This window comes from Dipodomys spectabilis, unplaced genomic scaffold (assembly GCF_019054845.1).
Source record: "Dipodomys spectabilis isolate Male_0828 unplaced genomic scaffold, ASM1905484v1 ptg000178l, whole genome shotgun sequence".
Lineage (NCBI taxonomy): Eukaryota > Metazoa > Chordata > Mammalia > Rodentia > Heteromyidae > Dipodomys > Dipodomys spectabilis.
In genome coordinates this window covers 9,277,565-9,349,434 of record NW_024870855.1, presented here as the reverse complement: position 1 = coordinate 9,349,434, position 71,870 = coordinate 9,277,565, and the positions used below count along the sequence as shown (strand labels likewise).

Genomic DNA, 71,870 nt, shown 5'->3' with positions numbered 1-71,870 from the left:
GTGAACTGAGCTCGGGGTCTTCGCCTTTGGCTGCATCCATGCTGGCGTTGGTCTGGGCTCAAGCTTGCTAATAAAAGGCTCTTTGCTTAACTACTTAACCTCTTAACAGACTTAACTACTCTCTGTCTTTGGGGGGGGTCTCAGATTTGGGTGTTACAATATGCTAAATTGAAACCCTTTTGCATAACTACTTGAAAGTGGTAATAGAGTCTAAAAATTGTAATAGAATAACTTTTAAAACAAATACAAAACCTAAGAATCCTTCCAACTTTACAATAAATGTTAACAAATAGACTGACCATCCATTCTTATCAGAGAAATTATGCAGAATATTTCAAGGCCCAAGTATTGGAGGGGACACGTGGAAATCCCACCTGCACTTGTAGCCAAGTGACATTGGACATCTTTTTAGGCTTTGTCTTTTCTTCTAAGCTCTAAGATGAGAGATGTTAGGATCCAAATGCTTCTCTCAGACAGTGCTGAGCTTATTTTAATTGCCCAACAGATGGAGCCAATGGGAAAATGTATTTATAATGGCTATTAATGTATTGTAGGAATACCCAGTAAAGATCTCAGTACTCCTTAGTCAGTATGTCTTTTGTAAAAAGTAGAGAAATAACTCACGGGAAGGGACTGGGGAAGAAACTGAAGGAAAGTGAAAGAAATAGTGACATTGTCTAAAAGAAGTGACATTGTCTAAAAAAAGAACATGTAACTAACCTGTTTCATTTGTAGCCACCTTGGGCTGCTTTCCAAAGGCCTGGTGTCCTGTAGTAACTTCTTCTAAGCCTGAGAATCTGTTCTCGAATGAGTCTAGAATTTCGGGCATGAGTGAGCCAAGTCAAGAGTAAGGAAAAATCACTAGGTTGTTTGTTTTCTGCCTGAAAGCAGAATACTTAAATAGCATATTATATCCATGAGCAAAGGGTTTTGTACACACACACACAAACACCCCCTCACACACACACAAAAAGAAGAGAGGCCTTCTTTTAGAAAACTACACTATGGATTTGAAAAGAAGAAAGAGGTAGATTACTTTAATGGCAAAGTTACATTATCTTAAATAATCATCATTTGCATATTCATTTATGGAAAATAGGAAAGTTTTGTAATATTTGGGAAAGATATTTCTGTAGTTTATTTCAAAGAGACTAATTATAAAGGAAAAGGAATTCAGCATCCAGGCAGGCAATGTGTTGTGGCTATGTTGCTTTTTAATAAGGTAAATAATAACGAAACACTGCAGACACTAACATTCCTGTCTGAAACTTTACATCTGAAGATGTAAGAATGAAGTAAAGGTTTCTTTTATTGAAGTCCAATTCCACAGCAACCTGAGGAAAGATCTTCCATTATACCCATTTTATAAATGAAATAGCCGAAGAGGTTAAGTGGCTTGTCCAACTGACGGTGTTATCAAGTGGCAGAATGAAAGTGAAGTCAGATTTCTCAGTTCCAAGCCAGTGACTCTCATGCTGCAATAGCGTCATACAGAAATCCACCCAGTCTCATGGAGACTGCAGAGTCTTCCAGCCAGAGACTGTCACATGACTAAACTGGACCTGGGGAAAAATCTTTCCTGTCATAGAAGAAAGCAGAATTGGCAAGTGACTGTAGATTAGAGACACACAGATTACTGAACATGAACTAATTTGATATTAGTAGGTACATACTTAGTGTCATTTAGGAGCAGGGACTGTGCTTCAACAAGACAAGACCCCTGATGTATTTTAGTACATTCCATATGGGAAGGAAACAAGGGAATTACATGTATTTATTTACTAAAACATCCGTTGAGTAAGGCTGGTCATCTTATTTGCGTGTGTATGGCCTGGGCACTGTCCCTCAGGTTTTGTGCTCAAGACTAGCATTCTACCACTTGAGTCACAGCTCCACTTTCAGAGGGTTTTTCAGGTGGTCTATTGGAGATAAGAGTCTCACTGACTGTGCTGCCCAGACTGGCTTCCAACCACACATCTTGGCTTCCTGAGTAGCTAGGATTACAGGTGTGATCCATGGGTGCCCAGCCACCTTACTTTTTGAGTAAAGCAAACCACCACTGTGGTAACAGTTTTGTAAGAATCACAGGGATGGGATAGGCTGTTTGGATGTGGTGCATCCCTCAAAGGCCGGTGTTCTGAAGGCTTGGTCAGCAGTCTGTGTTGCTATTGAGAGCCTCTGGGAGGTGTGGCCTCATGGAAGGAAGTTAGGTAATTGGGGGCAAGCCCAAGGAACCCCAAGCCATCTGTGTGTGTGCCTCTCTCTGTCTCTGTCTTCCTATATCTCTCTGTCTGCCCTCTGTCTGTCTCTCTGTCTCTGTTTCTGTCTCTCTCTGTCTGTGTATCTCTCTCTCAATCCTCTTGTCCTCAGCTGCCATGAGATGAACAGCTTTGTTCCTCTATTCTACAAACCATTCTACAGTCCCTGAAACAGTAAAAGCCAAGCACATGGACAGAAGCCTCTGCACCCATGAGTCAAAATAAACCTTTTCCTCACTCATTTCAGGTAGGTTATCACAGCCACAAAAAGCTGACAGAGATGTTAGGTATGGATGAATGTAAAGGCGAAAGATTATACTCTGATTATACTACTTCTTGGCCTCTGCTTTCAGTGACATATATGAAGCCATCTCAGTGTTAATAAATGAAGTTTCATCTGAATTAATTACTTCACAGGATTTCATATCAGGAACTAATAAAAAAATTCTTTATTATTAATGATAATCCAATGAACATCTTTGCATATACAGCTTAAGCATTTTTCTATTATTTTATGTACATATTCTCTATTTTATCCCATTGTTTATTTCCAAAAATATCCTAAAATTCATTTGGGCTTTAGCTCAGTGATAGAGAACTTGTGTAGCATGAGAGGCCCCAGGTTCAATATCCAGAACCAAAACATTAACATGTTATTTAAAAAAACCAAAAACCTTCAGTGCTTGGCACTGGTGATTCACACTTGTAATCCTAGCTACTCAGGAGGCTAAGATCTGAGGATCACAGTTCAAAGCCAGACTGGGCAAGACAGTCCGTGAGACTCTTATCTCCAGTTAACCTCCAGAAAACCAGAAGTGGTGCTGTGGCTCAAGTGGTACAGTGTTAGCCTTGAGCAGAATAGCTCAGGGATACCACCCAGGCCCAGAGCTCAAGTCCCACAGCTAACAAAAACTAAACAAAGAAAACCTTTGGGGCTAGGAAGGTAGCTTAGTGGTAGAGTACTTGCCTAGTATGCATGAAGCGAGGGGTTCAATTCATCACTACCACATAAACAGAAAAGGCTGGAAGTGGCACTGTGGCTCAAGTGGTAGAGTGCTAGCTTGAGTAAACAAAGTTCAGAGACAGTGCCCAAGGCCTGAATTCAAGCCCCATGACTGACAAAAACAACAACAACACAAAAGCCCTTCAGACTGATTGTTGAGTCAAAACATGGATGTGTTGAATATGTTGCTACATATAATTGTCTATTGGCAATATAATAGCAATAAATTAATAAGTGAGCTTCCTATTCACATCTGTCTCTCTTTCTAAATTCCCATTGCACATTTTTAGGCCAATATTTCCTGTCAGTTATTGTATTAATTTCTAAAACTTTAAAAGTTACCCACTATCTACAAATGCTTCCAAGCACTGGCTAACACTCATTCCCTTCCAGTCCTAGGCCAGCCTGCCCCTTATGGCTTTAACTCTGGTTTTTCAGTATGATTTCACACTTTGGCTACATTGGCTTCCACACAGGTGTAACATTCTCAGTGCACCCACAGAATGAAATGTTAAACAGCTCTGAACAGAAGTCTGTCTGGATATTACTTGCTAAATGAAAAAAATATATACTCAGAGTATCAGAGCTCTCCATATGAATTGTGTTTGTTTTACTTCTATCCTTTGTAATTGAAATGGGCACATATTTTCTTTGAAAATTGAAAATGTCGTCTATAACACCTTGGCCATCAGCCTTTCTGGACATATCATTTTTCCTTTCAGTCTCCTCACTTCCTGTTTGAGTGTCTGTCACTCCAGTGGCACTTGGCAAATAAATTAATGCAACCAACTCCCCCATGAAAACCATAAATTCATGCACAGGTGCTTCTGTGCAATGCTATGTGATCCATAAAACCCCAAAATCATTTACCAGAAAAAATGACTATTTGCGTGGATGGTGGCTTGCCTGTCTGCCTGCCTACCTTAAACATTCTGCATGACTGAGTTGTCCCCTTTGCTCTCAGAATAGAACAGCTACTGTACACAGCTGAATGGCATTTGCCTTGCTTGAGGAGGCAAATGTTCTGGGCAGGTCTCATCTCCCAACTTCCTTTCTCTTTTCCCATTGAGTGCACATTGAGTGATCTCTTAAGCAAAGGATGGATTTCAGCTTTTCTTATCAGAATTTGCCTTCAAGGCTGATGCAAGGGATTGCTCAAAGGTTAGTAAAATGTTCAAGGAACCCACTGGTACTTGTTTTGTTTTGTTTTAAGCCACTCCCACAGGCTATTCCAATAGGCACATTTTCATAAATCCAGTACGCAGGAATAGATGACTTGCACTTAGATACTTCCTTTTTGGACATCTTGAGCATAGAGTCAGAGACTATATTGAGAACATTTAGTCTAAAATATTCCAGATTCAGAGGAGGGTATTAACTATAGTTCTTCAGTACTCCTCCTACTTGCATGAAAAAAAATCACATGTAGGGCTGGGAAGGTGGCTCAGTGGTAGAGTGCTTGCCTTGTATGCATGAGGCCATGGGTGCCATTCCTTAGTACTACATAAACAGAAAAATCCAGAAGTGGCACTGTTGCTCAAGTAGTAGTGTGCTAACATTGAGCTGATGAGCTGAGGGATAGCGCCCAGGCCCACAGTTTAGGCACCACAACCAACAAAAATAAATAATCAATTAAATAAAATAAAATCGAAAATAAAATAATCATATGGAAGTGATGTGTTCTCAGCTATCAGCAAGATTATCTAAATTACTGGTAAAGGTTATCTAACATAGACATGTCTTTTGCTACCAAATCATTAGCAAAATGGGCATGGTTATGATTCTAATTTTTATACTGTCTCTTGCCCTTAGTTCTTATTTCTCCCCCCAAAGCTCTAACTAAATGTTTGACTTAAACTTATATGCTGGTGCATGTTTAATTCAGTCTGCATGTAATAAGAAAGGTTTCTCATAGTGAGTTTCATAGGGCAAACAACTGTGGCTCCTTGGGAGTTCGCTTACATCTCTTTTTTTTTAATTTGTGTATGCATTGTATTAAATTTTATTTTATGTTTTAAATGAATAAATATATGCTTACTGTAGAAAACATATTTTCAGGAATTTCAATTGAACAAATCAGTTTATAAATGCAGTGCATCTTGATCAATATCACCCCTTCCATCATTCTCCCCTCTCTCAATCCCATCCATATAAAAAATACTTATAAAAATTAGGACATTTTCTTTTTTCTTTTTTTTTTTGTCAGTCATGGGGCTTGAACTCTGGGCCTGGGCGCTGTCCTTATGCTCTTCAGCTCAAGGTGAGTGCTCTACTGCTTGAGCCACAGCACCACTTCCGGTTTTCTAGCAGTTTATTGGAGATAAGAGTCTCACGAACTTTCCTGCACAGGCTGGCTTTGAACTGCGATCCTCAGATCTCAGCCTCCTGAGTAGCTAGGATTACAGGCATGAGCCACTGGCGCCCGGCTAATTAGGACATTTTCAATTAGATGTGTATGTGCTATTTTGTTTGTTTGTTTGTTTGCCAGTTCTGGGGCTTGAACTCAGGGCCTGGGCACTGTCCCTGAACTTCTTTTGTTCAAGGCTAGCACTCTACCACTTGAGCCACAGTGCCACTTCTGGCTTTTTCTGGATACATAGTATGGAGGAATCAAATCCAGGGCTTCATGCATGCTAGGCAAGCACTTTACCACTAAGCCAGATTCCCATCCCTAGATGTGCTCATTAGATGAGTTTGAGAAAAAATTCATTTTAGCTCCAATACTCCTAAAACATTATTTTATAAATTATATTCAATGCCAGACTAATTACTGGGCCTTATTGTCCTCCCTTATTTTGGGTGTCAATAGCATTCATGACCATCTTAACCAAATGTAATCTAATAAGTCTCTTTCATAAACATCTGATTTACTTCAAGGTAAAACCTGTGCTTTTCTCACTCTGGTGCAGAGCAAATAGCCAGCATCCTTGAACATCTGTGTGAATTTCTGAACAGAATGATAAAAGGTATGAGTATTGAGATGTTGTGCTGTCAATACTCAAGTCTTGGGACTCCTAATAGTAGCTTTTAACCCCAAAGATTGCTTCTCTTTTCATTTGGCTGTAACCATGATTTCAAAATACTTGATTAACTAAAAGATTGCAGTTCCTGAGAGTTAAGTCATTTGGTAAACAAGAATAACGATGGTGATATGTTCCCCACATGGCAGAGAGGAGTAGACTGACAAAGGTGCTTGCAACCTGCTCTGGGAGGAGGTGAGTGGAGAGTGAAGTATGGTTAATGGTCATCGGCATGTGAGCTCTTCCTGCTCAGAGTTTGGCTCTCTTGGGTAAAGCATTATACATGGCTGGAAGGTAATCCAAAAGTCAGATCAAACAGAATGAGGGTACCTCTAGGCTCCTGGCATTCTGACTGAGCTCCATCCTCTGGCAATCAATAATGCAAAAGGAATCCCAGAACACCACAGAGCAGGGCAGTGATTTGTGACACATAATCCTCTACTTTCTGGGAATAATTTTATTTTCTTTATAAAGAAACTTCATCTGCCATCACTACAGCAATTCATTTCTACGAGAACATTAAAATCAGAAGATTTTTAAACCTTTACAACATATTGACAAAAGGTGCACTGAGTTATGTAAATAACTGGGGTTGTTCTTGAAATATCAACCTATGTGGAGATGGCAAATAATGCAAGAAAAGTTGTTGAAGGGGACAAACAAAAAAGCATTGTGCCAGGGACTTTGGACTGAAGTTATGTTAGTCTGAGCACATTTCTCTGTCAGGGGATGGAGATGCACTGAAGGGAGGGGGTGGTAGCTCTGTTCAAACACTGTGAAAAGTAATAGAGCACTGTAAGCAGGATCTGTGTGTGAGCTGGGGTTGGCTTGGAGCAAACTGGCTTTGTGAGATGGAGCTGCACTGATGGATTGATGCATGAGAAGATGGATGTTGCTCAAACAGCATTGATCTGTAGCACCTGGTCAGAGTCATTCTGAATTCATTCCTCTTTAAGGAATATTTTTACTTGGTGCCCCAATGTCAATACCTACATTGACAACACCTCCTATACATACACCAAATAGTATTCATCGCCCAGAGTCCCATGTAGATGAGGGCAGGTATGTAAGCCCCTTTTAAAGATTTGGAGGACTTCTTGTTCCTCCCACTCTGATGTTGCCTTAACCTCTGTCTCCTTCCAGTCAAACCCTTACCTCTCCATTAAGCGTTACTCCAAATGCTTGGCGAAGCCCCTTGTGTTTCCATTTCAGTACAACTGACTTAAACCTATGACAGCTACTTTTATTTGGTGAGGTGAGCAAAGGCCTAAGAGGGACCTATACTAAATACTTCAGGTTTGTAAGCCACACATTAACAGCTGGAGCTAGTTGGCAGGATGGCTGTAGTGTGCAAACTCCCAAGAGCACTGGCTGTAATAAAATAAAGCTCTAACTTAGAACAAGTTGACTCCTGTACAGTACTAAAGACTAGATGACAACTTTAAAGACTGCAGAGCTGACATACCTGTGGCTCATACCTGAAATCCTAGCTACTCGGGAGGCTGAGATCTGAGGACTGCGGTTCAAAGCCAGCCCACATAGAAAGTTTTGTGAGACCCTTATCTCTAATTAACCACTACAAAAACAAGCCAGAAGTGGAACTGTGGCTCAAGTGATAGAGCACTATCCTTAAGCCAAAGAGCTCAGAAACAGCACCCAGGATTCGAGTTCCAGGATTGGCATCAAAAACAAAACAACAAAACATACAAAACAACTAATTGCAGTATAATAGAGGGAAATACACACCTGGGTTTGAAAAAATTCTGGAGGTACCAGCACTTCTCCCCTAGAGTTTTCATTTAAAATTTAGCCCTAGGGGCTGGGAAGGTGGCTCAGTGGTAGAGTGCTTGCCTCTCATGCATGAGGCCCTGGGTTCGATTCCTCAGTACCACATAAGCAGAAAAAGCTGGAAGTGGCGCTGTGGCTCAAGTGGTAGAGCACTAGCCTTGAGCTGAAGAGCTGAGGGACAGCGCCCAGGCCCAGAGTTCAGGCCCCATGACCGGCAAAAAAGAAAAAGAAAAAAGAAAAAATTAAAAGCAAACAAAAACAAAAATAAAATAAACCCAAACAAAAATCCCCAAACAACCAGTGACAAACAGTCCCTTATGCCAACCCTTCCAAAAACAACAAGAGCCAAGAATTTATGGAGAAAGCATCTTAGCCATGGCTGTACTCTGAACAGGAGAACTCATCCCTTTGGCAAAGGCCTTAGGCAAGAACAAAACAATGACTATTTCTTTTGACTCCAAATGTGAATGTAGGCATCCATACTTGTGGAGTTATGTAACAGAGGCTCTCTGTGCAATTTATTTAATCAAGTATTTCTGACTTGGACTCCCTTTGATATTCTGTTTTAGCATGGTGTTTCTAGTTTTATAAACCTTTTAGGTGATACCCCTTCAACCCTTTATGGTGTGTCCTTTCTCATGGACTAGATACCTACAAAGCCAGATTCCCCCTGAGTAGGCTGACAGTCTAATTTAATCAAGGTTGAGGAGTGGGCACCACAAGGGGGAATTACCATACACAGGTAGAAGCTGCTTTTGCTGCAAGGGTTGAGCATTACTTGGACCCACATTTGAGTGTAGACGGCATTATCAGCAAGGCAACTCTGATTCCATTTTCCATCTGCCTTGACACTAAGACTTGGAGCCATCTTGAATCCAAGAAGGACAAGACTGATCAATAACATCTTGTGACCAGAGCCAACACCATTCTCAGCCACAATGAATGACTTTCTCATCCTGACCAAAGCTCAGATGCTGACCTCCAGACCCCACCAGTGATGGGAACTGCAGAATCATCATTCAGCCCTCCTTCCCCAGCCTCAGTTCTTCCTCTGTTGAAATCTAAAGGTCATATCTGTAGCCTGAAGATGGATCAGAATGTTTACCTGCCTCTTTCCATGGTATGGCCAGGCTGCAAAATAAACTTCCTTTCCTGGCCATCGCTGTTACTCATCTGTTCGTTTGACTTGCTGGGAAGATGTGTTAGGAATCTTGGAGTGAGGCCTCTGGTCTAGAACTCTAATTACTGTCATGTCCCTTAAAACTTATATGAAATAAATTTGTATTCTTAGAAAAGAAGGTCATTACTAAGTCAATGAGTGACTGCTTGATTGTCTTTTGCCATCATTGTTATAGATATTAATTATGCATCAATGCTATAGTAGAATTGTACAATAACTTGTTGTAGGATGAGATGAGCAGACAGAAATGTCCTTCTATTCATTCAGTCAGTGTTTCAGGACATGGTGTGCCTGTGATGGTATGGGAAGTTCACTTCTGTCCTCTGAGAGCAGGAGACAAATACTCCATTGAACATCAGGATCCACTGTGGTGGTTTTTACAATAAAGATGGCAAGTGGACTTTCTGGTCATGGGTAGGAACCTCCTAATCCCCATGATGTGTGGACCTCTCCGGAACCCCCACAACCTGTGGGTTGGTTCCTAGGCTATTACTATAACAGAATAGCACAGACTGGGTAATTTACAAAGAAAATAAGCATTTGCAGTGTGGAGAATGCAATATCAAGGTTCTGAAATCTGGTCACGGTCCATACTCCAGCAGCCATGACAAAGGCAGAAAGGCAAAACAGCCCATGAGAGACAGAGGAGAGGAGAGCCAAAGCTGTGTTTACAGGAAGTTCACTCAAGATAACTCACCCGCTCTCTTCAGGATGACATTAATCCATCCACAAAGGCAGAAAGCTTGGAACCTAATCACATCTCATTAAGCCTTGTCTTCTAACACCACTGCCCTAGAAATTAACTTTCAAACAAGTGAAATTGGACATAGGCAAACCTGGACACCTTTGTAAAGTGCAGATTCGGGATTTCCAGGAGCAAGGAGACCCAGTGATACCCAGTATCCCTCCTGTGGCTTCCGAAGCAGTCTCGAACCACTAGGTGAAATTAAGTGAATAGTCTGAACGGAACACTAGTTCTTGGACACTGCTCCAATAAAGAGGAAGATACCACTCCCCTGTTGTTCTTTCATGACTGCTCTAATAGATAGGACCCAAGGGAGAGGACCCTCTGCCAGTTCCCAGGCACCAGCCTTGATTGCCCCTTCCCATTTTCTATCTTGAGAACCCTGAACTCCCAGGGAAGCATCTGCCTCTGTGGCTGGAAAGAGCTCCTGGGGATGCAGAGCAGCATGGAGGGGAGGCGTGGTCAGTCTTCCAGTGGAAACAGCAGGCACTGGAATAAGCCAGCCAACCTAGGTGACTGAACACCAGTGGCCTCCGCCCCTACTGCATGACACACAAAACCTGCCTCCATCACATTGTGCGCACCCATCACATTGTGAGATACAATTGAACAGCTCCTAGGCTAGACAACAGCCCTTCACTATCACATAGAGAATAGCAAGCTTTCCAGTTACCATAGTAAAGAATTAAAGCGAGCTGTCCTCCCTGAGCTCAGCCGCCAGTGACCTTGGTGTTAGAGGTAAGCGTGAGTCATTTGAGGAAAATGCTCAGGTTGTGGCTCCTTGAGGATCCCTCTGCCAATCTCCTCAGACCCTATCCATGTTACTTCTGCACCAAACTTCTAGAATTCTCCATCTTTTCTGTGATTCTCACCTATGTGTCAACACATGTTGCCCAGTTCCAAAAAAAAAGAACAAATGTTTGAAAGGCCTGTGAAGTAGACATCTGAGCTAACTTTGCATTAAAGAAAAAAATGTCATGAATTTATTTATTTATTTATTTATTTATTTTTGTTGTTGTTGTTGTTGGCCATGGAGCTTGAACTCTGGGCCTGGGCGCTGTCCCTCAGCTCTTCAGCTCAAGGCTAGCATTCTACCACTTGAGCTACAGTGCCACTTCCCATGAATTTATTTTTTTTTTTTTTTTTTTTTTTTTTTTTTTTGTCGGTCGTGGGGCTTGAACTCTGGGCCTGGGCGCTGTCCCTCAGCTCTTCAGCTCAAGGCGAGCGCTCTACCACTTGAGCTACAGCTCCACTTCCGGTTTTCTGGTGGTTTATTGGAGATAGGAGTCTCATGGTCTCTCCTGCCCGGGCTGGCTTTGAACCACGATTCTCAGATCTCAGCCTCCTGAGTAGCTAGGATTACAGGCGTGAGCCACCAGCGCCCGGCTTATTTTTATTTTTTATTATTTGCTGACAGACCTGCAAACCTGAGTCCACAGACTGGACTGCCCCCTGTGGCCACCATATCTGATCTCTGCCATCCAAACTTATGATTACTAATTTCTCCTTCCGTAAAAAGGTACGAGGTCTCTGGTACGCATCTCCAGATAGCCCTGAATCTGCTTTTGTGTGTGTGGTCTCTGCAACACTAAAACACCCTTGTGTTTTAAGAAGGGACTAAACGAATGGTCCTCTTTCAATATAAGCAACACTTTCCCTGCTGTTAGATCCTTATTTGATTGAGCTGTCCAGCACCCATGGACTGTGGACATCACACTCACTGCTTAGTTTATTTCCTCCTTGTCTTTGGTAGAACAGGATGGGGATGCCTTACTCAACTCGGCTACCTCTAGAGTGAGCTGGAGCGGGGATTTCCATGGACTGTGTGTAGTGAAATGATTGGTGACATTCCATGTATGTGGAATGAAAGTGTGGTTTCACAGTGCTGATGGTCCTTGTAATAGTGACAATAATATACCAAGGAAGACACACCTGTTTGGAAGGTTGTAAGAGGTTCATCTATAGTTTTCTTTTTTTTATACCAGCTGCAATTCAACCTCCTCTATCTGGATCTCTTTGCATCTTCTTAAAGATTTTGCATCATTACTTTTGATTTTTGGTCCCAGGCCTAAGGTTTGAACTCAGGGCCTGGGTGCTGTCCCTGAGCTCTTGTTGCTCAAGGCTAATGCTTGTTGTACCACTTGAGCCACAGCTCCGCTTCTGGCATTTTTAGTGGTTAATAGGAAATAAGAGTTTCATAGACTTTCCTGCTTGGGCTGGCTTGAAACTGTCAGTCTCAGGTCTCAGCTTCCTGAGTAGCTAGAATTATACACAGCAAGATCTGCGAGGATTTCAAGTCCAAAGGATAGATGGTGTTCCATTCTATGCGAGTGTATCAGAACAGTCAGGTCAGAATCACAAAACGTGAATATATGTAAGATGTACAACACACACACACACACACACACACACACACACACACACACACACTTTCTGGTTCCACCTAGGTCTTCCCCCTCCTGACCATTTCCTACCTCCCAAGATGGTAAACTAGAGCAATTCTACATCTCACCTGGTTTCTAGCTCTCGTTGATCATTCTCATCTTTTGCTTCTTTATATTTAATGTCTTGAAAAACATTGTTACTTGTGTCATGTCTTTTATTATTTCCGGTGGGAAATTACAAGAATTTAACATATATGTATATGACACCTCCTTCCTGAGAAAGTGGACTGAGAAAAGTTCTTGTGTTGAATGTGGTTGTACCATCGGCAATCCACCTACTGGGGGGGTACAGATAGAAGCATCACTGTCCAAGGCTAGCCCTGGAAAAAACACAAGACCCTATCTAAAAAAAGAATTACAGACCTTTCCATAAAGAAACAAATTAGGGCTGGGAAGGTGGCTCAGTGGTAGAGCGCTTGCCTTGCATCCATGAGGCCTGGGGTTCAATTCCTCACCACATAAGCAGAAAAAAGAAGCCGAAGTGGCGCTGTGGCTCAAGTGGTAGAGCACTACCTTGAGCTGAAGAGCTGAGGGACAGCGCCCAGGCCCAGAGTTCAGGCCCCATGACCGGCAAATAAATAAATAAATAAATAAAAATAAAATGATTGCAAATAATTTTGCCACTATTTATTAATGAGCAACAACTCCAGTGCAACAAGATACTCTGAACAAGATGTTTTACAACCAAAGAGCATCCCAGATTGGAGTAGGAAAGCAACTATGGAGCTCCCAGCTGGATCCTGAACAGTGTGTGTGTGTGTGTGTGTGTGTGTGTGTTTATAACTTATTTCTGTTAGACAGAAGCATAATGACATCAGCTAGGCCTGAAATGCAGAAGCAGATAACTGACTTGTATGCCCTTAATTCCTTATCTCTAAAGGCCTTAGTGTGTAAAGACCACCAACCACTGGAAGCTCTTCTGAGTGGTGCCTTCCACAGCACCTGCTGCAGGTCTTGGAATGAGTTTGCTCATTGACCGCAACTTGTCTTTGACTGTCCGTGCATTCCTGCAGGCACCTTCTTTAACCTCCTTGATTTAAAGTTGTGATGGACCTGGAAAATATTCTGTTCAGTGAAGTAACTGAGGCTCAGAGAGACAAAGGACATATGTTCCATCTCATGTGCGGAAGTTAGATCTACCTTATAAATAAATATGTGAACATAGACAGTGACATATTCTTACACGTATATACAAACATGGCAACTAAAGTAGAGTCGATGCAGGGGAGGATTACATGGAGTAACTCCTTTGAACAGCTAACTTAAGCTTAACAAAAGGAAATCCATGAAGATGGAGCATGTACTTTTGAGGGACAGAGCGCAGTCAAGGGGATGGGGATGAGCAAGTAGATGAGGAATGGGTGAATGCAGTTGTACTGTTCAATGTGCATGTGTGGAAATGGCGCTAGAGAAATAGAGGGGATGGATGGGGTTTTGAGAAATGGGGAGAATAATGACCAAAGATGTTGGGTACTCAAATTGTCATGATGAATTGAAACCCCTTTATGCAGTTGTTTAAAGATAACTTTCAAAAAGTTATAAATAACATCACTTGAGTTAAAAGTGCCTAGAAACTGCCTCTTGCTATTTTGGTGTTTAAGAGTTGGCTACTCACAGTAAAGCTGTTTCGTCCAGAGTGATGTGCCTTCTGACATGTTTAATTCTATGTTTAACTAAAAGTATTTACTATTAATAATATAATCGCCCTCATATTATGTGTAATACAGATGGACCTTGATTTGCTCCTCAGGATTTTAATGACCGGACCTTTGCCAGCATGACGTCAAATCTCTTTCCTTGCCTCTTAATTCCTTTCTTTTAAATGATAAGGCTTGCCAGGCTCTGGTTTGCCTGCTCAGCAGCTCTGATGGAGATGCTATGAGATCACACAGGTCTTTGAACTCTTCTTGCCATTGACTCAGGCTGGACCAGACAGCACTGCTCAGCTAGCTCCATGAGAACTAGGTCCACTTGGATGTGCACACACTCAATGGGGAAGTGTTAGCCACTGTGCTTACTATTATGCACTGTACTTACTATGATGTTGAAGTGTCACGGAACACTTCATCTTTTGTTGTGTTTACATTCAAACAAAATACACTCACAACCAACAAACCCTAAATCCTCTAGACCTCTAAAATGAGCTCCCTCTGCTGGGCATTTATTTTTCTGCAGTTAGTCAAACAATTGGGACCCTTTGGGAAACAATTTAAATTCAAACCTGCATGATTGATTATCTCATAGATGCCATCTTCAGTTAACAACAATCATTATAAATTTTTCTGCCATACCAGATTTGGAAAGAATAGCAGCAAACAATAAATATAGCTACAGTGGATCCTTGCAGTCCTGGGTGGATTGAAGGTTGATTTTCCTAGTGTAAAATGAGGTAAGGTTTGCAAATAGCCTGTATGTGGAATCTACATGCCTGGTTATGTCTAACTGAATGCAGTACAATGTCAGCAGTTAGTATGTTGCCTTTACAAGAAAAGACTGTCAAAGAAAACTGTACATGTTCAGAATAGGAGTAAACATTCTCTGGTATTTTCTACACGTCATTGGGCTGAACCTGTGGATCCAGACCCCATAAATTGGGAATGCTTACTACATATGCGATCTGTATATATGAACGCAAATGTATAAATATATTAACTGGATGTATATGGCATAGCATAAAGAATATATGCAAAAATCAATACATAGTGCTTCTCACACTATATTATTCAACCCCTAACATCGTAATGATGATGCACAGCCCACTTGTCAATACAATGTCTACCTCTTATACTTTGGTATTGTAGACTCGTCCCTTCCAGCCTCCTTCTTTGTTCTTTTGAAAGCATGCAAAATTCTAGTTTCCAAGAAAATTTTCTAGAGCAAAGCTTAGAAAGGAGTTCCCACACACCCCTGTTGCTGACCAGGGTATGAGGGAACCTTGCGTGGATGTCCTTCACCAGCCTGGGCTGCAGAAACCCTGCTTGGATAGTGGTGGGCTTAGGTGACAGAACCAGACTCTATTTCCACAGGCAAAACCCTGACCCCACTGAGTTGGTGTTTGGAGCCTCTGGAAGGCAATCAGCCAAAGCCCTTATCAAAAGTGAAGCTTAGCAAAACACCTGTGCTCAAGTCTGTCATCCTAGCCAATTAGGAGGCTGAGATCTGAGAATGGAGGTACAGAGCCCCCTTGGCAGCAAGGTCCCTGAAACCTTTATCTCCAATTAACAACCCAGAAGCCAGAAATAGAGCTGCGACTCAAGTGGTAGAGCACTAGCCTTGAGCAATCGGGATCAGAGTTGAAGCCCTAGGACAAACACCAAAACATAAGACAACGAAAAGAGTTATTTTGATATTTCTTCCAAGCAAGGGTTTACCAGGAAGAAAGTGTTCACTGAGATGCTGACCATGCCAGCATGCTGAACTCTACTGACTTCAACCTCTAAAACTGAGAAATGTTCCTCGCTATGACTGGTTATTATAGCAGCTGGAAGGAACTATGCTCACACTTACATAAGACCCCTGTCTGCACCAGCAATGCTGTTAACATGGCTGACAGCACTGCTAAATAGCAGTGTCAATGGTTATTTGTTGTCAATGGTAATTACAAATGGTTATTTGACATAAAATTGGGACCACTTGAAATCTGTCAGAAAATTTTAAGAAAATTCCAAACGTGGAAAAAAAAGCATCTAAAACTTCAAGACTTGACAACTAAATCTTACAAGAAGCGTTTGTGAGCTCCATTTGGTATTTATGCTGAGACTGAGGCCTAGGAAGGACTGAGACAGGAGAGAGGGAGCGGAACACACTCCATCTGTACCCTGGGCTGTTCTCCTAACCAAGCAGATGAGACCGGCTGACATGCCCCTAGCAGGGCATCGAAAGAAACAACAGGTGTCCTGGGAACCCTGGACAAGTGCACTGTGCAGGAGGGAAGGAGAGCCCTCTGGGAGGAAGGAACTCGGGCTGGGTTGGAAAAGGAATGGCAGAGCCAGGCAATGAAAAACAGAAAGACAAATAGATGAGTGTGGCTGAGGCTGGGGACCATAAGGGGTGGGGCTAGTGTAAGAAAGGGAAGGTGACAGAAACCCAGGCAGGACTGGAATTTCCAGTACATGCTATTTGATCCTTATTATAAGCAGTACATACCCAGAAACTACTGCTGCAAATGTAAATTTTGCCTCTATCTCTGTTTCACTTAGTGTAACAAATGAGCATAGTTTTCTTCATATTATAGAATATAATGGACATGCTAATTCCTGCAGGCAAAAGCTGACAACACGTAACGCTGAAGCCATTCAGAGATAAATGTGAGCCTCTCTTTCTCTTCAGTCTGGAGAGTCTTCATTATTTTATGTGAGCAGCAGATTGTGGTTTGTAATAAAGGAACAGAAGGCACGTGAATGTACTATGGAATTGTTTCCTGGTGATCACGCCTGAATATTGCTTGCCTTATCTCTGATTGCCTATTAATCTATTTTGTAATTTGAAATATAGGAACATAAAATTGATAATGTTATGTAGACTCCATACACCGGAATGATTAGAGAAAGGAAAAATAAGATTGTGCTTATGTTTAGAGAACTCACTAAGGATTTGTACAACTATCAAGTATTCCCGGAAATGAATCACTGGAAATTTCTCAGATACTTTGAGGGAGAGAATTGATTATATTTATGTACACCTACACAAGAAAATATCTATATGATCACTATTTAGTAATATGTAACACTTTTCTCTCCATGATCACAAATGCACAGAAAGAATTCAAGAAGGATTCACCAAGATGTTACAGAAGTTTTATACGTGTTGGGAAAAATCTATAATTATTTTCTTCATGTTTTCCTGTGATGAAAATACAACTTTGAGTTTTCTTTGCCATTTAAAAATAATTATACAATGTCAATTTATGGGTACAAGGCATCTTGACCAATATTACCCCTTTCATCCTTCTCCCCCATCTCTCCCAACCCTACCTGTCCCCTATAGCTTCCTGATTCCATTTTCATATTTGCATGCTGAATATTATGGCTGCATTTTCCCATCCTTCCTCTCTCCATTCATCTAGACCCCTTCTCTTGACCTCACTCCCCCAATATCACATGTCTCATCTTCCTGGTCTTCAGCTAGCTTATTGTTTAATACCCCATACAGTGGCTTCTCATTATTGGTTATGGTTCTTAGGAGACAAAAAGTTCATTCTAGCAGATTTCAGTAGGAAGAGGTGTTTTTTAAATAACATTTCCCCCCTTAATTTATGACAGATTCCTTCACTGAGAAATAGAAATTAGAATTTTCAGTTCCATTTAAGTAGTTCTTAATTGGAGTTTTCCCTTTGACATTTGGAAATAATTAAATCTTTTCAGTTTCTAGAACTACCATTGCTTTTCAGTATCATGATAATATGTTTGTGTACATGTGCCACCCATTCTATACCACCTCACCGATAAATTGGCTCCAGGAGTTTGTGTTTGTTTTCTAATTCTTTCCATCCCATAACCCCTCATTCAATCTGATTTTTGTCTGCTTATTCCCCACAAAGTGACATCAATAATATGGGTAGTTAGCTGCTCTAGGATAAACTAAATGGCCATCTTTTAGTTGGTTATTATTTTGTGCTGCCAGAATACAGTTCAGTGGTGACTGTGCCCTCAGATTTAAAGCAGGGGTGACTAAGGTGAGTCACGTGACTGTTCCTGTAGGGTGAGGACTCTCTTTGAGGTACTAGGGGATGCCACCACACCTTCCGTTGAAGGCAGACAAATATTGGAAGTGTGGAAACCAAGAGTTGGGTTTATAAACTTTCACACTATTATTATCTTACTTTAATATTGAGATTACAGTAACCAAAGAGGATGTGTGAAATAAGGAGCAGGGAGGGGAATAGTCCAGATCAGTGTTAATTATTGGTATATTCTGAAAACCAAATGCTTTCCTATTTTCCTCTCTCCTGCAGAATAGTAAAATCATTGCAAAAGAGCTGGGTACAAATGCACTGCTTCTCAATAGAAAGATCAGTGAAGAGAGAAACGGATGAATGATAAAACGGCTCACCCTCAGGTCATGTAATATAGCCTGTATGTTTTATTTAAATTGCATCGATGTGGCTTTATTCCTGCCCCTTCTTCTGTTTTTCTCCTTTGCCTAGTTTTATTCTCAAGCGTTATTTTTTCCAAAAACATTTCATTCCAATTCTTAATATCTTTTTAGATCATGGACTATTATCCCAGCTCCTTTTCTCACCTACTCTTCTTGAAATCGTGGTAATATTGCTTTTACTGGGGATCTGCTGTTATTATTTCCTTGGCTGCATTATCCGTCAGTTGTGGAACTGCTACTCAAGTTCATTTTCCTCTTTCTCGGGGCTGGATATAGGCCCAGTGCCTTGAGCATGTTGGTTGTTTTGATCTACAACCTCTGTCTTGTCTAGAGAAACTGCCAGCCACCTTACCACAACCTAGTTATTTCTCCAAACTTTGGCAAATTCTTCAACAAAAATAATACAGCAGATAGGAGTTGAAGACTTTTAGCCAAAGACTTGTCCCCAGCTGTGCAAATGGCAATACGAAAATACACTCACACGTGTAACCTTGTTCAACCACTTTGGAAAGTAATATGGAGGTTCCTCAAAAGACTCCACATAGAGCTCCCCTATGACCCAGCAATGCTACTTTTGGGCATTTACCCAAATGTTCACAAACAAGACCACACTAAAGCTACCAGCACAACTATGTCTATTGCAGCCTTATTTACCATAGCTAAGATATGGAACCAACCCAGATGCCCCTCAGTAGATGAATGCATCAAGAAAATGTAGTATATATACACAGTGGAATTCTATGCCTCCATCAGAAAGAATGACATTGCCCCATTTGTTAGGAAATGGAAAGACTTGGAAAAAATTGTATTAAGTGAAGTAAACCAGGCCCAAAGAAACATAGGTCCCATGGTTTCCCTTATTTGCAATAACTAGTATATGTCTGAGACAAGCAGAAAAGGTCAGATAAGTTGATGTTAGGGAAATGAACCCTAAGATACGTATTCAAATGTTTTTTTCTTTCATGTGATTGTTTCTAACACATTTATAAGATTATTTCCTTGGGGGTTGGGAAGGTGGCTTAGTGGTAGAGCGCTTGCCTTGCATGCCTGAGGCCCTGGGTTCGATTCCTCAGCACCACATAAGCAAAAAACAAAAAAAGCTGGAAGTGGCGCTGTGGCTCAAGTGGTAGAGCGCTAGCTGTGAGCTGAAGAGCTGAGGGACAGTGCCCAGGCCCAGCGTTCAGGCCCCATGACTGGAATCCCCCCCCCCCCAAAAAAAAGATTCTTTGTTGCTTCGTATATCCCTCCCCCACGGTATAACCCCTGCTTTCACTGTATTTGATGTTGTTATAATTTGTGGAGGGGAAGGGGAAAAAAATCGTTTAAATAGGGATACAGGTGGACCCATTGCAACAATGAGACATACAAGTCGTTATGTCGAAAACGAACTTTACAACTTTGTTGGGGGGATGTGAGGAGGGTTAGGTGAGGGACGGTGGGGGGAGGATGGGATGAGAAGGGGAAACAAAGGAGGAGGCTACAATGCTTGAAAGAAATGCACTCATTATCTTGCCCATGTAATTGTAACCCCTCTGTACAGTATTTTCACAATAAAAAAAAGAAAATACACTCACACATGTGCGCATATGCATTGTTAGGAAATAACAAGACAACATGGCTCTTAAAATGTTGCCAGGAAATGGTGGCCCATGCCTGTATTCCTAGCTACTCAGGTGACTGAGATCTGAGAATCATGGTTCAAAGCCAGCCCAGGCAGGAAAGTCCATGAGATTCTTATCTCCAATTAACCACCAGACACCCAAAAGTGGCAGTGTGGCTCCGGTGGTAGAGCACTAGCCTTGACCTGAAGAGCGCAGGTACAGTACCAAGCCCAAATTTCAAGCCCCATGACCAACAAAGAAAAAAAGGAGGGGCTGGGAAGGTGGCTCAGTGGTAGATTGTTTGCCTTGCATGCATGAGGCCCTGGGTTCAATTCCTCAGCACCACATAAGCAAAAAGAAAAAAAGCCAGCACCAAGTGGTGCTGTGGCTCAAGTGGTAGAGCGCTGAAGAGCTGAGGGACAGCGCCCAGGCCCAGAGTTCAGGCCCCACGACCGGACCTCCCCCCCCCCCCCCCCAAAAAAAAAGGAAAAAAGAAAAAAAAGTTAACAATTTCACAGCAACTGTTTGTCATGATGTCAATTGGAGGAAATTCCATTCAAAAGAACGATTCGAAGAATGATGAACATAAACACACACAATGTTCTTACCTCTGCCTCCCAAGTAGCCTGGATTACAGGTAAGTCTCAGTATGCTTACTTTCCCCAGAGAGTTGATGAGGTCTTTACATGATATGCATGTAAATCTGGGTGCTTTAATCGTGCCTGTACATAACCAGCCTTTACTTGTGTTCCATGTGATCTCACATCACATCTATCTCTGTCTTGACTCTGTCAATGAAGATTACCAATACAGGCTTTGTCAAGAAGCCGAAGAGAAAAAGATGCTCGCTGGGAAAGGATTTCTTCATTCAAATGGCAGAGGAGGTGAGAGGGCTTTGAAATGAGCTGTTGTGTATTCAAAAACACCCAGGGATTCTTAGGAGCCTTCAATCTTGAGGACAGAAAAGCAAAGCACTATGATCAAAGAAGTGAGCCTCAGGTGTTTCTGAACCTGTTCATGTTCTGGTGTTGAGCAGATGGCATTTCTGGGGAGATCTCCATTAGAAATAAGGACACCCTGACAAAACTGAATGTGTGGCTCTGTGCTTTGTGGAAGACTTCTTCTCCTCTGCAAGTGAGGAGGCAGTCATTTCCTACGCTCTTGTACCCTGGACTAAAGGCTCTCTGGTCAATGTCCCAAGAATGCTTCCACCCATTCTTTATCCAAGTCCTTTCTCTCAGATAGGGTTATGAACACGAAATCTGCTCAAGTCCAATAATGGTAAATATTCCCACTCTCCATGGCTCCAGTGTTGAGTACCCAACTGTGGTTGTGGGGTTGCAGAGCATCACAGAAGGTTTTTAACGGCAGAAAGTCCTACTGGCCAGCTATGTGCAGATTCATCTGGCTAGGCTACTCAAGCTATGTTTTCTGCCTCGTTTCCACATGTAGCACACAAAAAGTTAGACCAATCCCACAGCACCAGCTGTGATGTCTTGAGAAAAACCAGCTCAAAGACTTGAGCCAGAAACGACCACTTTTGTCATCTTCTGTGGCTGTGACCAAACACCTGACCAAAGCCTGTAAAAGGACAAAAGGATCCTTTTGGTCCAAGGTTTTATGGATTTCCATCCATGGTCACTTGGCCCCCTCTCTTTGAGCCTGTGGGGAGGCAGAAATCATGACAAAGCTGTTGAGCTGGTGATGGTCAGGAAGCAGAAACGACATAATGGCAAAGCCAAGGTCCCAACAACCCTTCCCATGGGGACCCCATGACTTCACTTCCTTTTGCTTCTTAAGTAACACCAGAGGCTAGTGGCCAGCCTTGAGCACATGGGCTCTGAAGCAATTTCAGTTCCAGGTATTCATAGATATTGGATGGAGCTCAGAAGGTTGTATGCTAACATTCCCTGAAGAGTCTTACAGATCTCCGACCTTCCCCTTCCCCCTTCCTCATGCCTGATAAACATAACATGAGATTGGACACATGACTCATGCATGCAGTCCCAGCTAGTGGGGAGGCAGCAATTGGGAGGAACACACTTCAGGGCCAGGCAGAATAAAACTGTTAGCATGACCCTACCTCAAACAGTAAGCTGGGTGTGGTGTGGCGGCATGCACCTGTGTGTGTAGCGCCATGGATTACTGCAGGTTCAAAGGATCCTGGTCCAACCTGAACTAGGAAAAACTAGGAAGGGATATGATAGATTTGCCTGAGAGAAGAGTAGGGAGTAAATTACCAGTGTGGTATGTCACCAACAATGATAAAAACTAACATCATATAGGGCACTGGTGGCTCATGCCTATAATCCTAGCTCCTCAGGAAGCTGAGATCTGATGAGTGCAGTTCAAAGTCAATCTGGGTGGGAAAGTCCGAGAGACTCTTATCTAAAATGAACCACGAAAAAGCCAGAAGTAATAGCCTTGAGCATAAAGTTTAGGGGCAGTGCCTATGCCCTGGGTTCAAGCCCCAGGATCAACACACACACACACACACACACACACACACACACACACACACACAAATTATGACACAACTAACCTCACATCTCAGTATATAAGAATTAGGAAAAGGGGCTGGGAAGTTGGCTCAGTGGTAGAGCGCTTGCCTTGCATGTCTGAGGCCCTGGGTTCGATTCCTCAGCACCACATAAGCAAAAAGAAAAAAAAAGCCGGAACTGGTGCTGTGGCTCAAGTGGTAGAGTGCTAGCCTTGAGCTGAAGAGCTGAGGGACAGCACCCAGGCCCAGAGTTGAGGCTCCATGACCGGACACCCCCCAAAAATTAGGAAAAATATTTTATCTCAATGACAAATATATTAGTAGATTAAAATAAGAATTTGTATGCTATAGACAGTGGATAACAAGTCATCTGTAGTAGATGCAATGGCAATATACAATTTTATTGATCTCAAATACATTTTTTCTTTTTTCTTTTCAGGTAAGGCGTAGGTTTATTCATCCTTCTGGCTGACACCTGGCCATCTTGACCCTCAGTGGGGGGGGGGGGGGGGGGAGAGGAACAAGACCTGGGAAAGAGCTAGAAAAGAGCTAGAAAAAGCACTAAATTTTTTCTTATAAAAGCTCTACGAAAAGATTGTAAATTGTGGTACATATTTGCTGCTTATAATCCAATAAAACTGGAAATTCCCGGTAAATGGCTGAACCAAAATATCCACTTAAAAGGATACTTCTTTCTCAATGATCTTTGAAGACAAAATAAGGAAAGCTATCTGAAAGCTCCTCACAGGAGAAAGGAAACATTTCTCTTTACAACGAAACATTGTATCTTCAGCTTTGTTTCCCCTCTCATCACATCCAGCACTGATGCTGTTAGGTCATTCATTTGGGCAGTGATTCCATTAGGAAGTTGGGTTGACTATTCTATTCTTGCATCTGATAGAATTTACCATTTCATGAAATGTAGCTTTCATGCAAAATCTGAACTCCACTGTATGGTCATGGATATGAAAGCTTATATTTTGACCGTCTTAGGTTTCAACAGTCTGCAAGGATATCTGGAATGACAGTGTGTATCTCAGTTGTAGAAGGTTGAAGATCTCAGGCTCCTGAGACACTGAAATTGCAGATGTGAGTCACAAGCACCTGGCAGGTAATTTACAGTAGAGGACTGAAACAATATTAAGTGCATTAACCTCTATTGATCTCTTGCTGGGCTCCTTTGCTACTGCTCTGTGGAGGAGTCTAGAAGCATAGTCACCACTTTCCTTCCTGGTCATGTGTGTCTGCTTGGCCAGATGGAATTTTGTTCACTGCAACTCTGGTATTGTAAACACAAAGGGGAAGTGCTTTTGCCATGGCTTTCTTCAACTGTGTAATGGAGAAAAGATAATATATCTTCTTCCTGTAACTGGCATAAGAGCTCAGGAGGGCAACTATTGAAGAATTACTTGAACTCAAAGAAATGATGAGTCAAGAGGGTTTATATTCCCTTAGGAAACTGTGAGTGGCTCTGGCATTTGACTGGTGTGCGTTCTGTGATCTGTATCTTCTCCTTTACATGTTTCCCTGGGTTTCCCTTTATCAGTGTGCTTATAGTTTTAGGCAGGTACTTGCTTTGGAAGAACTGTGATTTTGGTCTGACTACGTTTAGCTCTTCTTGCAGCTCAGCAGTGTCTCCCTCCCTGAAGCACTGCCCTGGGTCTGGTGTGGCCTCATTTGATTTCCCCCCAGGGTCCTGCATGGTGACTCCAGTCCCTCCCAGCAGGTTGAGGTGGATTCCCTGCCTGCACAGGAGCCAGCAGCTTCCCACACAGATGATGGCTTTTGCAAAGGAGACATTTCAACACTCAGATTTCCAGGCGTGTGGAACAGTTCATGAGAACACCTGACTGAAAGCCTAGCCCCTAGAGGGACCTGCTCTTGCTCATTCTGCAGGAAAAAAATGAGCTCAAAGCCTGAAAGGATTTCTTCTTAGAACAGAATATGCAGAAGTCTCTGCCATTAAGGAAGGCAAAGAAAAGCACCCACCAAAACCTTGCTCTTGTAAAGAAATGGTTTTAACACGCTATTAGTGTTTCCACATAGGTTTTTAATCTAAATGACCTGACATTTGAGTCTTTGTGCATTGTGCAACGCATTTCCCATAACTCATTGGAGAATATGATTTTTTCTGGTTGGAGTGCACGCATCTTGGCTGAAGAAAGGACAGCCTAGGATACAGCCCCATGCCCAGCTCTCCGGGAGGGCTGGGGGCTCAGGAACGGCAAGATTCCCTCATATTCTGTCATCTTTGCCATGCAGATGTTTGGGGCCGACTGAAATAATCGGTTGCAGTGTGAAGAAGGCTTGGGTGAGCAGCCCAAGTGCATGCTGGGTGCATGGCTGCCATTCCCACCGCTGAGCTGCTCATTTGTCTCCAACTGGGAACTGCCATTGTTGCTGAGCTCTCTTGTCAAAGCCTGGCAACTGAATGGAGGGACTGCCTTAATTCCAGGGCTTCCCTGAACCACAGGGCTGTCCCACACCCACTGCCCCCTGGGCTTGAGGCAGCCTTCCTTACTGTTCATTTTCAAGGAGCCATATGCCCAATCCTCTGAGGACCACCGTGGGACCCCAATGAAGGAAGTGAGGTGGGCAGAGGTCAGGCCACACCACCCAGACAAAGGCTTGTGTGGCAGGTGGTGGGATGGCAGCCCCAGCTCATCAGGCTGCCTGTCCCACCACCCAGACCCTGGGGAGTCCCTGGCCCTGCAAGCCTATGTACTTACTTTCCTGAGCGCTTCCTCAGGGGAGGGCTCCTCTTGTTGTTCCTGCTCAGGACAAGTACCCGGCGGGGAGGCTCCAGCTCCCTGGATAGCTTGGAGCTAAGACAAGAAGTAGCTGGTTGGACAGCAGGCTCCACCCTGGGGGTTCCCTCCCAGGGGCCCTGGGGACTCAGGAGCTCATACACCCTTCCTTCAACAGGTCTGGTGGGAGGCTGACTCAGACAACAGGCTCTCATGGACTGGTGCTGGGGATTCCCATGTTTGTTGCCCCCACTGCCTACCCCAGCTCACCTTTCCAACTCATTTAGGCGGTTCATGTTGTTAAACCAAGATACGAAGTTCATGTCAGGAACCACCTGGAGCTCCTGACATGAGCCCTTTAGTTCCTTCATTAGTGCCATCACCTTGAATTCCTGGTTGAGAGAAAGGACACAGTGCTGATGGACCTGGACCAGGGCAAGGTAGGCCAGGCAGCTGACTTCGGGTCTTCACTTGGCTTCACTCTTGTCTCTCCCCAACACACTCGCCTTTCTCTACTGAGATCCAGTGCCCAACCCCAGCACGCTGTCCTAGATCCCCAGCTCAAGGCCCCATCTCCTGACCTCTGGAGGACAAGTGATGTGACCATCCACATCAGAGGGAAGGAAGGACCTAAGGGACCCGCACAGCTGGCTGCCTGCAGAGGAAGGTGTCATTTTCTCACCTCTCGTCTTCTTTTTACATTCAGCCAAGAGCCCTGCAAAGCAAAGAATATGTGCTAAGAAAATGCTGTTTCCACTTGGCGCCCTACCAAGTCCTTCCAGCAGAGGGCAGGCTGGGTGCACAGCTGGACTAGGATTGCTCTCAGTCTAGGGCAGGGAGGCCTAGGTCCTGAGGACAGGGAGCTCACTGCTCAACTCTCTGTGCACATGGCAGAGACTTGAGGCTTCCAGTGACAAGGCCATGCTATTAGCTTGAGCACCTGCTGTCACACTGCCACCCTTGCTCACCACCCTCTGAGACATGGCCCCATGTCATCAGCAGCACTGAGGTCTGAGGGCATAGGGCATCACAAGTAGGATTGCTGTGGTGCTTGGCACTCTGGGGCTGGGGAGGACGTGGGCTCTTGCTGGAGGTCAAGGGGCAGGGAGAGGCTCTTTGTCCCCAATCTGCTTTCCCAGGGCTGGGGCCCTGTTCACTCACATCCTTGGAATCTTGGTCTTTGTGCAGTGAGGCCAGGTGTGTGAGGACGGTGCCCAGGTAAGGGACTGTGCCCTCGGGATAGTCCTGTGGCATTGGGTGCAGAAAGATCAGAAGAGTCCTGTTAAGCTCCTCGCAAGAACCCGACTTACCCCAGTCCCATGGAGCCATCTATCTAGCAGAACTTGGGGCAAGACAGGCTCATTCCTCAATGATCCACCCTCTACCCCATACCAAAGACACAGCCCTGCATGGGGAAATCTATCTAGGTCTGGGCCCCTCCAGGGCTGGCACTTGACACACGGGCAAGGTCTGTGGCCCTGCCCTTCACCTGCTCCTCTACTCTTGTGCAGGCCTTAGTGCTGTGGCTGCAACTCATTGCTGCAACATGCCATCTGAGCAGAGGCCAGGTGTGATGGGGCATTAAGGGAGTGGGCCAACAGGTCGGTTGGGTTGGGGGACCCCCCTCAACTACTCCTTCTAGAAAGCCCCTGGCCTCAGGCATGCACACTCACCAATTGTTGAGGCTTCTTGCAGCCTCTCTTGAGTTTCTTCCAGAAGCTCTTGTATCTGGACTCTCGCCCCTGGCAGCAGTTAGCATGGATGTAGAACATACTCCTTCTCTAACCATTCAACCCTCCAAAGTCCCCTCTTGCCGCAAATGTGGTGTGACAGCCATGGCTTGGGCCCTAGGATCTCAGGCTCCCTGTGACCATCAGCACTGTATCCCTGGGCAGGCCAGAGCATATGCCAAGGCCTGTCTCCATGGTGGATGTGGCCATTTGCATCCCCTAAAAGATGTTTCTGGGGCTGCTTGATCTGAAGGGACATCTTGACCTCACATGACTGGCTAGGCTTCCCTCCTGGGACGGGAAGGCCACCCAGAAATAGAGCCAGGGCATGGCTTGGGCGTGCCAGGCTGGCGGGGTGTAGAGAGGCAGCCTCAACACAGGCCACACTCAGGAGGAAGCTTGACAGGAAATCTCAGCAGCAACCTTGACAACCCAACCCTGTCACTTTCTCCACCCTCCTCAGACACCCAGGTGGCCTCCTCCACTCACTCCACGGGGTCCCCAGGGACCTCCTCTTCCCCATACGATCTGTCCCCCACCCAAGCCCACGACGGATGCTTCTCCTAGCTATGTTGGATATGCTCCTTGAATTCCATCAGAGAGAAAATTTCCCTCGCCTCCGTCCGAGGGTCAAATCTTATTCCGGGGCTCATACAACCTTGTACACTTGCTCCTGGCAGTGTATCCTCCTCAGCTCCTGATAGACAGCTACTCTCTCCCTGGACGATGGGCAGAGACAAGGTGACAGATGGGAGAGGAAGGGAGAGGAGGAGTGTGAATGGATTTCCCATTTGGAGGCAGGACTTTATGCTAATGGGCACAGGGCTGTGCAGGGAGAGCCACTGTGACCCTTAGGTCACATGGTTAGGAACAAAGTCTTGAGGGGAAACCTCCAGCTCCACCCCAATTCCCAGAGTGGTTTTGCTTGGAAGAGCACTGCACAGACTGGTGTAGCTGTGATGTCTCTGAAGGAAAACGTCCCCAAGGGCCTTGTGCAATGTATGGCAGAAGAGGAATCCCAACCTAGCAGGCAAATCCTAGGCAAGGCCATAGAGCTGTGGTCTCTGCCATGGGGCACTGCCATTGGGCTCCCAGAAGATGGACGCTAAGCTGAGGAAGCAAGGGTTGCCCAGGAGAAAGGTGCACCCACCTGCAAACCAATCTCCACGTCTTCTTCAGGCCTTGGAGCTGGCTGCTCTGCAGAGCACACACGATTGCAAATAAGGTGGAGATATTTTTTCGTAGGTGGCACTCCTAGGAGTGAAGAATGGGTGAGGAGAGCTGTGGAGGAAACTCCTGGGCTCCTGCTTGGCCTGGGGCTGGGCCTTTGTTACTAGGCTGAACTGGGACAGCTTGGGGGAGGGGAATGGCAGTGGAAGCAGGGCAGAAATGCACACAGCCCAAGTGAGGGCAGAGTAGGAGGAGGGCTTTAAGGCTAGGCAGTGGCTGTGAGTGAGCAGGCAGCCACTTGGTGGGAGTGGGAAAGGGAAGAAGGGTCCCTGGGCCCCTCCTGCTCATACCAGAGCCACCTCTATCCAGTGCTGCACCACTTGGGCTCTCTCTGCTGCCTCCATGCTGTGGTCCCCGAGGCACGTGGTGATCACACAACTGGAGACCTGCTCACAGTGCTCCAGTATGGGAAGCAGAGTGGGTGCCAGGCGCTCCAGACACTCCTCCTGGTCAGCTTGTACATACACGTAACTCAAAAGGTGGTAAGGGATGAGTCTTTTGAACAGTTTCTGAAAAGATGAAATGAATGGTCAGCATGACTCTGCCCTGAGGCAGGTGTGGCAGTGGAGGTGCAAAGGAAAGCCCGCACGCCCAGCCCTGCCAAGCTACTTACGACGGCCATGATGGAGAACTGATCTGCCTTCTCTTCGGGCAGCCAATCTAGCACTCGAGCTGTCTCCTCATCACTGTCTAACTCTAGCATGGACATCCGGGATGGCCCCCTGGAGGAAATCTGCACATCCTCCATCTCCACGCACTCCCAGGGAGCCGGGTCTATTTCCGCAGGCCTGTCTGGCTCGCTAGCTGGTGGGCCAGCAGGCTCTTGCTCGGCAGCACAGGTCAGAGCACCATCGGCGTCTTCAGCCACTGGCGGCTCATAGTATTTGTCAAAATAAGTAACTGGAGGAATGTCCCCTCCTAAGCCTGTGTCAGCTTCCAGCTGCACAGATGGGACGGGTGCTACATCCCGGCTGGGCGGCAGAGGCTCCTGTACGGGTGGCTCTGGCTGCTCAGCAACAGACTCAAGGCAGTCAGCCTCTCCAGCAAGCGGGCAACACTGCACTTGCTTCCCAGATGGACCGAGAGACTCCCCTTGCTCCCCAGATGGACCGAGAGACTCCCCTTGCTCCCCAGACGGACCGAGAGACTCCCCTTGCTCCCCAGATGGACCGAGAGACTCCACTTGCTCCCCAGACGGACCCAGAGACTCCACTTGCTCCCCAGATGGACCGAGAACACACTCCAGGCTTTCATCTCCTGGAGCCTCTAGCTCTGGCCCTGAGCTGCTCACTACAATAGGTTTGGAGGGCTCTGGTTGAACTGCAGATGCGTCTCCTTCTTGGGCGGGTTGCAGAATTGGGTCACACTGGCCTTCAGGCAGCTGGGCTTCTGGAGTGGGCACTGGCATACCCTCATCACTGGCATGTATTGGTGCATCAATGGCTGGCTCTAGAGCCATTGCTACCACTGGGCTAAGTGCCCCTGGCACTGAGGGATCAGCCACTCTTTCTTCATTTGAGTATTGCAGGTCAAGATCCAGACTTGGTGCTGGAGATGGTGCAAGGCTGTGGGCCATTGGCTGACCTGCAGGTGGATTGATCTCTTCGGTCACAGTTGACGGAGGTGAGTCAGAACATCCGTCTGCATGGGGTTCTTGTTGGAGCTCCACTGCAGCTCCTGGAGCTGAGGGGGCCTCTGAGGCTACAGCTAGTTCCAGCTCTGACTGACATGGTAGTACTGCTTCTACGCAGGGTGTTGGATCCAGTGGGTGTACAGTGGTTTTCTCATAAAGCCTGGCAGTTGGTGGAACAGCTGCAAGAAAAGATCCCCTACAGCACTGCCTTCCCCTCAGTCATTCCTACGGCCACGAGACCCCTGCCTGCTGAGAAGCCCTAGTCCCTGGACTCCACCCCAGGAAGCCCTGCCAGGACAGGTTTCATGCCAAGGCATCCAGGTTCCCTGGCTGTCCTGTTGATGGCCCCATGGTAGCATGGGAGCTGCCTTCAGGTGGACAAAGCTTGGAATCCCACACCTGTTCTCTCCTTTGCCAGCCCATGCTACTCACCCTCCAGCTCTGGCTTCTTGAGAAGCATGTGCTCCAGCTGACTGAGCAGAAGGCGGGCCTGCTGTTCCTCAACAGAGCCAGGCATATTGAGGTGTAGATATGTTACCAGGTGTTGCAGGCAGGACGTGTCCGGTGCTCCAGTGAAGTCTTCTGGGTACTCCCTCATCCAGGAGCCCAGTATGAAGGAGAAGGCTCTAGGTGCAGAGGGAGAAGCAGCAGAGTCAGAGGCTGGGCCTACCCTCCTTTCAGACCCCCTCAAACACAGGTGTATGAATTGGGCTCCTGGGCCTGCCCATGCCCATAGCCCATAACGGGCCTGGTCACCTGGCTGCACTACACACATTGTCTACACGAGCGATGCGACAAGACCTACATCACAGATGAAACCATCCCACCCACACCCACCGCCTGGTGTCCCTGGGCATGCTCCCCAAACTGTCATCTCTGGGGTGCTTTGTCCTGTTGCTTGTTATCTCCAGAACCCAGAATCTCCTCACTTGGGCAGCCTCTAGTGGCCTCTAGTGGCCTCCTGTTCACATAGAGCCAGGTGTCAACAGTCTTGTCCTGACTCTCAACCCAAACAGCACATCCTGGCCCTTGAGCACTCACTGAGGCCCCTGGAATCTCAGGGGATTGTCCATGATGGCGCAGTGTCGCCCTCCCCGTTCTGTGTGGTCCTGAGGATTCCCAGGGCAGGCAAATGGGACTGGGTTGGTCACATGCCAGAGGCTTCTCCCACCCTCCATAGGCACACAACAAGCACACACAATCCCTGCAGGGACACATTTCTACCTGGACTTGAGCCTTCCCCTTAGGAATCTCAATTTCCCTTTGCCCAGGCCTCCCAAAGCCAGCTCTTTGCAACCACCCCTAAGACACATGCCCTCCCTCCTCCCCCAGGCACACTCACCGCTGCAGGTGCTCCTGCGCGCCTGCCTTCTCCTCCTCATATTCAAGGAAATGACTGTATCTAGGGGACACCATGAGAATGTCAAACATACTGTGTCTGCACATGATGTCTACAGTCCCAATGGTCTCTCTGAGCACAGGATGGAGCTCAGGATGACAAGGATTTCCCTGTTCTTTCACTGAGTGGTGTCAAGCGTCTGGAAATGCATCCCCACACAAGATGATGAGCCCATTAGCTTCCTCCCCCACACACACCTCAATGGGCATGGGGTCTCTCAGTGTTTCCCCTGGGCTTCCGAGTGAGGTTCAGGTAGGTCAAGATGCCCAGATGGAACATCAACCACCACTGTCAATTTGGAAAATGCTTTTCTTGAGGTCTTATTCATAGGAGGCCTCGATGTAGAGAGGAGTTCTTCATGAGAGAGGGGCTTCTCCCAGCTCCGCCCACATCCCTGCGCTCCCTAGTGTGTAAGGTCATGATGTGGACAGGCCTGTTCAGGACCCATCCCACCCCTCCAGCCTCAGGCAGTGAGGATGTTGCTCCTAGCATGCCAGTAGTCAGGATCCAAGCAGATCCTTACTGGTGCAGCACATGCCAAGGCCTAGCCAATGGACCCATCCCTAGGATCAGAGGTGGCACTTACCTGTTGAACAGCAGGTTCAACACGTGATGGGCAGTCGTGAAAGTGCGGTATGTCCCCAGAAACACTGGGACAAACACAGCATCTCCGAAGAGCAGGGCAGGCACTAAGTGGTCTACTAGCTTCTCCACTTTGCCTCCCTGCAGGTATCCTGCTTTGCAGGGATCAGGAAGGGTGGGGGCTAACACCCACTCTAACTGCTGTGGAGAAATGAGACACAGTTCAAACATAGAAACAGCAGCACACTGGGAAAAGGCTCAGGGCCATACAATGAAAATAACCTGGGGACACACACACACACACACACACACACACACACACACAAACTCATGTATTTACACCCCACTCAAGAATGTAAACACATGGCATCTGAGGCTGCCAGAAGGTAGTAGGTTAGGGGACTCGCCCTCCCTCCACACCCTCCTTCTTCCTTGATTCACCCGTGGGATACGTGGTGTAGTTCTTCTCAGGCGACTGGGACAAGGGATGACCCAGCATCTTCGAACAATATCGAACTCGCTTTGTGGCGCTGTTCTGTGGAATAGCGGGCAACAGCAGGAGAACATCCTGCTGTCCCTCCGCTTTCCATACAGCTCAGCAGGTTCAGCTGATAACCAGCACCAACTCCTGCTGGCCCTTTGTGACATCATCTCTGGAGATATCATCATCAATGAAGGGAAGTCCCCTCTTCTGAACTCAGCCTCAGACCAGACTTCTGCAAATGTCCCCTGGGTGCTAGCTGGGCCCCATGGCAGGGCAGGAGCCAAACTAGACACACTCCACATACACAACCAACTGTCCTCTGTCTAGTTAATGTCATGGTTATGAGGACACACTTAATGAGTTCCCACCAGATCCCTCCTACCAGTTTAAATGTCTCCTCATGTACAAGTGCCTGTGCTTGCCTGCCTCCCCCAGTCACCCATTCATTCCTAGTGCTTCCACCCAGCACCTGCTTAAGCAAATCATACACTGAATAAGACCCAGTATCTATCCAATGCTTGGGAACCCTACAGCTGGTGTCAGTCATTTTCACTGCACTCTTGTAGAGATTCAGTCCCTGCACATGGTGTCTAGACAGAGAATAAACTGCAAACTACTTGTCCTTGCCTAGGCCTCTCTTTCCTGTAGTAGGAGCCTCCAGGAGGAGGATACCAAGTTCAAGGAGGATAACTAGGCAAGAGATTCTATCTCAAATCCATGCAAGCCAACAATGAACGACAAAGAAAAAGGAAAGGCAACATCTGAGCTCTATGTGGGGGTGAGAATTTCACAAGTGCACACACAGATGAGGTCTTCTCTATTGGGAAGCCTACCCATGAGAGACTCCCTTGTTCAACACACCTATTGAGAGAGGTACACACATGACCTCACATGGACACATAGACACAGATTCATCCACACAGGCACGGTGGCACACGTCTGTGTTCATTCATATGGGTCCTCACATGCGCATGCTGGAGCTCTACCTGCCACAAGGTCTGTGTACGAATGAGAGGGTGGGTGAGAGATGGGAAGCTGAAAAGAATGGGGAGTTTGTTGAGTGTCCTGTATTCTCAGCTCTCTACTCTTCTGGAGAGTCAGAGAGTGTGGCAGCCTGGGATCCAAGAGAATTTGAGGCCAATCTCTGGGCTCATTTGGTGGGCTGATGGAGTGACCAGTGTGGGCATGGAGAGCCAGTGATTTCTGCACCATGTTCACTGAGGTAGAGGTGGAAAGGGCACAAAGGGATCGGGCTACCACAGTGGATTGGGCACCACTCAGCTCCTAGGGCTGAGAATTTTCGGCTGCCACTGCGCATGGGAAGAGGAGTTAGAGTGAGAGCAGCCTGGACGTGGAGTTGGTTGATGTGGAGAAAAGTGGAGATGGGAGGCCTTCACTTTTCAAGCAACAGGGAAGTGGACAGGCGCCTCCACCACGGGGATCCTGGCAGGGGAGGGAGAACCTTGGCATCCTTTGCCTCTAGATTCCTAGGTGTGCCCTTCCCTGTCTGCTCCTTCCCTAGGTCTACCATCTCCCTTGCTCAAGATGTCACAGTCAGGGCTGAGAAGGTGGCTCAGTGGTACAGTGCTTGCCTTGCATGCCTGAGTCCCTGGGTTCGAATCCTCAGGACCACATAAGCAGAAAAAGCCAGAGGTGGCGCTATGGCTCAATTTGTAGAGCACTAGCCTTTAGCTGAAGAGCTGAGGTACAGCACAGAGGCCAAGTTCAGGCCCCATGACTGAAAACAAAAATGTCACAGTCAGTGCCCAAGAAAGACTCTGATGATGGCAACTTATGCTCACTGGCATGGTTCGTGCATGCAGGGCCAAGGAGGTCTATGCATTCAGCCTGACTGGGAGCCATGGTGGGGGCTTTTTCATGGGAAACAGAGGCCAGGGTTTCCTGCTCTAAAGCCACCCAACAGAAGCCCTTGAGGTAACCCTCCAATGTGGTTTCCACCTCCATCACCAGGACCATGTTACTGGTCCTGCCGACCATGGCGCTGATCCTGCCATCTATCCCGACGACACAGTCCCTGACTCCTCCTGCCTGCTCTGAGGAAGTGACCACTGTGTGAGGGCTGCAGGTAGAATCCAGGTCTATGACATTGATTTGATATATCTGTGCTTATTATTTTATACCATTATAGACTTAACCATTTTTAATTTCCAAAGGCTAATATACCAGTGACAATTGTCCACCTCTTAGGATGGTGGGGAAGAACTAATGGAACCAGAAGTATGGCACAAGCAATTCAGCTCCACCATGGTATGGACTTTCTTTGTACACAACTCCAAATCTCACTCCCACGATTGGTAGCGGCATACTCATCCTCTTTCTCCAACATGTTTAATGGTAAGAATGGAAGCAAACAGCCAATTACATCCAACTGTGATGTGGTGCTGGTGGTACCCACTGCTTCTTCTCCTACTGCTCCAAGCAGCAGCACCTCTGCACCACCTCTGCCAGCACCAGGCAGTGCAGGATGAGCTTCCTTTCTGCAGCCAGTTCCTTCTAAAGACCTGGCCCCAGAGCTTCTGCACAAACAGATTTGACTCTTTCTGGAACCTGTTCTTGCTGACACCTCCACTTGGTACATTCTCCAGGGATCCAGATTTGAAATGGAACCTTCAACGTCTGTTTCTTTGAAGACAGGCCCTTTCTCCTCAAGCCAGGTTAGCAGATTGTAAAAAGACAGGAGAAGCCTCACTTTAGACAGCGCATGGTGGGGAGCAGGTGGGGAGGCTTCCCACCTTCTTCAGACATGGCCTCACTGTGCACTCAGCTTCCTTGCAGCTGTGGCTCAATGTGGCAGCTCAGTGACAGCCAGATGTCCATCACGACACAGGCCATCAGAATTCTTAGTGCTCTTCTCATCACATTCTCATGACTCTCTCAACCTAAACATGCCAGAAAATACCAACAATTGGGCCCAAAGCAGACAGGGTCCTCTGTTTCCCTTCTGTTTCCCACTGAAGCTCCCATCAGAGCTCCTGAAAACCTACAAAGTATGTAAAACGCCACTTCTCCAAATTGTGACCCCTTTCTCTGGGTTGTTTCTCTTCCGATAGCAGGGAAGAGCTACGATGTCTGCCTGTGCAACAGTGAGGACATTTTCCTGGGTAAATTCTGTCCTAAAGGAAGGGTCTGGTTCATTCATAACCTGAGTATGTATGGCAACTGATGCTACCCAGTCCACTGGAGCCAGGCCTGGGCTCACTGAGGGGGTTCCTCTTTGACATCACTCATGAATATTTACAAATGCAACTACTCACCAACCAGGGCACTGGCAATTCATTCTTCTCTTTGCAGGAAGCCACATCCACACCTGTGTCAGCATGTCAGCACATGCTTTGTAGGCATGGCCAAGGTGGCGATTCTGGAGCAAGTCCTGAAGAACCAGACAGGGCCTGTGCCTCCTTCCACAGCATCCTGAGGACCTAAATACAGGTGTTTTTGTCACTACTTCTAAATTGGATATCTGCATGAGTGGGTCTTGAACAAACTGAATACATACTTTGACAAAATTTAAACACAGCCAATAAATTAGTAAGGACTATGGTATGTGAGGACTGTGAGAAGATGCAGACAGTACCATGTGTGGTCTATACTTGTTTCTGTGTGCTTCCCGCATGGCTGGGGAGAATGCACACAGTGTGAGGACCGCAGAAAGGCAACTGGAGTGAGGACTGAAAATCCCTGGATCAGTTACTAGTTGAATAGCAAATGTTGCCTTGGTCCTTTGCTTGTGGACTTAGCTGGGGAGGTGCTGGGAACTTAGCAGTTGGGACCTAGTGCAATAGATTACTGGTTAAGTGTCTGTCCTGCCCCTTCCTGTACTGTGCAGCCTGCTTTGGCTGCATGAGAGAAGCAGCCTCTGCCATTGCTCACTGCTGATGAGATGATGTCTGACTTACCACAAGCCTCTCACAACCAAGCCTGGACTGAAGAGGCCGGAAGCAAGCCAAAACACTCCTTTCCTCCTTGAAACAGTTTCTCTCCGTCACTTGTTGTAGACAAGGAAAGTCTAACAACATCCTTGCGAAGTTTCTTGACTTCTGTGCCTCAGTTGCCCCTTCAAGGAGTCAGTATACAGACTGAGTCAGAAAACACTTATAAAAGGCCAGACCATTCCGGAGCAGGTTAATATATAAGGATACCACTTCTGAGCATTAACCCAAATGATCACAAACAAAACCATACGAAGGCTACCAGCACAAATATGTTTATCGCAGCATTATTCACCATCACTGAGATATGGAACCAACCCAGATGTCCCTCAGTAGATGAATTGATCAAGAAAATGTGATATATATATATATATATACATATATATATATACATATACACATATTGAAAATGGAATGCTATGCTTCCATCAGAAAGACTGACACTAACCATTACTTAGGAAATGGAAAGACTTGGAAAAATCATATTCACTGAAGCAAGCCAGACCCAAAGAAATATAGGCCCCATCGTTTCCCTCATATGCAATTCTTAATATACATCTAGCATTATTTTGTCAGATGAGCAGAAAAGCTCAACAGCTATATACATATGACCATAGAAGATGATGCTAGGTGAAATGAACCCCAAGATATGGACCCAAGAAGTCTTCCTTTATTGTAGTTTTTAATGAACTATGTGATTATTTGGTTTCCTTTGTATGTTCTTCCCCCTATGGTATATCCCGTGTTTGTCACTCTACTTGATTTTGGTACCCTGAATCTTTTTTTTTTCACCTGTACCATGAATCTTCTATATACATTTGTATAATTTGGGGAGGGGAAGGGAAATAACAAAACGCTGAAACAAGGACACAGGATGACCCATTGGAACAATGATACTCATAGGACAGTATATTGGAAATGAAATTTACAACTTTCCTTCTGGGGAGGACTGAGGGAGGTGGGGATGGCAAGGGATAGTGAGAGAAGAAGGGCAGGGGTAACAATGCTCGACAAGAAATGTACTCATTGCCTTACTCATATAACTGTAACCCCTCTGCACAGCATCTTTATAATAAAATAAATAAAATAAAATATAAAAAAGAATTGAAAAGGCCAGGCCATGCTACTCATGAGACATTGCCTCCTACTGCATTTGTATAGCAGGGATTGGAGGGATGACCCCTGCTTTTCCAGGCAATTCGTGTGTGTGTGTGTGTGTGTGTGTGTGTGTGTGTGTGTGTGTGTGTGTCATGGGGCTTGAACTCTGGGAGTGGGCACTATCCCTCAGCAATTCAGCTCAAGGCGAGCACTCTACCACTTGAGTCACATGCCAATTCCGGTTTTCTGAGACTCAAGGGGTGTCCTGCCCAGGATTGGCTTTGAACCTCGATCCTCAGATCTCAGCCTCCTGGGTAGCTAGGATTACAGGAGTTAGCCACCGATGCGCGGCTTTTTCTAGGCATTTTATGGGCTACTATCATAATCAGCCTGTGTCCTCATTCACTCAACTATACTATCTGAAAGTAACTTAAGGAATTCTGTCCCAAGACAACAGTTATCAGTAGCTCTTAAGGTGTGATGATAAGGTCCAGACAGATGCCATGTTTGAGCTCAAATATCTCCTTCTAGCAGAATGGGATAAGCTGGAGGGAGAGAGAAAATAACTGGAAACATGTGAAACCATTCCTCCAAGGCACCATCAGAAGCCAGGAGTGTAGTCATTGGCTATGACAGCTAAAAGACACTGGATGTAAATAAACTTTAGGTAATATAAACAGTCTGATCTATCTCAGAATGTTTATCATGTCTTCAGATATGAGGCAGTGAAGAATGGCAACATGTTTCTCACACCTCCATTTCTTCATCAGTAAAGCTACGTGAAGGGAGCTGGGAGCAGGGGTGCAGGCCTCGAGTTCCAGTTACTGGGAAGGCCGAGGTTATGAGGATCACTTGAGTCAACTACATCAGTATCCTCCTGGGAAATGCAGAGAGAGGCCAATCTCTAAATTGAGTGTGCAAATAAAGAAGTATACAGTAAAGATTCTAGTACTTGACTTCCGCAACATGCTTCAATTCTATAAGCAACTATTCACTTACTGGACAATGGAGGCAACACAAGTGGGACTACTTTCTAGTCTTTGCAAGCTGTCAGCACTGCTGCACCTGGACAACTGGCTGTGGCCCTTGGGGTTTTCTCTGTTGTCACCCTTATATATAGTGGACACAGCCTGAAGTCTCCTTCTCATAGGTTTCTCATGACTTACATCTGCCCTTGGTCTCTAGGTACACAGTGATTTACATATACTGCTCCTCTTCTTGCTCTGCCAAAGTAGCAGACACCAGGAAATGCTTACCCAAGAAGGATACCAGCCAGGTCAGGCGAGAGATGCCACTAAATGCAGGAAAGCCAAACTGCTCTTCGTCCATTGGCCAGCTGTGGGCAATCACAAATGCTGTGAGGACTAGGAAGAAGAGAATGCCTGACAAAGAGCAGGACCCAGGTACATGGGAGAGCGCATGGACACAGGGACCTTGCCTTACCAGGCAGCCAAATGTAGCCTCAACTAAGAAAGCTTCTTGTAGGTTTGAACTTCAATTTTGCTAGTAAAATGAGACATGCTTCTGGCAATAGCACACAATTCAGCTAAACAGTATGATGAAAAGATCTAGGCTTTAAATATAGGAAGTTTACATGTACTTAGGTAGACAGCCACCCTCCCCCTCAAAAAAACAAAAAAACGCCTCTACAATAAATGATTTAAAGTCACCCACTATCCAGGCACAGTAGAGCAAACCGTAATACAAGCTACTTGGGACATGGACACTGGAGGAGTGTGGTTCAAGACCAGCAGTCTGGACAAAAGTTACTGAGGTTCTATATCAAAGTCTATATCAAAGTATAAGGGCTTGTGGTCCCAGTACTCACAGGCAGGACTAGGAAGGTCACTGACTGAATCTGGCACCAGGTAAATGTTCAGGACCCTCTGACAAACAAACTAAGGCAAAAGGTGCTGAGGCATAGCTCATGTGTAGCAGGTAGAGAGTCCTGAGTTATTTGCCACTGCCACCAATAATGTTAAAGTCTTCTGGCAAGAGGAGAACAACCATGGTCTGCTAAGCTCCTGAAACCCAGATTCTTATCAACTCCATGTGAAATGGCGCACATCATGAAAATGGAAATAGAGAAAACAGCAACACTGGTCAGCTAGTTCAAGAGCATCAAGTTGATGGAGTGCTAAATATTCCCTTCTCTCTTCACAAAACCACACTCTGAAGAGTGTATGCACTAGAATTTCTGCTTGATTATGAAGCTGACTGCTCATCTTCATCTTTAGCCCAAATCTTAAACAAAACCTAAACTTAAGACTTCATATACGTTATATTAAATTTGTCAATCATTTCTTATGATTCTGACATTAACACTTAAAACAATGAGCGTGTTCTAGAGAATGACATATACAAGTTGTAGCTGGGTGCTGGCAGCTCATGTCTAGAATCAGCTACTTTGGAGACTGCAATCTGGAATCATGGTGTGAAGTCCATTGCGTCAGGAAAGCCTGTGACGCTCATGTTCATGAACCACAGAAAGCCAGAAATGGAGCTGTGGCACATGGTGGAGTGCTAGCCCTGTGAGGAAAAGCTAAGGGAGAGCACACAGACCCTGAGCTCAAGCCCCAGCCTTGACACACAGAAAAATTCTAAGGAAGCACACAGAAAAATTCATGGAGGCACTAGGACCTAAATGAAGCATCAAACTTAGAAGCAAAATCAGCTCCCTCCAGGCTGCTCACCATCTCCTGAAGTCCATCTCCTCTGAACACCTTACACAACAGCTCCTACCACCTCCTGCCACAAACTGAATCTAACCTGGTTCTGTCACATGAATGGTGTGTGAGCTCAATGCCTGTGACCTTCTATTGCTTTACCTGTTCTGAGGGGAAGAATTACCAACTTTACATGGCTATTATGTGAGTTTCTGACACATATTGTTTTCCTTCTTGTCATAAGTCTCCTACATCATTTTCAAACATCTGGACAATGATATTCCATTGTTTTGAAACTCATGAGGAGATAAAGCATCTTATCACCCATCAAAGTCGAGGATCCTAAAGATCTCCTTCTCTAATAAAAGCCACTCAGATGGTCCTGATACCCATATGAGCATCCATCCAACCACAGGAGCAGGTATCTCTAACAGGGTCCTTTTCTACTGTTCTTGCTCAAAGCATGACCACCATACAATAAATGATCCGATGTACAATACATGAAATACTGTGCACCCAGCCAATGTTCCTCTAAATTCCCGGACAAGGAAAGGAGCTGAGTGTTCAATGAGTCTGCAGACTAAAACTGACCTGTGAAGAGAAGGGACCCCTTGAGCAGTTCTTTCCCCAGCACTTCTCTTTGCAGGACTGCAAATTCCTCCATCAAGAGTTCTCTGTGTTCTTCCTGTATGACTTTTCCTGTCATGACAAAAATCGGGTATACAAGCCAGTTTGGAGTACTGGGTACAGGTGCACATCTTGAGAGGCTGTGTCAGCCTCAGGACAGGACAGGACACGTGTCCCTTACAACTATTTCTCTTAGGAAGGTCCCAGTGTCTCACTACTATAATCCAAGCTACTCTGTAGGCTGCGATCCTTGGACCAGCACAGAAACAAGTACTATCCTGGCCAGGTGTCTAGGCTCTCCCCATACCTCCTCCCACATGGCAGCTGAAGGAGACTCCAGGTGGAAGCTCAAAACAAATAAAACTCTAAGAAAGCACGACGGTAGTCACCTGTCTCCAAAGACACCATGAAACTTCAGAAGTGTCTGAGAGCCCACAAGGGGTTAAACTGGGTTCTGGAAAGGATTCAGTTACACACACACACACACACACACACACACACACACACACACACACACACACACACACACATATACACACACACAAGCACATCTATGACCTGAACAGGAAGGAGTTAGACAAACTAGAGGAAGGGAGAGAATGTGTGACTCTATTGAAACTGAAGGAACCATGATTTATCAAATGATCGTGTCTTCAGGATCACTGAGAAACATTTATAATTCAAATCTTCAGTTGTACAAGTAAGATGTTAACAGTTTTTGATGTGTGGTGGAATTTTCATATCAAGGTGTGATGTTTCCCTGTATGTAAAACAAACAGGCTCACAGGTTGTTTGAGTTACACAAATTATCTAGAATAAAATAGAACACAGAGCCAGGCACCAGTGGCTCACAACTGTAATTCTAGCTACTCAGGAAGCTGAGATCTGAAGATCAAGGTTCAAAGTCAGCCCAGATAGTAAAGCCCAGGTAGTATAGTTCTCTCCAATTAACTACTAAAAATAGTCAGAAGTGGAGCTGTGGCTCCAGTGGTAGAGTGCTAGCCTTGAGAAAAGAAGCTCAGAGACAGTGCCTTCCCCCTGAGTTCAAGCCACAGGAATGGCAAAAAAAGAAAAAAGGATCACAATGCTACTCTGTTCACAATGTGTTCTTTTATTTCACATCTTTGGAAAAGTACCAAGCAATCACACTTGCCTGTGTGTTGGGGAAACGGGAATCATATGGGACAGGCCCCCTGGGACTCAATGTCAGGCTCCTTCACTGGAATTAGGGAGTCGGTAAGATAGTTATTGGCGTGATGGTAGTGAAAACACAAGACTGGCTGAATCACAGCCCTATAATGTCTTGCAATACCAGAAGCTTTATAAAGGACGAGCAAGTGTCCTACGGGCCTCCAGGGCCAGTACAAATGTTACTCCATAATACGACATCATGACCTAGCTGGTCCCAACAGCTGGCCTCTGAGAGGCTGCACTCAAGAGGGCTAACCTCCAGAGCATCAGGCAAAATGTGCTAGGGAACCCATCCCTATAAGGACAAAGCCAATACTTACTGCTCCTTATCAGTCGTTCCCAGTTGACTGCAGCCACAGGCAGAAGCAGGCAGTGCCAGCTGCAGAGATGAGATACCTCTTGGCCTCAGAAGTATTTGCAGCCTGCGATGAGGACCCTGTAAGCCACGTAGTGCATTAGAGTCGGTTCCATCATTTTGCAAACATTTGACCTCCCTCCCTGAGATCTAGATCCTGTGTCAAAACAAGGAAGCTCACAAATATGGTAAACAATCTTGTTCTTGGGGTGAAAAACACCGATGGCCAGGGGGAAATCTGTGCTGTTGAAGTTTCATCATTTTCTCTCCTTGTAATTTTCCACCTTTGCTGCCTGTACCCAACACTTCTACTACTGCATGAGATGCTGAACTCAGTAGGCTAGAACAACAAGGGGCAGAGGAAGTTAAATGTAACCTCCTTAGGAAAGAAAAGAAAAAGTAGTAAGGAAATAAGGAAACAGTCTCACTCTTAGTTTTGGCATCTCTAAGAGGTAATGTTGAGTGGATGGTCTCAAAGATCCTCCCAATATGATAACATGACTCACTAGTCATCAGCAAAAAGGAAGGTAGAATACAATAAAATGCCAGGTTCACCCTTCCAATGAGAAAAGCACAAAAAATACAATAATACCATGCATCAACAAAAATATGGCATAAGCCAGATACTGGTGGCTTGTGCCTGTAATCCCAGCTACTCAGGAGGCTGATCTGAGGTAGCAGGGTTTCCCAGTGAGCCTAAGCAGGATAGTTCATGAGTCTTTGATGACTAATTAACCATCAAAAAGCCAGAAGTGGAGGTATGGCTTAAGTGACAGAACACAAACCTTGAGTGTAAAAGCCAAGAGAGAGTTTAAGGTCCCAAGTTCAAGGCCCAGTATCAGAATACACATGCGCACAAAAACACATGGAATGACCAAGATCACATACACAATGCTAAATGAAGTGTAAATTAGCATAACCTGTGTGGAGAACAATTCACTTACTAGAATAAAGTTGAACAAATTCAACAGAGCCTTTATTCAGAGTCCAGGATAACCCGTTTGGGTTAAATACATAAAAATATGAATTACAGAATGTTTCTTTCAGTGGAATTAAAAACAATTTCCATGTCTAGCAGTGAATAAGGGAAGGACAATGCACTTTGGTGGTCTAACAGCTTAGTCTTCTTTGAGTTGCTGAAACAAGTGCTTGAGGTGAATCAGCTTATACAGAAGAAAGGTATTATTTCAGTTTAGTTTTGGAGGTTCCAGTTCAGGGTCATTTGGCCCTTTGCTTTCAGGTCTGTGGCAAGGAGTACCACCATATTGGGACTATACACATAATAGCCAAGGAGAGAAAAAGACAAGGGCCCAAGATCCCAGGATCCACTTCAAGAGCAAGCTGCTCCCCATGCCCCACCATTGACCTACCTTCCCTTCCATCAGGCTCTTCCTCCTGAAGGTTCCACTTCTCTTTCCTACTGCCTCTGACTTGTCACTTGGCCTTTCACACATGAGCTTTATACGACATTCCAGATACAAACTCTAGTATCCAATTCACAGCAGTTAAAGGGATAAATAGTACTTGTATAGCTCCTCGTTATGTTTTTCCAAAGAACAGATAAAATAAGAAGTTGATCAATATGTAGATCATTCCTGAGAATCAGAAAAGAAAGCAAAGCAGAGAAAAGAAAAGAAAAGGGGGGAAAAGACTTTAAAAACCAAGTAATTGGGCTGGGAAGGTAACTCAGTGGTAGAGCGCTTGCCTTGCATGCCTGAGGCCCTGGGTTCAATTCCTCAGCACCACATAAGCAAAAAGAAAAAAGCCAGAAGTGGCACTGTGGCTCAAGTGGTAGAGCCCTAACCTTGAGCTGAAGAGCTGAGGGACAGCGTCCAGGCCCAGTGTTCAGGCCCCACAACCGGACCCAAAAAAAGAAAACCAAATAATTTTCTGACCCAGGAAAGGACATAGAGTTCAGCAGAATCTCGGCAGAAAACACTTCCAGGATGCTCACACACAATAGGGTTTTACAAATAACAAATAAAGTTCCCTAAAACCTACTGTATACTATGGATGATTTCTATTAAAACTTACTTATTAGTAACACAAATTATTTTAAAAGCTATCATTACTGGAAAGCTACTTTTCGTGCTGATTTACAGGCATTATTTCATGGACTCTTCTTAGTGACTTTCTATGACAAGCATCTCAGTTATATATTACTTCATGAAAACAATCCTAAAACCCAGTAGTTTCAAACAATAACGATAGTTTAAGTCCTCTTATAAAAGGGCCAGGGTTGGTGTGTGTTCAAGCAGAGTCAACTAAACCCAGGCTTACTGGATGATCCACTTGCAAGACTGTCATTCACATGGTCAGGATTGGTCCCAGGCATTTACCAAGAGCTCGCCAGGCCTGAGGGCCACAGGGCTCAATGATTCCTACATAGGTGTGGGCTTCCTCACAGCATGGCGGCTGGATTCCAACAGCAATACATGTCTAGGTGCTTAGCATTTTGATCATAGAGCTTTGCTAGGAATATAATAATCCATTTCACTACAGTCTGTCTGTCAGTCAAGGCTGTCACAACATAATCCTGGAGACCAAAGAGAAGACACATCAACCCTACCACAAGGTGAGAGGAGTAAAAAGGGAGCAGTGTGGGAAATGTGTGTCCAGAGATCCTTGTATGGCTATCTTTGGAAAATTCAACATGCTACAGAATCCTTGGTATCATCTCCATTTGGAAAATGGAGAAACTGTGTCCTACACAGACTCAGAAACAGTTTTCTAGGCACACACACAGCTCACAAGGCAGAGTCCTTGCCAGCAACTCTCCAGCTTTCTAGTTCTTCTAACATTTCTCCTGTAATTAATCTGGCCTGGATCACCTCTCCTTTCCTTTTCTGGGAAGGGTCTATGTCATGTCACTAACAGGAAGATGAAGGTAAACTTCCCATTATCGGAGATTTTGCTAAATGAGATACCTGTCCGTTCTCCTCAACTAAAGTCTGAACTGCTTGGAGGACAGGAAGCAGCTCAGTAATACCTGGTATCCTCTTGAAATTTGATCCGGTTCCATGGGCACAACAGGAGTTCAATGAACTCCTATTTGAGATGCACCTATTTATTTCCAGCCTGTGTCTCTGACTTTCCACCACACTGTGAATGAAAGGCACAGGGAGAGGGGCTGGAGGCTTGGTTCTAAGCTCCTGCTCCAGGTCCTCAACCCTCAACTCACATATAGCCCCTCATGTTATATTCCTTGAATGAATTAAGGAATGCATGCATGCATGAATGAATGACAGATGGGTCTAAGTGGGGTAGTGTTCCAGGTTTATCATCACTTTCTTGATCCAAACTAGCAAAATCTAGCATAAGAGATAGACAATGCCTTCTCATTGAGAACTCCAAGCCTGAGACAAGGCACCCTGATGTTTTGGTGGAAAATTAAACCCAGTGGGCCTCATGTTGGAAAGAAGCAGATAAAGATGCATCACACAGAGGATGGCAGTGCAAAGAGTTTTTAGCTGAAAGAGAGAAAGGATGTAAGCTTTGATGTTTTCATTTTATGCTGGTATTGGGACTTGAACACAGGATCTGTACACTGTCTCTTAGCTTATTCACTCAAGACTGGTGCTTTACTATGTGACCCACATCCCCATTTCTAGCATTTTGGTGGTTAATTGAAAATAAATGTATCATGTACTTTCTTGACCTGGCTGTCTTTGAACCGTGATCTTCATAGCATTATAGAGGTGAAATACTGACAGCCAGATGTAAAGCTGCAATCTTTAAGCCTGTTCATCTTCTCTGACATTTTCTAACACTCTCCTTACTGGGATCCTGTGGTTAAGTGCAGAAGACACAAGGAGAAGAGGAGGAGGAAGCAGTCAGTGTTCCCTGATGCCTCCTCTACTCCATGCTGTCTGCTGAGTAGAAGCTTGGGTGTTTACTCCTACTTAGACAGTTTCATAATGAAATGAAATGGGGCTGGGAGAAGGCAGCTGCAACTGGAAGTAGGGACAAGAAGTAGCTGAGATGCAGCAACCAATTCCAATTCACCAAGATTCTACATTGGAAATCCCACAGTTATCCTGAACTGTTAATGGAGTAACTCAGAGGTTCATTCTCCTTTACCACACATCTCTGTAAATAAATAAAACCCTCTGGCTTCTACTTACCATGCCAATCTAAACCTGGTTTATCCCAGGTTTTTCCCATCTACCACACTTTCTTGGTTTGAAAAGAAATCACTGAAGGAGGGTACACTCATTTTCGCTTCCCAGAATGAGTGGCACAATGAATTGTAACCGTGGAGCGATCGTGGAGAAATTTTTCTATTTTTTGCTTTGCCTTCTAGAGTTCCTCCGGCAAAAATTAATTTTGCTGAGTCTTGACCCTTAAGGGTCTTAGAGGGAGGTCATAAACTGACCTCAATTGAAATGCTGAACTGAAAACTCTTTGTACAACTACTTAATAAGATATGTATGCATGTATGTGGATTTATAAAACATTTACTAAATAGCATGCTGTGAAAATGAAGAAATGAGAGAGAGGTAATGCATTCTCTTGTCTAATTTCTCTATTGTGTTGAAAGGTATGTTTTCATAAACACAGTCTACCAAAATATTGGGTACTAGTACATCTGTAATCCTAGCTACTCAGGAGGCTGAGGTCTGAGGATCATGATTCCTAGCCAGCCCAGGCAGAAAAGTCCGTGAGACTCTTATCCTCAATTAACCATCCAAAAGCCAGAGGTAGAGGTGTGTATGGTCAAGTACTAGAACTCCACCAGCCTTGAATGAAAAAAGCCAAGTGAGAGCTCCTGAGACCCTGAGTTTAAGACTGTTGAGAGAAAGATTCATATGATCAGTGAGCATAGTTTTTTCCTTGCCTGGTCTGTAGTAATTTGCTGTGCTTTATCAAAGGCACTCAACAAGCACCTCCACAGTCTGCACTTCTCAGCATGGTAGGGGAACAAAGTCCCTGCATGGCTGCAGCTGTGTGACTACTGAGGAGGGAGCTTGAGTCTTCCTCCACTGTGAGGCCCTGCCTGGGGATTCAGGTCCTGACACCTTATCAGCTGCCTGGCAACACCTCAGTTATGAGGTAAAGAAGGATATGTTAAGATGGTAACAGAGCTGGGAAATTCCTACCACCCACTGATGTCCCAGGCTCAAACAGCAAGGCAGGCCTCAGTGTCTGTGATGACATGTGAGAGGCCAGGTGCCTGCAGGTACCATGGAAAGCCAGCACTCTCTCCACTCTATAAGCACACCACCCTGCTGTGCCCTGAATGCCTTTGCTCCTTTATGTGTTTACTACCTGGTACTTTCCAGCCCTTACAGCATGTTTCTTCTTCCATTAAAAAAAAACAAAAACAAAATCAGCTCCCATTCTATGATCACAGCCTCATACTTTGAACAAGATCGCTAAGGGACAGCATCCAGGGTCTGAGTTCAAGCCCCAATACTCTCCTGTGCATCAGTGCTGCCCAGGCCTTTTCTAGACCCAATTATACTTCTATGTCTCTTAAAGTCACTGCAGCTTAGTCTTATCTGAAGCAAGAATATCAGCTCCATCACAGGTCTGCTGTGCTCACTCTGCTTCATCAAATATGGGTTAACAGAAACAAACAAACAAACATTTAAGTATTCCTTTTAAGCCAGCAGGAAGGTCTCACACATTTCTTCCACATTCTGGGAACTGTTCACTCAGGTTCCTCATCCAGAATCCTATCCCTGAAAAATCTGTAGCTTCCTTTGGGAAAAATCTCAACACAATCTTTGTAAAGCCTCCCCTGAGCCTCCTAAGGCAGTGGAGACAGTTCAGAACTCCAGGGATGTCTTTGGAAATGACCTTCAAGCCACTGACTGTCTACAGTGTGAACTCTGACAGCTCCCCACCCCCAGGCCTATGTGTTAGGTCTGATGGCAGCATGGAAGGTTCTAGAACATTAGCAAGAAGGGCTTAGTGGAAGGAAGTCAGGTCACTGGAGACTTGTCTAAGGGATGGTGGGACCCCACCCCTTCCTGTTCCTCTCTTTTTGCCTCCCGGCCACCATAAAGTAGGCAGCTTTGCTCCATCCTGTGCTTCCACCATGAGGACTTGCTTTGCCACACGGTCCAAAGTCAAGGGGCAAAGACACCAAGACCCAAATCTCTACAACCCAAATAAACCTTTCTTCCTTAGGGTTTGGCTGGTCTGGGTGTTTTTGTCACAATGACAAAAACTGATAACACAGGTGTGGAGCCGACCCTATGGCTTTCCTAAGTCAGACTGACACCCAGAGTGCTCCTGTCAAGAATATTAACCTATGTACTTCGGTGGAATCAAATGGCTTGACTCATGGTCAACGTTTTTACAGTTCAGTTGATAGAATAATAGGAAATCTCTGTGATGAGCTGTATTCACTGAGAGAGGAGAAAAAAAGTTTTCTTTGGTGGTGCTGGGGTTTGAACTCAGGGCGTCCCATTTGCTAAACAAGTGCTCAGCCAATTGAGTCACTCCAACACTTGCTTGATGCAGTATGATTTTTGTTTGTCTGTTTGTTTTGTTGGTCATGGGGCTGAACTCTGGGCCTTGTTGCTATCCCTGAGTTCTTCAGCTCAAGGTGAGCACTGTACCACTTGAGCCACAGTGCCACTTCCAGTTTTCTGCTGGTTAATTGGAAATAAGAGTCCCATGGACTTTCCTGCCTGGGCTGGCTTTCAACCATGATCCTCAGATCTCAGCCTCCTGTGTAAAGAGGATTACAGGTATGAGCCACCAGCACTGGGCTGCAGTTTATTTTCAAGGTAAGGTCTCAATTATGTCCCAATCAATGTAGACTGTGACCCTCCTATTGGTGCTTCCCGTCACGGATGACAGGCATGTGCCACCAAGCCCAGTGACTGATTGAATGGGTCTCAAGAACTCAATCTGCACCTCCCAAATAGCTAGGACTACAGGCTTGAGCCATGACATCTGGCTGAGGAGCACTTCATAAAGATATAAGTTGGGCTCAGATTTTTCCCAACTTCTGGACTTGAGGCAGGGAGCTCTTTGCCAATGAGGACAGACACAGAGAGGGTACTGCATTTTGGAAGGATTTGCACAGTCCTAACTTTAAACCCTCACTGGCCAACTTGCCTTACCAGGTACCACCTTGGTACCAGACACAGAACAAAGAGGAAGAGACTGGCACAGATGAAACACTCCAATGGCAATCCCAACTACAAAGGAGGGGTTGGTGTGAGACACTTTTTTAGCTTATTATTTTTATACTGAGGTCTACTAGAGATCTAACATTCAGTTACCACCCCCTCCACCTCCCCCACCCCCCAAAAAAAACACCCCTGGCTAATATACTTTAAATCTTTCGTAGAATTGCTTCTTGGTTTGGAGATAGCTTCAATGTGTCCCCCAAGCCTCTCAAACTTCACCCCCCAACCCCTACACCCCAACCCTGGCAGTGTGCCAATGTTAGGAAGGACTGAGGCCTTTAAGAAGAGAGGCCTGAGATGTACATTGAGAACATCCCAGTTGGCTGCCAGTCCCAGCAGAAATTAAGACCCCAGGCGGGAAAAGTGGTTCAGTGGTAGAGTGCTTGCCTTGCCTGCATGAGGCCCTGGGTTCAATTCCTCACCACCTTATAAGCAGAAAGCCCAGAAGTTGCCCTATGGCTCAAATGGTAAACCACTATCCTTGAGTTGAAGAGCTCAGGAACAGCACTCAGGCCCAGAGTTCAAGCCCAATGACCAACCAAAAAAAAAAAGACCCCATTTCAATCAATAAGCCCCATCCCTGAGCTTTTGTACTTAAGGCTAGCGTTCTATACCACATGGAGCCATAGCTCCACTTCTAATTTTCTGGTGGTTAATTGGGGTTGAGAGTCTCATGGACTCTATAGGCTTGGCTGGCTTGGAACCATGATCCTCCACTCTCAGCCTCCTGAGTAGCGACTGTTATAGGCATGAACAACCAGCACCTGACATAAAGCAAAATATTTTTACAGAAAGCTTCAATCCATCAGCATGTTCCCTATTCTGACCACATGTACTATGACTTGGTGGCTCTAAGCAGCTCCTGCCACAAGCTGGCAGACACACAAAAACTGTCACTCCACTCTGACCACAATCAGTCCCTGGGAATCACGGGAGGCTCAACTTGGAAGAACACTGTGTAGCCAGCAGATGGTAAACTAGACACCAGTACCACAGCCATCTCCATGGCTGTTGTACCAACCAGGTGAGCACTCTTGCCCTCTCTCCAGGAGCCAACCCTGAGCAAACCTTCTGCACAGACCACACTCATCTACGCCTACTGCTTTATCTCTGCCTGCATAAAGCCCTCAGGATGATATGAGCAACTTGTCTGACTAGTAAATTCAGTCAGAAGTCTTTCCCAGTGGTCGTATTTATGAACGTTTGCCTTTTTTACACAAAAACATTCCTGCCTACTTTGCCAACCCAATTTCAAGGACTGGGACATCCTGCATAATACATGGCTAGCTTTCTGTACACTCACTGAGAAATTTGCCATTCACCTGACAGAAAGAAAAGGACTCAAAGAAATTTTGATGAGCAAACTGGTTCTATTCCCTGTATTCCACAAATCTAAAAAGTGAATTCCTACACTCAATTGGAAAATATTTGGATTTAGACTATCAGATCACAATTACTTAACTGCTGCAGTGAGTTTTCATAACTTACACAATCCATAGCTAATCCTTAAACCTTCTGTTTCCAAAGCCCCATTTGCAGCCTCAAAAGAGCTTGTTTTGCAGGACTAGTACTTTAGTGGCCAGTCTTCTATCTAAGCAGTAGTTCCCAAGAACACTCACTGTTCTTGTCATCCACAGGAAGATCACCTAACAGCAGACAAGTCGTTGTTCTTCATTTCAGTTATTCTAGGAATTTGTGTGTGTATGTGTGTCTTTGTGTGTCTTTGTGTGTGTGTGTGTGTGTGTGTGTGTGTTTGTGTGTGTGTCTGTGTGTCTGTGTGTACTGGGGTTGAAAATCAGGGCATTGTACTCTCACTTGGTTTTTTCACTCAAGCCTAACACTTGAACCACACCTCCACTGACAGCTTTTGGCTGATTAACTGGAAATAAAGAGTCTCATGGACTTTCCTGCCCAGGCTGGCATCCAACTTCAATCTGCAGATCTCAGCCTCCTCAATAGCTACGATAATAGGCACAAGATATCAGCTCCTGCCTAGAAAACTTTCTTTGTTAAAGCAAACATTTTTATGTGAATCTATCAGCAGTGCACCATATAAGAACCATCATTTTCAAGGATTTAGCTTTCTTTTAAAGAACTTTCTTTCTCAGCTCTATTCCCCAACGGTTCTTGATTTAACTCACAGAAGACAGTAAGTCCAAACACCACATTTCCTAAACAAAAAGATTGTTGCTTACTTTTCATAAAATAAAGAAGTTTCTGAAAATGGCCACATTTGGGGTTTTTCCTTTTTGCCAGTTTGTTTCTAACCTACATCTTTAGTTTATAAGCCATTTGCTGGCATGACTCCCTCTTCCCTAGAAGTGAATGTTAGTCTTCTCCTACACCTCTTCCTCCTTCTTCCTCTTCTTCCTCCTTCTGCTTCTCTCTCCCTCTCTCAACTTTCATAAAAATTGTCCTAAATTTGAGAGTTGACATCACAAATTCTGATCCCATGCACATCCAGTTGCCTTCTTTTCATATCATTATTATTTGAGGGTCAGTTATGGGGCTTGAACTTGGGGCCTGGTAGCTGTCTCTAAGCTCTTTTTTGCTCAAGGCTAGCACTCTACCACTTTGAGCCACAGCTTCACTTCCCATTTTCTGGGGGTTAATTAGAGTCTCAAAGACTTTCCTAACCAGCTGGCTTTGAATCACGATCCTCAGATCTCAGCCTCCTGAGTAGCTAGGATTACAGTGTGAGCTACCAGCGCCCAGCTAAGCCACTTCTAACCTCTGTGTTTCTTCCCTGCTATAAGCCATGTTCTCTTTTGTCTACCTTCTGTCTCTAAAACATCATAACCACTCTCCACTCAGGCACAGAGAGATCCCTGGGCATCCTCTGGCTTTTTATGGAGGAGGTGGCCAGGCCAGCCTGGCAGGAGGCTCCTTCCCAGAAGACTTGTCCAGCTGCTGTCCTTCATCACAACCCCTCCCCACCCTCCACACACACACACACACACACATACACACACACACACACACACACACACACCTCATCTCACATGACAGGCCTGGCTGCTCCTGGCAGCTGAACCACCTGCTCCTGCCTGTTGCCTTTGACACCACATCCAGGGCTTCACCCAGCCCCCAGATGCACCTCAGGGCTCTCCAGGCCATTCCTGCCCACACATTTCTAACTTGACTCCTGTGTGCTGAAGCTGGCAGCAGCTCACTGGTCTACCAAGACCACACACCTGTTAGCAACTGCACATTGCAGGCTCAATTCTCTGCAGTGACAACCACCCATGGATTTCACCACTACCCAGTGTCCCAGACCCAGGAAGAAAGTCTGGGTTAGGACTTGCCAGTGTGTCTAACCACACAGATGGAATGCTCTAGGGATGCTAGGAAGCAAACAGATACCACAAAGCCATTTAAGGTGACAGGACACTTACTTTTCTTTTGACTGACTTTAGGAAAATAGGCTCTGGGCTCATCTAGCCTAAGCATGAAGGGCAGTGGTGACTCATACCTATAATCCAAGTTACTCAGGAGGCTGAGATCTAAGCATCATGGCTCAGAGCTGGCCCAGGCAGACAAATCTAAAACACTTGTATCTCCAAGTAATTAGCAAAAAGCCACAAGTGCAGCTGTGGCTCAAATGGTAGTGCACCAACTTTGAGTGAAAAGTCAAGCAAAAGTTCTAGGCTCTGAGTTTAAGACCCAGTATTTTATTACGGTACAACATGAGTTATAACATTTATAAATAGAATATTTAATATTATGTTATAAATAATATAATATTGTTACAGTATTATCATAATAACAATAATAAATCAATAATAACAACTAAACAAAAAGGGCTCAAGATGTAGCTTGGTGGGAAAGCACCTGCCTAGCAAGCATCAAGTCCTAGGCTCGAACTCCAAACTGCCAAAATAAAAAATTGTGAAAAGTTTCCTGAGATTGAACCACAGCTTTTAAGTCACTCACTTTGTAACATTAGACCTATTACTTCCCTTCTCAATACTCCTGTTTTCTCTTCTGTCCCTAAGGGTAAAAACAATGCCACAAACAAAACAGGGTCAAAAATGATGTAAGCTTCTTAGAAAAAACCTGATATATAGTAAGATGTTATATAATGGCACCTCCAAAGAGACCACTTACTTCTTACATTCTCTGTCTGGACACTTCACTGGTCCCTTAAAAAATGTCCAGGATAAGGTAATGAATGCCAAGGAAGGTGGTCCATGCCCGTAATACTAACTACTTGGGGGGCTAACATTGGGCAGGACCCATCTAGGCAGGAAAGATTTCAGCTTAGCTTTGCCACTGAGATTTGGGTAAAGTGGTACACATGTGTAAGCAACAAGTGGAAACTTAAAGAAAACAGGCAGATGACAGTCCATGCACATGCCTGGGCACGAAGTGAGACCCTAGCTCAGAAATAACCAGCACACACAAATTCACTCTCATACTTGGTTGCTAGACCTACAAGATAAACATATAAGTAAACACATACCAAATCCTGTACCTAAATATGTGATCAATCTGATTAAAGTACCATAGATGCATGTGTGAAGGGCCATAATAAAGTTCCTGAGAACAAGTACCATGAACTTTAACAAAAACATTAGGAAGGTGAAACATGTCCTGTCTGTGGTGTAGGAACCAGTGCAAAGGGGTGGGAGAATGGAGAGGGTAAAGGGTAGCCAAGGGGTTCACCATGTTTTATGTCGATGTGTATGAAAATAAGCAATACAGCATGGTGAGACTGATTTAGGAAGGAGGAGAGAGGATGAAGGGGAGTGATAGAAGGGATGAGGCTGACCCAGGAGCACGGTGTGCATTAAGGACATGTCAAAATGAAACGTCAAACAAACAGCCAATGAAAGAAATGGTTGGGGTGGGGCTTGCCTAGCAAGCAGGAGGTCCTGAGTTCAAACCTCAGTGCTGCTAAAGGAAAGGGGAAAAAATGAAGGAGTATCTATTTCCTCCTTCTTCCTTCAAGTGACTGGCCTTTAAATGCTACCTTTTGTCCTTCATTCATCATGCCTTTATTCCTAAAGTCAATTTCATCTGTTTGATAACTAGATTCTAGCAACTTATAGGCAGAGCAGCCTCTGAGATACTCTGTCATTACTCAGGCAAGTAGCTAATAAACATAGATTAAGAACACATCTGTTCTCAGATTTTTAGCTTCTCTCCTTTTTATCTAGTCTCTGATCGTTCCTGGGGCTCAGGCAGGCAGCTGGTCTTGGGACCAGCTCAGACCAGGACAGTCTCACCCCCATTCTCTCATCTGTCCTTTCTCCCATCCACATCTCTTGCACCATTTCCATTGTAACCACAGGTTTGAAAGATTTAGGTCCTAGACTATTAACAAAAAGCTTTTCTCTTGTGCTTTGAAAGAATTTGACAGATGCTGTATTCTGTCACGTTGAGGCAGTAGGCACAGCAAAGCACTTGGGTTTTCCTTTGCTTTTATAGATGGAAATTCATTAAACATATTCTGCACCGCAGTTATGAGTAATGCTGGCCCGGGAAGAAAAGAAACACAGCTCCCAAAACACTGAGAAAGGCGACTCAGATGGACCACAGCTTGGGGAAACATTGAGGTTCAGTAATCCATCCACTTCTTAGACAGTCCGCAGGACATCCCATGAATGACACCACTTTATTATAGTTTTATTCTCCTCCGATGAGCCAGTGACACTCTCTGAGACACAATGAGCTGGTGCAGAAGGATCTGCTCTCTTGGGAGAGGTGTTTTCTTAAGAGCAGTTTCTTTAGTCTGCAGGATGATTCCTAAACCATGCTTTCCTGAGGCAAATTTAGCTGGTTGTTTGGAAAGCAAGGGTGTTGACACCAGCTGTAGGAAAATCACCAACTGAAGACTCCAGTTATCATCAGAAATAACAGGAGAGGCTCACAATCACCTCACAAGGCAGGAAAACCTGGTTATCAAATTAATTTTGCGAAGTGAAAGATGAAAGGACAGGCCACTTTTTTTACCCCCTGGAAGAATGCTGATTTGGTTCCAAAAATGATTTATGAAAAAAGACTTGTTTCAAGCTTCATGAAGCTAATTAAACAGGAAATCTGCACCAAGATAAATTCAATCTTTGTGTCATAAAACCACTGGACTATGAAGAGGGGCAGAGGTATAACTGATTATGAGTTATGAGACATAACTGAATGGGTAGGCTGAAGATAAAAAGCAGATAGAAAGTCTCCATGCTGTTTTCTTTTGTCAGTACTGGAATCCAAACTCAAGGCCTTGTACTTGCTCAGCTTGCATGCCCAGCTGGCATTCTATCTACCTATTGAGCTATGCCTCCAGCCCAACATTTTGCTGGTTATTTGGAGGATTAAAAAGTCTTATGGACTTTTCTGCCCAAGCTTGCTTTGAACCATGATCCTCCAAATTTCACCCTCCTGAGTAGCTAAGATGAGAAGCACGAACCACACATACTCTTTGACGTCTATAGAGAGTGTATTTCTCTTCATTTGGAAGAGAAACTGCAATGGTAGAAGACATGCATACAAAATTAAAGCACTGTTTGTATCAACGATATGTAGTTAGCTCCCTCTTCATCCCTATTTTATTTATTCCACTGCGATACTGCTATGGTGACAAGGAATCATTTTCCCTAAAATTGCACTTTCTCTGATAGCAGCACCAGTTTCCCGATTTCTATCTTCCTCTTTCTTGCTCGTCTTTAATCTCAGTCTTCTCTAGAAAGTATTTGCAGATAACTCTGGACTGTCTCACTCCATGACATTGTAATTCAGGGTTCACACAGATTCAGTCCTGGTCCTGGGTCTGCTTGCCTCCATTCATGCCAAGCAATGTATTTCTCTTCGTAAATTCCTACATGGAAGGTTCGCTATGTTTACAGACATGGTATGAAATAAGAAGGATAAAGCAGGGTTCCCCGGAATAGCTGTCTGCTTGGACAGGCCATCCACCACCTCAGTTTACAGAAGAGGTGAAGAGACAGGAAGAATTTAGCTAAGTTTTGAAGGCAATTTCAACTTCCACCCAGGGTTACGAAGGCTTGTCAATTACCTAGAAGCTAACACTGGATGTAAGACAGTAGTGAAAAGAATACTGAGAAGAACTAATATGGCATATTAAGAAGTGAGTTCAATACTTAAATAAGAAAAAAAAGGAGGGGCTGGGAAGGTGGCTCTGCGTTAAGAGCGCTTGCCTTGCATGCATGAGACCCTGAGTGCTATTCCTCAGCACCACATAAGCAAAAAGAAAAAAGCCGGAAGTGGCACTGTGGCTCAAGTGGTAGAGTGCTAGCCTTGAGCTGAAGAGCTGAGGGACAGCGCCCAGGTCCAGAGTTCAGGCCCCATGACTGGACCAACCCCCGTCCCCAAAAAAAAAGATAAAATAAGGATGTGAGCTCAAGCTGGGCACAGTGCTATATACTTGTAATCCTGGATACTGGGAGGACTGGATTTCCAGAGTAGCTTATGTAAAAAGTCCCAAAGACTCCATCTCCAAAGAAAACAAAATGCTGTGTATAGTGATACACACTTGTCATCTCAGCTAGGGAAGAAAGTATAAATACCAGGTTCACAGTCCAGAGACCAGCTCAAGAAGTAACAAAGTCTTATCTCAAAATCCACCAGAGTAAAAGGGCTGGCAGCATGACTCCTGTGGTAGAAAGTCTGCTTAAAAAGGATGAAGCCTTGGTTTCAAACCCCAGTATAACAACACACAATAATCACAATAACATTTTCTTTCTCATTCATCGTTCCTCTCTTGCACTCATCTCTTTTCACTACCTAGGGGGTCTAGGTTTGTAAGTGGAGGCACTAAATTCAGCTCCTTGATGGCTAACAGATATGCTGATCCAGCCAGCTGCAGGGTGTGAAGGGACAGAGACCTCAAACAACTGTCCATTCAATGAGACACTGGCAAGGCAAGCTGAGCCAGAGCCCCAGCCCTGAAGAAAAACCAGGCAGGCTTTGTAGGAAAGCACCTATTCTAACAATGGCACAACCTCACCTTCCTCAAACTCCCCCAGCTTCAATCACTCTGTGTTGATGTGTGTGTGTGCGTGTGTGAGAGAGCGAGAGAGAGACATACAGACAGACAGACAGAAAGACAGACTGACTGACAGTCAGAGACAGACAGAAAGAGAAAGAGAGACAAAGGTTGTGTGTGTGTGTGTGTGTGTGTGTGTGTGTGTGTGTGTGTCTTGGGACTTGACCTCAGGACCTAGCTGCTGTTCTTAAGCTTCATTTTGCCCAAGGCCAGAAATTTACCACTTGAGCTACAGCTACACTTCTGGTCAATCACACTTGGCATTACCTATCACCACTCAGCTGACCCTTCTGAAAAAAAATACCAATGCTTGTAGCTACAGTTTTTGAGTAAACTACAACATATCCCCTGAATGCTCTCAGTGCTGTGTGTGCTGTACTACTGAGAAGATTGTAGGAGGCTCCTGAGGTGTTTCCTGATGTGCTCCATGACTCATTGCATAGGGAACAAAGAATCTGAACGAGACTCATATAATTCTACAGTCCTGGCTCTTGAACCCCATCCAAGTTTAGAGTAGTTGCAGCAGGAGCAAAAAGCCCAGATGCCCAGAGGTCGCACCTGAGAGGAAGGACGCTGCTACTCCAGACTCCAGCACAAAGGTAAGTACAGAGGTTTGTTTTTACAGTACTCCAGTTTGAACTCACACCTTTGTACTTCCTAGGCAGGCGCTTTTCCACATAAGCACAGTCCAATACCAATCGTCTATTTTTCATTTCAATTATTTTCCAGATCTCACATTTTTGTCTGGGGATGGCCTCAGATCACAATCCTAGTATATATATGATTTCCCAAGTTGCTCACTGTGAGTGAGCCTGCCATATTTTGGTGGATGCTGCCACCATCAATGTGCCTGACCATACGGAAATCTTGAAATTCTCCTCAGCACCCAAGTCTGTTCAAACATTTAAATATCGCCTATTCAAATACTGCCTTGCTTTTACGGATTCACTTATTAATTAGTGGAACTTCCAATGAAAAGCAGGTTGGGACTTCTCAAACATTTCCTTTTCAGCCCAGTTTGGCTTTCACAGTTTTCATTCCTTTATCTCTCAGTGATGTTCTGGGTCAATATCTTACTCACGGTCTCCAAAATTCCAATTCTCTCTTTGGCTAAATCAAGCTCATCATGAACTACCTTATTGGTTTTAAATAATTGTTATTGTATTCAATAGTTAAATAATTGTGTAACATTATCAAAAATGGTTAGGTATTGTTACATAATTGTTATTGTTCCGCAGATGTTTTCACTTTTCAGATTTCTAATTGGCTCTTTCCAGGTGCACATGCTCTCCATTTACTTTTTGTTCATCATCTCCTGCTTCTATGGGTATCTTTCCCTGTCCTTCAAAGTTCTCTTCTTGAGGAAACTTAGCACTTGATTTTGTAAGTTCTTTCTGTGTCCCTCAACCCTGACCAATTAGAGCATCAGCAGATATAATAAAGCAAGACCTCAGTGGTCGGATCATGGGACACCTGATTCCATAAAGAAACAAAGTGGGAGAGAAAATCTAGGAAGATGTCACCCAAGGTCATGTGGAGGTGGAAACTAACCTCCATAGCTGTGGGATGGACCTCTGGGCTCCTAAACTTAGAAGGTGAGTAGGTCACAGGGTAGAGGCTTACTGAAGAGGCACAGGGAAGCCTGGATGTCTGTTGCTTTCAATTATCCAACCTCAAGTACCTGGTTATAAAGACTAGAAGAACAAACATGAAGATTCATCATCATCGCAATAGCCCATACTATGCTGTTGAGTCTCAACTGCCTTTTAGTTGTGGTTCACCTCCCTATACAGAGTTCTGGGCCATGGACTGAGAAATACAAGGTGCATGAGGCTTATACCTTCTGTGTATCCAGAGAAGCACCCATCTTATTAGCCTCATGTGGCCTCTTGAGGTGAAAGCCAACATCAGCCAGAGCAGAGGCCACGAAGGAGCTAGCTAATATGGCTGACACAGCTCCTTCACAGACTTTGACAGTGCACCACAAATTCCATTGGTTAAAAGCTCGGGGGGACATTTACTCCTGACAGCAATCACACAACTGTCACCTCCAAACTTACAAAGATGGGAAGTTACAGGCAAGTCCACTGTGGGCTGTTGAGAAATCTTCTTGGAACACAACAGGCTGAGGGAGCTGATAATCACCAATGAAGAAACTTCTCCCTCTACCTCATTAACACCTCAGTGTTTTGTAACAACCCTTTCTCATATCCTTCTGGTGCTTAGTACAGACAGCATTAAGCCATCCCCTCCACCCAACCCCAGGCTGGCAGAGGGAAGACCCCTGCAGGAGGTACACTGGATATTCTGTGTAGACCTCCTGAGTGATTTTTATTTTTTTGGCCACAGGTGGCACCTGATTTTGGCCTGGGCACTGTCCCTCAGCTCTTCAGCTCAAGGCTAGTGTTCTATCACCTGAGCCACAGTGCCATGTCAGGCTTTTTCTACTTATGTAGTGCTGAGGAATCGAACCAAGGGCCTCATGCATGAGAGGCAAGCACTCTACCACTGAGCCCTCTTCCCAGCCCCATGAGTAATTCTTGTACACATTCAATATGTAATCTAGAATCCGTGGAGGGACATACACGATGCCACAGAACACAGCACAGTAGTGTCAAATTCACCCTCTAATTATGGCTCTTCATGAAACAGCATGTACCTACCCAGGTTATAAAGAACAAAGCAATAAGAGGGAGAGAGACAAATTTCCTAGGTAGCAGGACAACACATCGGTCATCTCTCTGGTATTTCTGCCCCAAATGCAAAGCCCAAAACTAATTTGTGGAATAGGTCAGAAAATCTCAAACTATTTTTCATAATATAGTTGTCATATATTCTACAAAGATGTCACAGAAAGTAAATGAAGACTAAGGGGTTGTTCCCAATGACTGGAGACTAGAAAGTCATGCCAATAAACATAACATATAACCCTGGATGGAATAATAGACTGTAGAAAAATTTAGAAGAAAAAGAAAAAACTCACTTGAGAAAATCAATTAAAGTGATGTTGGCCAGGTACTGGTGGCACACCTGTAATCCTTGCTACTCAGGAGGCTGACAGCTGAATATTGCAGTTCAAAGCCAGTCAGGGCAAGAAAGCCATGACACTCTTATCTCCAACTAACCACCAGAAAACCAGAAGTGGTACTGTGGGCTCAAAGTGGTAGAGTGCTAGCCTCGAGCAAAAAAAGCTCAGGGAACGCGCACAGGCCCTGAGTTCAAGCCCCAAAACTAAAAAAAAAAAAAGTAATAAAATTAAAAAAATAATGAAGTGGTGTTGGTGTGCTAATGACATCTCTTTGCCAACAAACCCCACAAATATACCTTCCTTTACATTCAAGGGTAAGTTCCCAAAATTGCCCAGTATCATTTAGTGCTTCTTTGAATTCTCACCCTACTATATCATTTCTGCATTCAATCAGATAATATACCCAGGAAGAAAATACCATAGAATTTTGAAGCAGCATGGCGACCATAAAGAATAGAGTTACCATGATATTCAAATTGGGAAAATGAAGAAAACCACCTAGAATCTTACATTAGAGGTTTTTCAAACCTGTAAGTGGATATTAAGTCTCAACCTCTCTTTCCTTCCATCATTACCACAGCATACCTCAGGGAGGGCAAAGCTAAGCTTCTGAGACCATCTGTCACCCAACAGTGACTGAGAACTAGATCACAAGCCATCACACAGCACTCAAGCCAAAGGATCTCTCACAGCTCAACCCTCTCTCACAAACCTTTAGGATATTTTTCATTCAGTAAACATTTCCTGAATGTCCCATGCACATAGAACAACCTGTTAGACCAACACATACTAAATTTTATGCTAACAATAAAATTACTTGCCTAGGATCCAAGACTAGAGTCCCTCAAAGTTAATCTCATTGTAAAGCTTTTAATATGAACAAGTAACAATGCACTAATTTGGCTACTTCTCCAACAAGTGAAGAATGATTAACCTGGACTAGTGCTTCAGGCCTCTGAATTCTAGCTCTTCAGAAAGCTGAGATCTGAGGATCATGGTTCAAAGCCAGCCCAGGCATGAAAGTCCATGTGACTCTTTATCTCCAACGAACCCCAAGAAAACCAGAAGTGGTGCTGTGGCTCAAAGTGGTAGCGTGCCTTTGAATTCAAGCCCCAAGATCCACAAAAAAACAAAATAATGTCATCTGACAAACCTTTCTTAAAGGACACACACACACACACACACACACACACACACACACACATACACAGGGCCTTTCCCCAGAGCAGCTGTGCACCTGGAGGAAGATGCTTAACTTGACTATTGTGTTTAGAAGTGGAGTTGCTGGAAGAAGGGGATACTTGAAGTAGCTATGGTTATCAAGTTAGAATATTGGTGATTTTATAAGAAGAGGAGATCAAAAGACATCCAGTCAGGGTTTCCAGTGACCACGGAAAAGTTCCAGGAGATCAAAGCATTACTGTGGCTCCAAAGAAAGAAGGGCTTGTGTGGGTAGGGAGACCGGTGAGCTTTGGGTTCACGTCTGTCTCCAGTTTCAGGATGCATAATTAGAACAGAGATGATCCCCAGAGTTGCCCCTGATCTACAGGATGGATAATTAGCACATATACACCTCAGCCACAGCAGCACCCCCAACCCTGAGAGAGCAAAAGGCCCTGGGAGAGGCAGGAGACCCAAGGGCCCAGATTTGCTCTGCTTCCAGAGTGAACTCAAAGACTCAACTTTGGGGTTGGCTGTGTGTGCTGCTTGGTTTCAAAGAAGTGGGAGCAGCTCAACCACTCAAGCATCAGGATAAAGCAGAGCGGCCTGGAAAGAGCCAAGATAAGATCAAGTTTCCACAGCGCATGTTTCCATAGCTCACTGAAGCCCTTGATGGCTGCTAAGAAAATAATATGCAATTATAGCTTAGAGACATAAATGACTGAGGTCATGGTGCCCTCCATGTGGATAACCACATGTGTAGAAGCCCCGCCCTACCCTGGCTTGGTTAAAGATACCTGCTTCACCCACAGAAGCTGATGGGGAGGGGGAAAAAGAAGCAGGCTGGTCGAGGATGGGTACACAGGACACGGAATGGGGCTTGACCCAGAAATGCCTCTGTCCTCTGGAGCTCTGGTATTCTCACCTGCATGGTGTGCATATGCAGGTCTGTGAGCAGGAGGCAGGTTGTCCTGAAGACCTCTGCTTTTCTCCTCCGGGGGCTCCTGTGGTCCAGGACACTGGGAAACAGCAGAGCAACACCAAGATGTTGACAGAGGCCTGTGGGAGAAGAGGACACCAGGACCTCAGATCTGACACAAACTCTGGCCCACAGCCTGAAGCTCTCCCCTGACACGGTGACAGTGGGCAGGGTGTGTCTTCAGCAAAAATGGGTAAAAAGGGCAGTCACATGGCAGGCAGGCAAGCTGGAGAGCAGAGAGGTGTGCCTGGCTCTCCTGGAAAGGCTTTCTATAATGGTCACAGAGCCTCATACCTGGGCATCAGTGCTTCCTTCTACAACCTTCGCTGTCTCCACAGGACACAGGATACACCTGCCAGTCCTACAGACTGCTGGGAGTCACCAGCCATGAGTCTTGGAGCAAGTCAGCCTGACAAGGCATTTTGAGGAATAAGGATGGAGCACTAGGAAATCCTGGAAAGCTCCCAGGAGGAGACAACTGAGTGGCATGTCAGACACTAAGTGGAGTTGTGGGTCCCAGTTCTTCACTTAGAAAGGAAGCTGGTTTTCTTCTGCTAACCTGCTAAACTGCTTGCTACCTTCATGTGCTTTTTAGTTTTAAGTACAAGAGATCAAACTCAGAGCCTTGTGCTTGCTAAGCAGGTGCTCTACTGTTGAGCCATGCTTCTAAACCTTTTTGTGCTAATATTAAAATAGGGTCTTGCTTCCTTCCTGGGTGTATACCTGGGCCTCCATCCTCATATACTAGGATTCTCATTGTGACTGAGATGACAGCCACATACCACCACACCCAATGCTCACTTGAAAAGGGATCTTGTGAATGTTTCTGCCCAGGCTGGCAGAAACATGATCCTCCCAATCTGGCCCTCCCAAGTCACTAAGATTACAGGCATGAACTGCAGTGTCCATCTGCATGACTTTTCTGCCCTTGCTGTATTTTTGCCATTAATATTCAATTCTCCCTGGATTTACCCAACTAGCAATTCTGGGCTCCCCACACTGACTTGCTAGGGAACAGCCTGAATCTCAGCCTTACCATCACACTTCTAAGACAAACCTGGAGACAATCAAGGGAACAGAGAAGTTAAAGAGGGCCGTCCCTCCCCGAGAAAAATTCTCCAGTTCTCCTGGGTCCTTCCAATCTCCGCAAGCAATTCCCTACTGCAGCAATTCTGAGCTGAGCTCAGCCTCCTGCTCCAGACAGTAAAACAGAGCAGAGCCTCCCTATCCCACTCCTCATCAGACTCCTCCTCCTCCTCCTCCCTCCCTGCCTGACCATCTCACCCCTACTCACAGAGAACTGCTTCTCCCACAGAGGTGGCAAACTAAGAAGTAAAATATCTGAGATGCAGTCAGGGTGAGCCAAGGAGTCGGGAAACCTGCAGAAGGAAAGGATTAGAAAATACATTAGAAGAAACTCAAAAGGTCTTAGAATGGATTCCAAGTGCAATGGAAGAAAATCCTGCCCAGAATTGGACACGCAGGTCCAGCTTTAAACCCAGGGAGCATCAAGCTTGCACCCAGTCCAGGCCACCTGCTAAGGCAATCCCTGGAAACTCACAATTCCTTGGGCCCATTTCTTGGTGATGCTTCTCAACTAGACTGATTAAAATCTGGGTTCTTGTACATCTCATTGTTGCAATGGATCCACCTGTATCCCTATTTAAACTATTTGCTTTTTCCCTTTCCCTCCACAAATTATACGAACCTCAAATACAGTGAAAGCAGGGGTTATAACATGGGGGAGGGACATACAAAGCAACAAAAAAAAAACCATCTTATAAATGTGTTAGAAACAATCACCTGAAAGAAACATTTGAATATATATCTTAGGGTTCATTTCCCTAACATCAACTTATCTGACCTTTTCTGCTTGACTCAGACATATACTAGTTATTGCAAATAAGGGAAACCATGGGACCTATGTTCCTTTGGGCCTGGCTTACTTCACTTAACATAATTATTTCCAAGTCTTTCCATTTCCTAGCAAATGGGGCAATGTCATTCTTTCTGATGGAGGCATAGAATTCCATTGTGTATATATATCACATTTTCTTGATCCATTCATCTACTCAGGGGCATCTGGGTTGGTTCCATATATTAGCTATGGTAAATAATGCTGCAATAAACATAGTCGTGCTGGTAGCTTTAGTATGGTCTTGTTTGTGATCATTTGGGCAAATGCCCAAAAGTGGGATTGCTGGGTCATAGGGGAGCTCTATGTGGAGTCTTTTGAGGAACCTCCATACTGCTTTCCAAAGTGGTTGAACAAGTTTACACTCCCACCAACAATGCAGAAAGGTTCCCTTCTGTCCACATCCCCTCCAGCATCTGTTGTTATTAGAGTTCTTGATTATAGCCATTCTAACTGGGGTGAGGTGGTATCTCAATGTTGTTTGCATTATCTTGCCCATGTAATTGTAACCCCTCTGTACAGTATTTTCACAATAAAAAAATGTACTCATTACCTTGCTCATGTAATTGTAACTCCTCTGTGTAGTATTTTTCACAATAAAAAACATCAATAAAAAAGAAAAAACTCTGGGTTCTTGGCCAAAGCTTGCTTGGATGAAATTTGAGCCAACTTACTGTAAAAATGATATACACAACAGAAAATGGGATTCAGTGGCTGACAGTATTCTTTCTCTGCTGCTAACTACCTTCTGTTGGAAGTATAACTGCTTGAATGAGTGTAGATGTGTGTGTCTGACACACTCCGCACCTATTTATCACCTAGCATATGGAAGAGTCTCATTCCCCCAAGTCAAAAGAGTTTAATAAGAAAGTGGTGACTTCCATAAATGGTCATAGAAAGAACTAGGCCGTGAATCCACTGGAAAAGTCTGGGCCATGGTGAGGCAGCATGGATCAGGGTGGGCAAGAGTCATGGAGAAACCATCTTTACCAAGTCCTATTGGAATTCACTTCTTGCTCAGCCAAAAAAGGTGCCATCTGCCCCAAACCTTTCAACTGGCTCTACCTCCCAAGCCACAGGATTCCTGAAGGGCCCAGGACAAGGCAACCTGTGGGTATACATTTAGGTTAAAGAGCCCCAACACACACACACACACACACACACACACGCACACGCACACGCACACGCACACGCACATACATAATTTGGAATTGCTTTACACTTCAAAATTTAAGATTATTGTGTGTAGTAGCCTGGAAAAAAAAACAAAAAACTCACACAGGATTTCAGAGTCACTGAACCCCAGAACCCTAAACCCTGGAAATTTCAAACTGAAAATGAAAAGATTCAGAGGACTAAAGGAAGGGTAGAGGATTGGTATGGGGTTGTGACTTTTGAGGAGCCTGCTTGGGGAGGCTCAGCTAATCAACAGTCTAAGGATGCAGCTTAAGCCACCAAATTCAACAGCCAGAGAGAGAAGGTAAACAAAAGGCATGTCATTATATAAGAAAAGAGTCAATCTCAATCTCCAAAGGCAAACTGGGTAAAGATTTTATACAAATGGTGGCCACTTGCTGGTGGCTTATACTTGTAATCCTAACTACTTAGGAAGGTGAGGTTGAGAATCACACTTCAAAGCCAGCCTGGACAGAATAGTCCATGAGACTCTTAGCTCCAATTAACAAGCAAAAAGCCAGGAGCCAGAGGTAAAGGTATTCCTCAAGTGGTAGAGCACCAGCCTAGAAAGAATAAAGCTCAAGCCCAAGTGACAACCCAAAATAATTAATTAATTTAATTAAATGAAGTACACAAGTATCTCTAGGCTTCTGCTGCAATATTTTGGGGACACTAACCAAGTTCCAATATCCATTACTACCCAGCTAGCCAAGAGGACTTGAGAGACAGAGATAAAGGTGCCCTTAAGTCACTGCCCCTGTCCTATACATGTCTTTCTTTTCCGACTCAGGCCACTAAGCCATGCTGGGCCAGTTACCCACCCTCCTCCATCCATCTTATTCTTAGCCTCTGAAGGCAGCTATCAACACAGTCACCAGCACTCAGAATCCAAACCTTGTTAGAAAAATAAGACTCAAACTCACCAGTCACCGCTTCTCCCTTCCACCATCATATAGGTAAGTAAGAGAAAGAAACAGGAAGGTCAAAATTGCAAAGCACTTAGGGAGTGTTAGGAAGACAATGAATAGCCTTTTAGGAGTGAAGAAAACTGGGGAGGAAATGTGAAGAACCTATGGAAAAATAAAGCAACACAAAGGGCACAGCACCCAAGGAAAATTAAGTGAACACTAAGGGCAAATCCACCATGTGGGAATCTTCTATAGGGGAATCCTCCTTTTAGGCTCCTAAGAATGAAAGCGGAGCTTACACCTGCTGCAGAAAATCTAGATGCTCTCATATCACACAACTGCTCACTTCTTTTTTTTTTTTTTGATAGAAACAAACTTTTCATTATTATTATTATCTTTAAGTAGTTGTACAAAGAAGTTCCCATTCTATAAAACAGTGCATGAGTACAAAGTGTCTGACAACAATGTCTCCCATCTCTTAATTAATCTCTTAATTAATATGGTGACTGCTCAGCATAAAATAGGAAACAAAAGGCATGACAGAGTAACTTTCCAAAGATCTCCAAAGTTCTAAACTAGCACACAGATATACTTCTAAGTGCAGTAACTAAGTAATTCTGTATCACCACAGTGAAAAGCATGTCCTTGCATCTCTGATGCCTCCAGGAGGGTGATGTTTGGGCCTAGCACACTGCTGTGTTCCATAAGCAGACAGAAAAATCGGGAGGATCAAGGGTTCAGGTCAGCCCCAAGCCAAAAAGTTGTTGAGATCCCACCTCAACAGAAAATTCAGCAGGGAGCAGCAATGTGCACCTGCCAGCCTAGGACCAGCAGTCCATGCCAACAGGGATGAAAAGTGAGATGCTATCTCAAAAAATAACTACAGAAAATAAAGAAATAAGGGCCTGGGTCCCATGGTAGCATGCCTGCCTTGCAACACAAAGTGCTGACTTCAAACTCCAGTGTAGAAGAAAAAACTTGCCTCAAAAGAGGCATTTTTTAAAGTTAAGCCAATGACTGACACTTACTGCTGCTGCTTCAACCTTTAGAAATAGTGACTTTTACAGATTAAACCAACAGGACATGGTCTACAGAACACAGCTATGCCTTTCTTATGTCAATATTCTCACAGAGTCACTACAAAGTTGATAAAAAAAAAAAGTATAAATTCCTAGAAGTTCCTGGATTATTTTTTTAAAAAGAGTTAAAAAAGCAGGGGCCTAGAATAAGGCTTTGTGGTACAGTGATTGCTAAGCATGCATGAAGCCCTGGGTTTGATTCCTCACTAACACATAAACAGAAAGAGCCAGAAGTGGTGCTGTGGCTCAAGTGGTAGATTAATTGCCTTCAACAAAAGAAGCTCAGTAACAGTGGGCAGGCCCTGAGGTCAAGCCCAAAGACTGGCCAAAAAAGTAAAGAAAAGAAAAGACACATTGCTGCTCTTACCTAAAATTCTAGCTGCTAAAGAGGCTGAGAGCTAAGAATCGAGGTCTGGAGCCAGCATTAGCAGACAAATTCCAAGCAATATCACAAGGCTCTGAGTTTAAATCCCAGCATGGTATTAAACACACACACACAAACACCACATATCAAGCCATACATTGGTCAGTAAGATGGAGTGAATGCACAGAGTAACACCAGGAGGATATTCTAGGAGAGGGTCACAGAGGCTCAACAACTATGTACATCTGGTCATATAAAATAATATTTATCAAAATGAACTCCAGGAAAAATGTCTTTGTTGCTATTTTCATTTTCCTTTCCTCTTGTCTTGTTCATTTATCTGTCTTTGGGAGGGTAAGGTGGAACACCAAAATGGAGGGACAAAGAGTGAACAAACGCAGCAGGAGCATTCAATAGGCAATGTTGAAAATGGACTCTACAACTTATTGGGTGGGGACTAGAGGGAAAAGTGGGGAGAACGCAAGAGAAGGGGTGACATTGTCCAAAAAGGAATGCACTCGTTACCTGACTTATGTAACTGTGACCCCTCTCTACATCACCTTTACGGTAATAATATTTTTTTAAAAAACCTCAGTGTATATTTTGTGAAACAATTTATCCTCTGCTCACCTCCACTGCAGGTTTTATCATTTGGTTTTCTTTGTTTATTGTGCCAGTACTGGGGCTTTAATTAGGTCCCAGGCCCTGTCCCTTGTGTTGGTGCTCTAACCCTTGAGAGCCACACGTCCACTTTAGGCTTTTTGATGTTTAATTGGAGATAAGGTTCTCTTGGATTCTCCTGCTTGTGCTGGCCTCAAACCTTTGTCCTCAGATCTCAGATCTCTCCTGAATAGTTAGAATTACAGACATGAATACCTATGCTGGGCCTACTACATGTGTTAGTCAAAGCTAGTCTGAACCAACCAAATTAGTATTATCACATCACATACTCCTTAAGCTTGCAAGCCCTAGCCTAGTAGACAGAAGCCAGACTGAATGTGCCCAGCTGTCCCAAGCACCTTCTGCTCTGCAAGCTGGACCCATTGCAACAATGAGATGTACAAGTCATCATGTCGAAAATGATCTTTACAATTTTAGTAGGGGAGGGGGAGGATTGGGTGGGGGGAGGGTGCAGGGAGAATGGGAAGGGATGGGAAGGGGAAACAAAGGAGGAGGCTACAATGCTTGATAAGAAATGTACTCATTACCTTGCCCATGTAATTCTAACCCCTCTATATGGTATTTTTACAAAAAAAAAAAAAAAAGGCAGCCAGGTTCAACAATTCCCAACCTTTTCCAATTTCAACAGGATGTCTGCTAAGACAAGCCATCTGCTTGGTGGTTGGGGACACTCAAATGTGGTTGCTGAGCTTCAGTCTACTCCAGGCTGCTGTTCTACCATATGAGACACACTTCCACTTCAGCTTTTTTCTGGCTAATTGGAGGTAAGAACCTCAAGGACTTTCTTCCGCAGGATACTTTTGAACTGAGATCCTCAGATTTTGGCCTCTCAAATAGCTAGGATTGGAGGCATGAGCCACAGACACCTGACTTCTAGTAGCTGTTTTAGATGGAATGGTCAGAGAAACTTTGCAAACCCACAATTCAGCAGACTAAAGTAATGGAAATAAGAGAAAGCAACTCACGTGCAAATACAGAATGTGCAAAGGCCCTGGGCTGAGAACTCAGTGAACAAGAAAAATGGGATGTGCTCAGCATGGCTGTCCTAGACACATGCCATACAGCACTGCAGCCAGTAGCAGGTCCTGAGTTTCCCCAGACTGCTGCCTGAGCCTACCCCTGGCTGACACCACCCAAGAGTCCGGTTCCTACCTTTCCCCACAAGTCCAGCCCCAGCCCCAGCCCCACCTGGAGTCCTCATCCTTATTCTTTCACAGACTACCAGTTCACCTAATTAACAACAAGCACACCAGAAACTGAGGACATGTGTAATGGGAAAGGCAGCAGGCCACACGATCTGTTCAATCTACACTTCAATACATAGGACAGAGATTACTGAGGGTTAAAATTAAGTGTGCTGAAGATCTGACCTGCTAACTTAGCAGGCTCCCGGGTTCTACAAATGATGGGACAAAAATCCTTGAAACAACCTTGGAACCATGCAAACCTGGAGCAGAGAAGGCCTCAATAGCTTCTGGCAGCCTTTGCAATCTCCAGGTGCAGAGAACTGGACCAGGCCCTCAGGTCCCTAAATTGCTCTCAGAGACTGCAGACTCAGTTACTCTTGTTTTCTAGCTATCTTCTTTCAATGCTCAAATTTTCCCACTGTCCCTAACCTCAAGTCACAGGCAGGAGCCTTTGCCTCTGGGCCACAACCCCCTCTCTAGGGTTCTGGGACATCCTACCCCTGACAGTGAGATCCAAGAGTCCCTAGCAGAGGTGGGAGGCCTGTGCAGGGTGAGCCCTGGGGAGCTGTCCAGGGCCCTGGGCTGGCCCTGCTGCAGGAAGGCCCTTTGGCAATAAGCCAGGGCTGCTCCTGAAACCAAAGGCCCCTGACCCTCCTGACCAACTTCCAGGGGCGACAGGATCAGTGGGAGGGGAGGCCCTGGCGGCAGAGCCCCCTGTGTGGTCAGCCAGCCTTGTGCACCCGCCTCCTAGCGCGCTCCTGCCAGGGCTCGGCCTGGGACCGGAGTCGTTATGTTTCTCAGCCCTCGAAGCCGCCCCAGGGTCACCAGGCCGCGCTTCTGCTCCGGCTCCGGGAACGCTAGCGCGGCGGCCTCGTCCTGCGGGGCGCGCCCGCCGGGTCCACGCCCACCCCGGACCAGGCCCCCTCCCGCCGCTCCCCAGACCCTGCCCCGCTCCAGTCCCTCCATTCCGCCTGGAGCCTCCAGCCCGCCACCCCGACCGGCCCACGCCGGTCCCCGCCCCTCGCACCCCGGAGCCCTCAGCGCCCAACCCCAGCCCCGGCCCCTCCTCGCCGGCCCCGGCAGCCGTCTCCCCTCCCCGCCGGCCCGCGGTCAGCGACCCCGCGCGGCGCCTCGGGGTCTCCGGACAGCGGCGGCGGCTGCGGAGGCGGAGGCGGGGTTCCCGGCATGCGGAGCCCTAACGACTCCACGCGCAGTGAATTGCCAACTCGCGGCTCAGCGCGCCGGGAGGCCGGCGAATCGCTGCTCCCCGCCGGTCCTGCCGCTCCGCTCGCACCACTCTGCGGATCGGGCAGCGCCGCGGCTCTCACCTCCCCTTCCTCGGCCGCAGCCTCCGTCTGCACCCGCGCAGAGCACCGCGCGCTCCCCGGGGAACTCCCGCCAACCGCCGGCCCCGCCCTCCCGCCCCGCGCTCGCGCCCCCGCCCGCAGCCCACCGCGCCGAGGGCGGGGCCCGACTTCCCCACGTCCCCACCTCACACAGAGGGAACGGCCACAGCCCGCGCCCGGACTGCGCGCACGCACCGAGGGCGCAGGGAGAAGGCCGGCCACCGTCCACCTCCGCCCCCGGGGCCGCCGGGGCCGCCTGGGCCGCCAGCAGCGCCTGCAGCTCTGCACAGGCTTCCATTCAGCCTCCCACTCGGAGACGACTGCGGGGCTTCACTCAGCTTCTCCCCTTCGGCAGAGCAGAAACAACACAGAGCCGGTTGCCCTGCGTGTGCTCAGTCACTGGAACGACCACCATGTCCACCTGCCTGCCCTCCTGCCAGATAAACACCGCTGGAACTAGCCAATCAGAGGGCAGCTGGAAAGTCGGGAAAGGACCAGATGTTCCCAATAGTTAACTTTGCAGTCAGGCAGACTAGGAGCCACCAATGGGAAGAGAGCATTATTTGTTT

General features: G+C 45.3%; 1 protein-coding gene across 3 annotated transcripts; it reads right to left on the bottom strand.

Moving 5' to 3' along the window:
- Positions 1 to 24,664: 24,664 nt before the first annotated feature.
- LOC122120903 (ral guanine nucleotide dissociation stimulator-like) lies at positions 24,665 to 59,320 on the bottom strand. 3 transcript variants are annotated; one of them, XM_042695157.1, is made up of 19 exons: positions 59,318 to 59,320; positions 43,749 to 43,753; positions 38,745 to 38,805; positions 36,358 to 36,515; positions 35,716 to 35,880; positions 34,824 to 35,340; positions 31,961 to 32,157; positions 31,318 to 31,377; positions 30,408 to 30,601; positions 28,956 to 30,154; positions 28,633 to 28,851; positions 28,263 to 28,366; positions 27,771 to 27,831; positions 27,056 to 27,124; positions 26,544 to 26,627; positions 26,065 to 26,097; positions 25,653 to 25,774; positions 25,365 to 25,460; positions 24,665 to 25,062 (listed from the first exon to the last, which is right to left on the bottom strand). In XM_042695157.1, the coding sequence occupies exons 6-19, from the start codon at positions 35,037 to 35,039 to the stop codon at positions 24,807 to 24,809; spliced, it is 2,910 nt and encodes a 969-aa protein (XP_042551091.1). In that variant the 5' UTR covers positions 35,040 to 35,340; positions 35,716 to 35,880; positions 36,358 to 36,515; positions 38,745 to 38,805; positions 43,749 to 43,753; positions 59,318 to 59,320; the 3' UTR covers positions 24,665 to 24,806. The 3 variants fall into 3 exon arrangements, with proteins under 3 accessions (XP_042551091.1, XP_042551089.1, XP_042551090.1); XM_042695155.1 differs by lacking the exons at positions 38,745 to 38,805; positions 59,318 to 59,320 and adding exons at positions 40,746 to 40,853; positions 42,293 to 42,408 and having other exon boundaries at positions 43,698 to 43,766; XM_042695156.1 differs by lacking the exons at positions 38,745 to 38,805; positions 59,318 to 59,320 and adding an exon at positions 42,293 to 42,408 and having other exon boundaries at positions 43,698 to 43,766.
- Between the last annotated feature and the right edge of the window lie 12,550 nt (positions 59,321 to 71,870).

Bases quoted from the DNA above. Each gene is read 5' to 3' on its own strand.
- LOC122120903 (XM_042695157.1), bottom strand. From the start codon at position 35,039: ATGTACCAAGTGGAGGTGTCAGCAAGAACAGGTTCCAGAAAGAGTCAA. The intron at 27,125-27,770 runs GTTGTATGAGCC...AACTGCTGCCAG, and splicing joins GCCAGGAGCAAGTGTACAAG to GGGCGAGAGTCCAGATACAA. The intron at 26,098-26,543 runs GTGAGTGAACAG...TTTGCTTTGCAG, and splicing joins AAGACCAAGATTCCAAGGAT to GGCTCTTGGCTGAATGTAAA.